The following is a 72089-nucleotide window of genomic DNA, read 5'->3' as shown; positions in this document are numbered from 1 at the left end:
CTGAACGGCTAAAAGTCGAATTGGAACAAGCTACTTTGCTAAGAAAGTCAGCTACATTGAAACAAAAAATGGCTTTGGAGGAACAAGAGCTACAGCTCAAAGCACAAAAGGAAGAATTGGAGTTACAAGCAGAGCTTGATGAAAAAGATGCAAAATTAGCCGTGCTAAAGAAATATGAAGAAGGCTCACATGTGTCACGAGGTTCTAGAGGCTCTAGAGGGGAGTCACTGATGGCTACTCAGAAACAACATGTCAGCTACAGTAGGAGCGGTGGGGCTAGTAATGTATCTCAGCACAGCCGTAGTGGAATAGTTGCCAATGTAGCACCTGCTATACAGCCAGCGCCTGTTGCACAGCCAGCGCCTGCTGCACGACCAGTGCCTGTTACAAGACAAGTGCATGTCACTCCAAAGGGCAATTCAGCAAACACAGATAACCTGGTTTCCGTCATGCAACGCCAAAACGAAATAACTGAGAGCTTAATTAAGCAACAAAAGCTATCTACATTGCCATCACCAAACATTCCAATGTTTAAAGGAGATCCTATGGAATACCGTCTCTTCATGAGAGCTTTCGAGCATCGCATAGAGAGCAAAACCGATAACAGCAAAGATCGGCTTTACTATTTGGAACAGCACACGAGCGGTCAGCCTAATGACTTAGTGCGCAGTTGTTTTCACATGGACCCAGATCAGGGCTATCCTGAAGCCAAGAAATTATTAAAGGAGCGCTTTGGTGACAAATACAAAATCTCAATGGCATACCTTGACAAGGCTCTAAATTGGCCTACCATAAAGTCAGATGACGCCAAGGCACTTGAAGCATATGCTCTGTTTCTGACCAACTGTAACAATGCAATGTCGGACTTAGAGTACTTGGATGAGATGGAGAATGCCGCGAACATGCGCACAGTCATCTCCAAGCTCCCATACAGGCTGAGGGAGAGATTCAGGAGCGTCGCCATTGACATTCAGAAGAAAGATCGGCGAACAAAGTTTGAAGACGTGGTGTCATTCGTTACAAAACAGGCTGAAATGGCAGCACACCCTGTGTTTGGAGAAATCTCAGGTCAGACCAAGCGACAACCTGAAAAGTCAGCTGTCAAGAAAAACATCACAGCATTAGCCACTGAAGCTAAAGAACAGAAAGCAGTGAAATATGTTGCTGGTGCTGACAAGCAAGCTAAAGAGAAGAAACCAAACATAAACATGGCATTTGTGAAACCTTGTATCTTCTGCCAGGGTGATCATACAATGGAACAGTGCAGGAAACTTCAGAAAAAGTTGCACAAAGAAAAATTGGAATTCCTTAAAAGCAAGGGCCTCTGCTTCAGCTGTCTTAAAGGAGGACACATGAGCAGTACCTGAGTGATTCTACGAATCCCCTACGCTTTTGGCAAAAACAAAATGTCAATTATCAGTATTTTTTTTCAACTAAATGACCTAGATGTTTACATAGTGTATATATTTAAGTTTCCAAACAAACAAATTGCCAAGCTTAATCTTAAATCATTTGATAAATACTCTAATGAAAGCGAACATTTGCTTAATTATTTTGTCAACAGTGTCATGGACAAATACTGTGTCATTTCAAACATATATAAAAATACTACAGAGTTGAAACAATATATGTTTGAAAGTGCTTATGTCCCTTTGCAGTAATGTTGTCATTAATCTGTGCAACTGATATAGAAAATGTGATTGTTGAGCTTCATAAGTAGGTGTAGTGGCCGTTTGTCAAACAAAATCAAATTAAACTTAAATCAAACGGAACACTTCAGGCACCATGGGCAGGTAATGTACGCAGGCAAGACAAAGTCCAATTTCCAGGCAAAGTTCTTGAGTTGATGGTGGTTTATTTTATTCCAGTTGAGCAAACACATGGCATCTCTCGCTCTGGTAAAAAACCATATGCCCATCACCCAGGTGCCTACACAGATCACCACCTACTTCCTACCTATATACAGGTGTACCTGTGCCCACTATCGCCCCCAAGTGTTCAAATGATATATCGGTAAATAAATCAAAGAAAAATGACTAAAGCTATCAAGCCAAGCAAATAACTAAACAAGTAGAATTATCATTTATTATTAAAATTACCACATTACTAAAATACTAATAACTAATCATAAAAACAATAAACAAATTAACCATTAACTTTAGCATTACTTAAAAAGAATAGTATAGCTCCAACAGTAGGATTTTATGAGTCACTGTGATACAGACTGACACATTTTTCATCATAAATCCCTGTAACGTCTGATTTGAATATAGTCACCCTCCTTACACAAGACTTCCTTCTCCAGAGATAATCCCTAGTGTATGTTCATAGGATTTTTCCAACACATAAGGGATCAATAGCGCAAAAACACTTTCAAAACAGTCAACGGTGTTACTCAACTGTGTTACGGTCAACAGTGCAGGGGAACAAGTCGGCACTTTCTTAGGAGAGAAAAACAGAGCAGACAAACCCATCTCCCTAGAACACAAATTATTTTGTTTGTTTGTCTGTCAATATGGATATAAATTGGCAAAAACATACTCCTCCTCAACTGTCATCAGTGTTGCCAGATTGGGCTGGTTCCCGCCCAATTGGGCTGCTTAGGATGGCCGTGTGCGGGTAAAAATGGCATCTATCAGAAAAACCTTCCCACTGCCATATAAATCAATAGAATTGGGCGGATTTTTAGGGCGGATTTTGATCATTTTTTGGGTTGGAAATCATCAGCCTCATCTGGCAACCCTGACTGTCATACTTAATTGTAACACCATTGACGGTAACACCGTTGACATTTCAGCCATTTTTATGGTGTTGTGCTAACTGAGGACCTCAGAAGTTCCACCACAACACCTTAATCAATTCATGTATCTGTATGCTTTATCTGTGTTTTTCTACATGTGATTTCTAATTCAGATTCTTATGAATATGTTGATAACACAGTTGACAGGCAATTTTCCCGCTATGAGAACATGAAAAAGAATGGATTAAATTATGGAAGGATGGAGCTCAAAATTTACCAAAAAGTCTTCCTGTATCCTGCCAAAGAGGTTATGACATCACGTGATGTTATTCGTATGGCCTAAGACCAAACCATTACTGATTTATGGAGGAGGTTTCAGACCGTGACACGGTTAACACAGTTTTCGTGGACACACACAAAATGGCAAATTTCATGTATAATGGAAAGGACAGTGGTCTTTCTGACAGTTTTGTCATATTGTGATGATTACTGTGAATCAACATTTGCAATCGTCTTGGGCAAAACAAGTTTCTTTACATGCTAATATGAAGACTGAATCTGACATTTGGAAAACAGGACGGCATGAAAACGCCCAAAACCAGTATTAAATATTCATTCTTGCTGAGGGAAATAATGCTATGTCTATACTTTCTGTATTATATGAAAGATAAATGTTTTCTAATGTCCAAAACATCATTGGATGCAGTTATTAGTTAGTGGAATTGCCAAATAAAATCCACGGACTTAAAAGTGTAGGCGAATTAGAGAATCACTCATCTGTGAAGAAAAGAAGAGCTGTGAGTTGTGTTCAGCTAAACACCCTACGCTGTTAGACATAAAGCAGAAACCTAAAGAATTACAGAAAGAAAACGCTTCACGGGAGGAACAAAAAGAGGAGTCTTCACAGGAAGAACAAACTGTGATCAGTGGATTCGTGGACGCTGGAGAAACTTGCTCTCAGACTGGGGCCGGGGGTACAGGAACCGTCCTAGCCATTGTTCCAGTGAGAGTGAAGGCAAAGAAAGGTGACAAGGTGCTAACTTGCTATGCGTTCCTGGATCCAGGCAGCAACGCCTCCTTTTGCACTAACAAGCTAGCCAACAACCTTAACTTGCCAGGAACAAATGTAAACATCCTACTTACCACCATGGGAGACCAAAAAGCCGTCTCATGCCAAGTGCTACCAGACCTAGAAGTCAGCAGTCTGGAGGGTGACGACTTTGTCGAACTCACTGGTGTGTTCACACAAAAGGCCATACCTGCTAGTCAGGAGAACATCCCAACCCAGGAAGACGTGGATAGGTGGCCACATTTACGAGGTGTACGAATTCCATCGATCAAGGCGGATATCGATCTTCTGATTGGGACTGACGTCGCAAAGGCTATGGAGCCAGAAGAGGTAATCCGCAGTGTGAACCATGGTCCTTATGCCATTCGTACAGCCTTGGGGTGGACCGTGAACGGGCCGTTGCGTGAGAACATCAGAAGCTGGTCAAAGGATGGACACCCACAGATCCAAATGAATCGGATATCGGTGGCTCGACTTGAAGAATTGTGGACACAACAATTCAAGTACGATTTTCCCGAGAATGCTCGAGGAGAGCAGCTTGAGATGTCGAAGGAAGATCAACTGTTTATGGACCGAGTTACCACATCCACAAAGCTGGTCAACGGTCACTACTCTATCGGTTTGCCGTTGAAGAACAAAGAGGTGAGAATGCCTAACAACAGAGCAGTGACAGAGCAACGAGCGCTCAACATGAGAAAGAAGCTTCAGAAAAGCCAGACGTTCCGAGAGGAATACGTCAGCTTCATGAATCAAGTGATCAGCAAGGGATACGCTGTCAAAGTCCCAGATGAAGAACTAAGCAGGAGCGATGGAAAGGTGTGGTTTATTCCGCATCATGCCGTCTACCACCCCAAGAAGCACAAACTTCGAGTGGTATTCGACTGCGGCGCTTCGTATCAGGGAACCACACTCAATGAACAACTACTGCAAGGCCCTGACATGACCAGCAGCCTGGTTGGTGTCTTAACCCGATTTCGTCAGGAGCCAATCGCAGTCATGGCCGATGTGGAATCCATGTTCCACCAGGTCAAGGTCCCACCTGAAGACGCAGACCTTCTCAGGTTTTTATGGTGGCCTGACGGGGACATATCGAAGGAGCTGCATGAATACCGAATGGAGGTACACTTGTTCGGAGCCACCTCCTCACCCAGCTGCGCAAGCTATGCGCTGAGAAGGTGTGCAGAGGACAACAGGAGTACATTCGATGCAGCAGCTGTGGACACAGTCTTGAACAATTTTTACGTGGACGATTGTCTAAAATCGGTCAATTCAGGACTTGACGGCCATCTGTCAAACAGGAGGCTTTAGACTCACAAAGTGGACGACCAACAGTCGAAACGTGCTGTTAACCATTCCGCTTGAAGACAGAGCGACGGAAGTCAAAGATCTAGATCTGGACCAGGACTCACTCGCCATCAAGAGAGCCTTGGGAGTACAATGGTGTATCCGATCAGATCAGTTCAAGTTTCAAGTCAACATCGAGGAGAAGCCTCTCACCAGGAGAGGAATCCTGTCCGTAATGAGCTCAGTCTACGACCCGCTTGGAATGTTGTCTCCAGTCATACTACCTGCCCGAAACATCCTGCAAGAATTGTGTAGACAAAGAACAGGCTGGGATGACACCGTGCCAGAACACCTAGCACAACAATGGACCAAGTGGACTGAAGAACTTCGACAGCTCACTGACTTCGGAGTGACTCGATGCTTCAAGCCACCTGACTTCGGCAAAGCTGTGCAAGCTCAATTGCATCACTTTTGTGACGCATGTGAAACAGGCTACGGTACTGTCACGTACTTAGTCCAGAAGAATAACAGTAACCAAGTGCACTGTTCATTCGTCTTGGGGAAGGCGAGGGTCGCCCCTCTGAAACCAACTACCATCCCGCGGTTGGAGCTGACGGCGGCTGCCTTAGCTGCGAAGGTGGATGTCATGCTGAAGAAGGAGCTTCAGTTGCCACTGGCAGACTCCAAGTTTTGGACGGACAGTACTACCGTACTCAAGTACTTAGCCAACGAGAACATCAGGTTTAAGACTTTTGTGGCAAACAGGATTGCCATAATCCTGCAAGCATCAAACGTGCACCAATGGAGCTACGTCAACACTCAGTTGAATCCAGCCGATTGCGCCTCAAGGGGTCAAAGGGTGAGCGCCTTCTTGAAGAACGAGGTCTGGATTGCTGGTCCCAGCTTCCTAGTGGGGTCGGAGGCATGTGCAATTTTTCTCAGTCATTTCAAATTGGTGTTAAAGTTTGGTTTTCACTTCCAAGTTGAAGTTTAGGGTCTATAGAACAATTTGGGTTCGAGTGTCAAACACACAGATAACAAAATGGCCTGCGGGGGGCGCTCTAAAATATATAAACTGCTATAACTTTTTATTTGTTTAACCAAATTTAACATATGAGGTATGCATGGATTCAGCATTAAGAGGAGGAGCTGGTGAGCTAAGTATTTGGTTACCGGATTAAAGACATACTATGTCATAAACACACTTTTAGCCCATGGACAGCAAAATTCAGGGTTTTTTTTTAAGATAAAGGGTGGAAATGCCCTCCAAGTTGCAATGAAACATCATTTATTGTTACAAGTTATTGTAAATAAAGCCTGGGATATCATTCAACTTGATGTTTTCAGAATATCCCTGAAGCACAAAGATACCTAGGATACCTATACACAAATAGGGCTGCATAAAGCCTATGTGATATTTAGGACCCACCTTGCAACTTTGAGTTTATGAATTTAGTATCATGAGTATCAACTTTTTTCAATCAAGCCATATTCTATTCACACATAAAATCACAAAAAAAAACATATCTGGAAGAAAATGAATCAATAATAATAATAATAATAATAAAAAGACTTTCCGGAGAGACAAAGCTATTAGTATGCTTGCGGCTTATGCACACACACACAGAGCTGTTGTATACACACAGAGAAACAAGAGGGAAAGAGATAGAGGTCTGTGTGTGTGTGTGTGTGTGTGTGTGTGTGTGTGTGTGTGTGTGTGTGTGTGTGTGTGTGTGTGTGTGTGTGTGTGCAACCCTCTGACAGACCAACATACCCAGTAGGCCACTGCCACTTACTGTATAGAGTGGCCACAGCAGCATATTAGGCCATGGTTGCCCAAGTGACAGCAGAGGTCTAAAGTTCTACATGGCTGCATGTGTGTGTGTCAATGATACAGTAAGTAATGTAGACCTCCTTGGTGTGTGTGTATGAATGAAGATTCTCAAGGTGACAATTTGGCGGTTAATAGCTGAGTAATATGCGCAGCCTTATTTTTACTGTCATATCTCCAAAAGTTTTGCAAGTTGTCAGATGATATTGACACACAAATGGCACAACCCTGCTCTTCATGACAAAGCATGCCAAAGCTGCTCCCTTTTCTAGGCCAAATGGTTCAGTCAAAAAATTGACATATTTAGGCCTATGCGCTGGGCTGTTCACACATTTTTTTTTTAAGTGAATGGGGTCACATCATAGGGATTTTAAAACTACTCTCTCTGAAACATTTGTATGAGTTGGCTTATGATCTTCACACAGTTTGTATTCAGAGCCAAGGCCTCTCTGACAATGCCTTTAGCTAGTTGATACCTAGTTAAAAACCCTAGGACAGGTCGCCTCTCACTGTAACTGCCACAGTTTGTGACATCATCATCTTGACCATTCTACCATTAATTTCAATGAGGGGGAAAACAGAGAGAAAACTGAGGAAAAACAAGTCTGGTGAACGAATGAAAGGGGGTAGGCCAGCAAAAAATCCACCACCCTGAGCCCTTTTCGAGCCGTTCAATTTGGGACTCGAACCGTGTCTCTATCTCGAACGCTGCAACGATTCAAAGCCGGCGTACTAATGAATGGCGATTCCCATAGGTGAATGGAAAAATTTAGAATAATAATAAACTGTTGATGAACAATTGGTATGCTTTCCCGCAAGCATACTAAATAAACTGTTGGAGAACAATTACTATGCTTGCTGGCGGCAAGCAGAGGCCTTTGGCAAGCATACTAAATAATACTATAGGACTATTTCATACATGGTAGACACAATCATCTGCTGTTATGATGACATCTCTGTCATCTGGGAACTCTCCATTTGTTACCAGCTGACAGGAATGAAAACCGTTCCTATCATCTGCATTTGCCAGAAATGCCTGCCAATCTGGTAACAAATGAACAGTTCCCAGATTTGGACTAGCCTACACTACCAAAGATGCAGTTGCCAAAGATGTATTCCAACTAGAGGTGAAGTGCAGCTGTACTAGTACTTGTACAAATAGACCTGCCAGATCTCGGTGCAAGTGCATAAAGGCAGAGTTAAAGTGCACACGTCTGTGCAAGTGCACATGCAATTTCTAACCGCAGAGATACACCAGCGGCGACGCGATTCAAGCGACAGAGTGTAGCAGCAAGCGATACGAGCGATTGAGGAGACAAGAGTATGTCCATACAGGCAGAAGGCAAAGCATTCAAGCATTCCCATTGGCTGTGGTCACTGACCTCTATACAGTCATTGGCTGTCGCGGCTTGTCGCCGAACCGCGTCATAGAAAGTTGAAAAGATTTCAACTTCAAATTGTCGCGCTCGTCGCGCAAATCGCTCTAGTCTCCAGAATCGCTTTTGTCTCTCGACTCAATACAAAGTCAATTACTTCCGTCGCTCGACTCGCTCAGATCGCCGCTGGTGTATCTCTGCGGTAAGACTGACCACTGACTGTTTTTGCATCTGTTCTCTGTCATAGTTATTGTAGAGTGGAGTATTGGAATAAATGTTAGCCCTATGGTCTTCTGTTTGCTTTTTGAATGCAGGAAAAAATGATGCTCCCCATAGTATTTTTTTTTATTATTATTATTATTATTATTATTATTTATTATTATTATTATTGATTTACTTTCTTCCAGATATAAAGTTTTTAAGTTGTGAATGAAATTATGGCTTGATTGGAACAAAAAGCTGGTACTCATGTTCCTAAATTCATACACTCAAAGTTGCAAGTTGGGTGCTAAATATCACATAAAAGGCTATATGCAGCCATATTTGTGTATAGGTATCCTATTAGTATCTGTGTGCTTCAGGGATATTCTGAACAAATCAAGTTAAGTGATAACCCAGGCTTTGTTTACAATGACTTGTAACAATAAATTATGTTTCATTGCAACTTTGAGGGCATTTCCACCCTTTATCTTAAAAAAAGCCCGGATTTAGCTGTCCATTGGCTAAAAGGGTGTTTTTTACATAGTGTGTCTTTAATCTGGTAACCAAACTTAGCTCACCGGTTTCTCCTCTTCATGCTGAATCCATACATAACTCATATGTTAAATTTGGTATAACTAATCAAAAGTTATAGCAGTTTATATATTTTAGAGCGCCCCCCGCAGGCCATTTTGTTATCTGTGTGTTTGACACTCGAACTCAAATTGTTCTATATACCCAAAACTTCAACTAGGAAGTGAAAACCAAACTTTAACACCAATTTGAAATGACTGAGCCTATTACGACCCCACTATCCTTAGCAAACCAGAAGGAGAGTGGCCAGTCAACCCCGAACACCAAGAAGAGCTCACGGCAGAGGATCCTGAGGTGAAGAAAGGCGTACTGGTTCATGCTACCACTGTAGAAAGCACTGATGCTATGCAGCAACTAATTCAATACTTCTCTTCATGGATACGGCTCAAGAAGGCTGTGGCGTGGTTCATAAGACTCAAACAGATCCTGGTGAACCTGTCTAGGAAGAGAAAGGAGTTGAAAGGATTGTGCAGTGACGAACAACAGTTGAAAAAGGAAATGTTGAGCTATAAAAAGAGTCTCAAACATACTTACCTGACAGTGGATGACCTACAGAAGGCGGAGATCGCTATCATCAGCCATTGCCAAAGGAATAGCTTCCAAGAAGAGATATCTGCTCTTCAGAGAAAGGACTCTGTCAAGAAGAGTAGTCGAATCCTCAGACTCAATCCACAACTTGAGGAGGGAATCCTTCGCGTTGGAGGGAGGCTCAGCCGAGCATCCATGCCAGCCGAAGCCAAGCATCCAATGATCATCCCTAAGAACCATCACGTGGCAGACTTGATTCTCCAGGATGCACACGAGTGCCTAGGGCACAGTGGACGTAATCATGTCTTGTCTCACGTACGTCAAAGGTACTGGATCATCGGTGCTCCCGCATCAATTCGAAGAATGCTGTCTCGGTGTACTACCTGTCGAAGACACCATGGTGCATCAGGTACACAAGTGATGGCAGACTTACCAAGAAACCGAGTTCTACCAAACGAACCACCCTTCACCAGAACGGGTGTGGATCTGTTCGGGCCATTCATCGTCAAGCGTGGAAGAGTGTCTGTCAAAAGATACGGGGTGATATTCACCTGCCTTGCCTGTCGTGCGGTCCACATTGAAATGGCAACATCACTGGAGACCGACTCCTTTATTCAAGCTCTACGTCGCTTCATCGCGAGAAGGGGTCAGGTGAAGGAAATGAGATCCGACAACGGGACCAACTTCGTCGGAGCTGACCATGAGCTGAAAAAGGCAATAAAGGAGTGGAATGCTGCACAGATTGAGAACAGCCTGCTTCAACGTGACATCAAGTGGTTGTTCAATCCACCATCCGGATCCCACCACGGAGGAGTGTGGGAAAGGATGATTCGTTCCATCAGGAAGATCATGAATTCTACATTGAGAGAGCAAAGCTTGGACGAAGAGGGTCTTCAGACATTCTTCTGCGAATGTGAAGCCATCTTGAATAGTAGACCTATCACTACGCCATCCAATGACATTAATGACTTCGAAGCTCTTACCCCACAACACTTACTCTTGCTCAAGACTAACCCCAACCTACCACCGGGCGTCTTCGACGAGCATGATACTTACGCACGCAAGAGATGGAGGCAAGTCCAGTACATGAGCGATCTGTTCTGGAAACGCTGGACCAGAGAATACCTGCCTCAACTCCAGAAAAGACAGAAGTGGAACCATCCGGCGCGTAACTTCAGCCAAGGAGACGTAGTCTTGATCGTCGATGAATCAGCCCCCCGAGGATCATGGCTGATGGGCAGAATCGTGAAGATCGTGGTGGACGAGCATGGAATCGTCCGCAAGGTTCGAGTCAAGACGAAGACGAACGAGCTCGAGCGGCCGATCACCAAACTCTGCCTGCTTCAAGAAGCAGAATGAAAAGGACTGTTAAGTATTAACCTTCTTTTTTGTAATTGTTTCTTGGGTAGAAAGCAATTAGGGGCCGGGAATGTAGCGGCCAAAGTGGACTTTAAGTTAAATAAATAGAAATTGCTTAAAAATGCATAAATAGATAATAAATAATTTCATTTGAATTTGTAATTTCATAGATAAGTTAATTTCATGATGAATATTATATAGGAAGGATAAAAGTATAAGAATTCATGTTTATAAGATAACTTTTTGTTTTGGATTAAAAATGTGTACTGTCGCTTTAAGACTCACGAGCCGGCTTCCATAGCCTCTCGCGCTTTTCATTTCAGATCGCAAGGACCCGTGGAAGCGAACAGTCTTTTTACCTGTTGCCTCTGTTGCTCTTCAACTTCGGACATTTAAACCTTTTATTTTCAGTAGTTGATGTTTTTTGTTAGTTCATGTACCTTTTGTAAATACCTTAAGAAGAACACTAAACTTCCGTTTTTATTTCAAAACGTTGTGGAGTGGTTTTATTTCAATTACATGGACAAAGACGGTGGAAACAGTAACTTTTGGTCGGAGAAGTAACAGCGTAAGAAATAGCACTTTCCTCGCGGTCTCACCAAGACCAAACCTCTACAGTGGCTGTAGATTGTGTTTCTTTTTCCCCATTAAAGCTATATTCATACACGTTACTCACTTCTTGCTCCCTCTCCTCCTTGCACGGGCAGGGCCGGATTAGAGCACAGGCTAGACATGGCTGCAGCCTAGGGGCCCCCACCTGCCAGGGGCCCCCTAATTGCCGGAAAGTGAAAAATCGCAGAACCGGGACAAGATACAATAATGAAAAATTGATCCACCATGTTGAGAACAGTTGTCAGTTGACATGATATGCTGAATTTCTAGCTCGTATTATGACACTGTCTACATACATTTTTCAATTTGCCTTCTGGGGGGCCCCACAGCAACCTGTTAGCCTAGGGGCCCAGGGTCATCTTAATCCAGCCCAGTGCGCGGACGACCTGAGTTCGATTCCCGACCTGGGTCATTTCCTGACGTCTCTCTCTCCTATCTCATTTCCTGTCATCTCTAGGGTTGCCACCTCACTCTGACAAAAATCCTGGACATTTTGACCATCGAATCGACCTTTTTTCTTAACGGCGCACGACCCCTCGCACATCTACCCAATCGCCCTTGTGCACAGAAAATTATACTTTTGCTAGTTATTTATTTAGTTAATTGCTTAACAAAATATAGCAGGCTTATTATGTTGACTATTTCCAATAGCTTTTGGCTGTGGAGGGGGCAGTAGGCCTAGTGGGCACTGGTAAAGGGGGAATAAATACATTCTGTTTGCTTATATGGAATACAAAAATAAATAATGAAATTGTTCACTGTCTCTAAGAATACCTGAATATAATGATGTAGGGTGTGGTATCAAACAGCTTCCTTAGAGTGGGGTGTGTGTGCTTTGCTCGTGTTTGCCTGTGGATCTACTGCTTGCTGCTCCTGGCTAAACAAATAGGCGTCATGGGCACATTCAGTACAGGAGTAGGTAGATAAGACTATTTGGATTTCATTCACTTCGTCCTGTGATGATTTTGTGACCAAAAAGCACGGAATTTCTAGCTTTGATGATGTTAGCTCTCTGGATTTGACATAGATGATTAAAAATAGTCTATATAGGCCCTATATATTTTTTTTAAACTTGGCCGTTTTATCTGTGATAGGTTTTCAAATGCATTGATGTAAGATGACAGACACCTTAATTTCCCTAACTTACTATTAGGATATTCATTGAGGATCTTACTTTTTATTAGTCTAGATGGCCTATTGTATTCTACAACTTCAGAAGCATTTTCGCTGGGCACAGGGAGCAGCTAGCAGAAAATCGTCTTGGCATGTTTTTACCATTGACTGGTTTTTACTCACATTGCATATTTCTCCTGCATCATGTCGACCCTTTACAGTTTTTTTCCCTTTATTTGCCTGTCACGGTCATCGCCTCATGAAGAACTGTCGTCTTGATCCCCCACTGTCCTGACCCTTCCTGTCTGAAAAATAATGCCCACCCCCCCGTCAATTATCTGAACTCAACATTCCAATTGGTTACTCGCTTACACACCTCGCTGGAGGTTAAAATATTTTTTATCTCGGAACCTGCGCACATCGCATTACTTGTATACTCTCCTCGCATATAGACTTCAACTGACTTCTCTCGCTGAGTAAGTAGTAGCGATGTGTGTGAACGTAGGTTAAGTTCGACCAGTAGATAGAGCTATATCATCCCATCTATTTGAGTCTGCCATCACACTATCTGACTTGCAAATTCTGATTATGTCAAGGTCAAATGTATAAAACTGAAACCCAGTATCCTCACTCATGTTGGTGTGGCCTATGAACAAAACATGCTACCTATAAACAGACCCTCGCTCTGGCTACCATACTAGTAGGATTTATTGATATTACACTTACAGTTATTTATTGGTTATTGGTTATTATTACGCTTTATTATATGGTTGTGACGTCATCTGTCGAATGCTCCATTCATTTCAACGGGGCTCCCCAACGTTCGGACGTCTGTTATTTTTCGATAACGGACGGGTTGGTCTATAACAGACCGCTGTCAATGGCAACAAGACTTTTCACTGCTAAAGCGACTTTTCAACAAGACTAATCAGCTGCTGTGATAGACAGTACCCGTTGTCCTGGCTACCGCTGTCAATGGCAACAAGACGTTCACTGCTAAAGCCACTGGCTTGTATACAAGTCAGTGGCTAAAGCGAATGTTTCATATCACTCCGCAGGGGGTCCGGTCTTTTGTCACTCTAATCAGCTGCTGTGATAGACAACACCTGTTGTCCTGGCTAGCCTACCTAGCTGTTGCCTAGCGGTGTTCCACAACGGCACTGTTTTGTTTTGCGCAGCAACAATCTTAACATTAAATAGGTCTAAAGAAATGGCCCCGCATGTGTGAATCATTTAAGTATACCCATATAATAAGCGGGTTAACTTTCGGCGAGTCGGTCGCTTTGTGGAATAGCAGCACTTCAGAGAGAACAAGACCCCTCCGCTCCGCGTCGGGGTCTAAAGATTCTCTCTGTCGTGCTGCTATTCCACGGAAGCGACCTTCTCGCCGAACGTTAACCCTTACTTGTTTAACAACAGTAGCAACAATAAAAGTAGGCCAGTATCGATTGAAAAGCATAATGAAATGAGCAGTTGCTGTGGTGCTAAAGCTTCCTTCCCTATAGGTTAAAGTCTGGCCTGGGTCATTTCCCAATTCTACTCTTGGCCCATCTCCTGTTTCATGACATTCAAACTCATTCAAATGGTTTTGATTCATTGTGTCATTCCAGGAGACACTGAGGACTGCTCTGAAATCCTTCCAGGACAAACTTAAGAAATGTAATGATGTGAAACCCACCTGTGATAAATCTGCTCAACACATAAAGGTAACATGGCTCATGTCAAATAAAGCTCTACCATTAAGATGAGGAAGACACTTAAACAAGATGTGTGTGATATTTCAGTTCCAGACCCAACAGACAGAGAAGCAGATCAAGCAGGAGTTTGAGAAGCTTCACCAGTTTCTACGAGATGAAGAGGCAGCCAGGATAGCTGCACTGAGGGAGGAGGAGGAGCTGAAGAGTCAGATGATGAGGGAGGAGATAGAGAAGATGAACAGAGAGATCTCATCTCTTTCAGACACAATCAGGGCCATAGAGCAGGAGATGAAAGCTGGTGATGTCACATTTTTACAGGTAAATACGCATGCAGATTCTACAGCCTTTAGTAAATGTTTGCGGTTTTACATAAACAACAAAAATTAGACCAGCAATTTGTGCTGCCATCATGCACAGCCAACAACTGAATAGCTTTACTTCAATAACATTCAAATGGTCATGTAAAGTATGTACTACAAGTGGTGCATTCCTCCAAGTAACTGTTTTATTTTTTGGTTGATTTAGGCATGTGTTTAGGGTAATTGTCATTGTGAAAGATTAAGTCCCTCTGTATCTTCACCGTTCTTCAACCCCTCTGTTCATGATTCCCTCCTTCCTGACTAAGGCCCCAGTTACAGCTGAAGAACAACAGTCACAAAGTATGATGCTGCCAACACCATGCTTCACTTTTGGCATGGTGTTATTTTGGTGATGTACAGTGTTGTTTTTGGACCAACCATACCTTTTGGGATGTCCAAAACATTCAACCTCGGTTTCATCAGATCATAACACTTTCTCCCACATGCATTTGGGATATTACAGATGTCTTTTTGCTAAATTTATTCCATGAAGGTTGGACTTTATTCCAAAAGATAGGTGTGGCTCAAAACATCACCCAAATAACCTAAAGTGAAGTAGTGGAGGCAGCATTGTGCTTTTGCGCCGTTTTTCTTCAGCAGGAACTGGAGCTTTAGTCAGGGAGGAGGGAAATCAAATTCCAGTAGGCCTAAGCGTTGCCACAAAACCTCCGCCCCCTACATCATATTAATGTACACAACAAATTCCAGAGAGTTAGAATCAACTCTGAGAGTGTTAATCTTAACACTATGAAAGTGTTTATATTGTCCCAATCTGTTAGTATAACTCTCTGAAAAGTGTTGATGGTAAAAGAGTTGCAATAACTTCAACCAGAGTTAGTTATTAACTCTCTGGTAACACCAAAGAGTTAAAGTTCCATTACACTACACTGGAAAGAGTTCATTTTTACCTCTGGACAAGAACTCCAGAGTTCAGACCTCAATTACATCAAACATATGAGGGGATTGTGGACAAGAGATGCCCTCACAATCTGTCCGATTTTGAGTCCGAATGCAAAGAGGAGTGGACAAATATTGCCACATCAACATGTGCCACACTTATTAACTGTTAACTCAGTAACAAAAAGACTGAGTGTTGTAATAACAGCCAAAGGTGCTGCAACAAAGTATTAGTTTATGGGCGTGCATATGAATGCAATCATGTTAATTTAAAGGTACACTTTTTTCCTTTAAAGCTTTGAGTTTGCTCTTTGCATTGCTAAAAGGTTAGCGGGTTAATAGTTTACATTAAAGGTGGAAATCTGAATGTGTGAACAGGCCTGTGTAGACTTTTAGCCATTGTATGTAAATACTTGTTTACGATATCTTCAGAACACTGTATACATATCACTGTAAATAACATCCTGTATCTCAATTCCGCTGTTATTTCTGCAGAACTACAAGTCCATGGAGCAAAGGTGAGCAATTTCATTTTGTGTCTTATCTCTCAGTGGTTCTGAGAGAGACTCCACATTCATTGACTCCTAAATGTTATTCCAGAGCCCAGTGCACTCTACAGGATCCAGAGATGCTGTCAGGAGCTCTGATCAATGTGGCAAAGCACCTGGGCAACCTGAAGTTCAGAGTCTGGGAGAGGATGAAAGACTTGGTCCAATTTTGTGAGTTTACTACTACCAGCCACCCCACTTGCCTGATTTATCACCATGGTTACTGTAGACACGGCCAGCGTGCGGCTGTTAGTGACACACGTGAATCAGCACAGCATCCCAAGTCACACAGCATACAATAGAGCAGGGGTCAGGAACCTTTTTGGTGGAGAGAACCATAAATGCCATTTTAAAAAAAAAGAAATGTTCATGAGAGCCATACCACATTTTTAAAAACACTGTAAAGCATGTATTTCAATTAAGCCCAACAATTTTAGAGTGTACTGTCAAATTATTGCTTTTATTGTTAACAGGTAGGCCTAAGTATGGGGTTTCCAACTGTCAACTTCATTATGGTGAGGGTCTGGGAGAATTTTGTATTTCTTAGATGTAATTTCCTGCATGTTAACACTTTTTCACCTCCCTTGTCCCGTTTAAACTCAATATGGAACCCGTACTTTTATTTATAAATACAGGACGATTCCATATTTCAAGGGATGGTTGGCAACCCTAGATAAGTAAGAGCCATATAGGCCTACAGTTCCCAAAAGAGCCACATGTGGCTCTAGAGCCATAGGTTCCTGACCCCTGCAATAGAGTAAACGACACGGCATAGCACAGCACTCGGTGAGGTAACCGGAGCAACCAACCTAGCCTTGCTAGGAGAAATAGCCGGAGAAGCCTCGAAACGTGCAGGTATCAGTCTCTGGGGCCAAGAAAGAGAACTAGATAGAGAGAGAAAGAAAGAGCTAGCGAGCGAGCAGGGGCGAGAGAGAGGGAGAGAGCCAGAGCTACGGAGGGTGACGGCTGTGATACATGTACGCAGGGCTCTAAATTAACACACGCCAACCTGCCAAACACGGGTGAAAAATCATTTTGGCTAGTAGAAAAAAATACCTACCCGCCTATATAGCTAGTGGACGTAGTACGGTAAAGTATGAACGGTAAACCGCTGCTATGACAAACGTTAGACGGCAAGATTTCCTACATTACCCATGGACACTAGCGTCACGACGCAGCCTCCCACCGTGGGCTTCCAGTGCAGGGAGCGGCAACTCCATGCCGTTGCACGCGCCAGGATTGAAAACATTTCAGATGACCAGCCTTCTGTCAGCTACGGCTACGCTCACGCTATTCTGACAGGCAGCTCTCGTCCTATGCTCCCGTCGCTTTCGCTACAACCTTTTAACATCCCTACTGCTACTGCTACTAGCATGAACCTTGCTGTAACAGGCTGCCTTTTTGAAGCTGCGAGGGCCTGTCCGTTTCAATAACAGGACTAACGCAGATTATGCATAGAGCTACTTCTGTTCTGTATGTTTTGTGCGAGTGATGAGAATGTAGCGGGGGTTAGCGCAAGGTTCTCTGTGTCGGTGAATGCCAGTAGTAACTCACTGATTCTTGAAAGTTTGGCAAAAACATGTCCCTGCAGTAAAATATTAATTCTGTTGAAAATCAACTAAATTTTCACAAACAAAATGAACCCACACGAATACACAGTTGTTTGAAATATTTAAGTGTAATTTTATTACTTTTCATGGCTATAAACCTGTCCACACCCTGTAAAAACGCCTGTCCCAAGGACTGGCATTATCATTTCAATTGACTTAAAATACAAAAATCACTAACAGAATTGAACAATATCACCATGATGTGGAAGACCATATTAAAGTGGTTCTACAGATGTGCACATAGTGGATGTAAAACAATATTTACTATTATTTACTGATTGCTCAAAATTTGTCCAGCATATTGGTCACCACCGTCAGATTTTTTCTAAAAGACAATAAAATCAGGTATGCACAAGGTAATTTTCATTACTGAGGACCCCTTTTCAAACCTTTAGCTCTACTGCCTACTTCACCATCACTGAAGCTCCTGTAAGTTTATTATTTTGTCCTCAATTTGTTAATTTGTTTGGACACTGGTACTGTCCCAACCATAAACTGTCAACACCGTCAGGGGGTTTTAATAGTATTGTATTACATTAATGTTAATAAATATAATTTTTTTCAGAAAAGGTATGAAGCACCCAAGAAACAGAGCGAAAATGAAATGGCTAATGTGAACAAACAATGCATAATATTTAAAAGAGTGTTTTTTTGTCTCACACCGTCAGATGTCACCACCGTCAGATTTTGTTCTGCTCATCATGTTGTTCCATATTTTACTAAATTGTGCTGGTTAATGAAACATTACTAGGCATGTTAGTAATAATTGTGATCCAAAATGATACTCTAGCCACCACTGAGGTGCATTTGGAGGTTTTTTTGTCAGAAAACCTGACGGTGGTGACATCTGATGGAGTTCACCAAAAAACACATGTTTTACGTGTTTTTGACATGTTTTAAGAATATGCATACAATAACTATCTACAGTTATGTTGAATTGTTAAAGTAATTCACTTTAATACAGTAAACATGTGTTTTTACTTCTAATTCTGTCTGCCGCTGTTGACAAAACAAGAAAGAGCCCATTTTATGAAAAATGTTAAACATGGGGAGCTTGGCCAATGCATTCACTGCACAGCCAAGACCTACATCTATGATAATACACCTCTATATTTTGGATTTGAACAACTTAAAAGCTGTTTTTACCACATTTTCAACAACCAGTGGCTTACTTCCTAGATAATCTAACTAATGAAGTAAAAACACATGCTCATACTGTGCACACACAAAAATAAAGTGTTTATGCAAGATGCCATTGACTTGAGAGGGCTATTTATTTTGCTAAATGCACTTACTAATTAGGCCACTTTCACCACTCTCAGATTACTGTCACCACCGTCAGTTCTTCAGTCACCACCGTAAGAAGGAGTTTTAGACATTTTAAAGGAATGTGCTTACAACATTTTCCTTAGGAGTTGTTGAAATATCAAAGTAATAGCCAATTTAAGCCTACACGAATATTTGTGAAATTACAAAAAATTGTTTGTTGTATTTAGGCGTTAAATAAGCATCGTATGACGGTACATATTTTAAAATTAGAACACATGAAACAGTATTAAAATAGAACAAAAGTGAATTTTCAACATTTAAAGGCATATGTGTGAACCAAAAAATACACATAATCACTTAAAAACTCCAGATACATATGCAACCAAATCAATACAGTTTTAATAACTTTTAATTGTGTCTGACGGTGTTGACAAAAAACAAGGTATGATCGGAGAAAAAAATACATAATGGGGAGATTGGCCTTGTGCATTTCTGAAAAGCCAAGACCTTACGGTGCCCATCCACTAGTCAGTTTGACGCAAGCCGTACCAACGCATTCAATTCATTTTCAATGAAATGCGGCATATCGTCGTTACCTGACTCGCAATGCATTTTGGGATTCCGGCACGGCGAGCGTGGCTCCGGTGGCACGTCAAAAAGTTGAGCTCTCCTGAAAGTTATGCAAATTAGCAGCGGCTGACGGACTGCGTTACCCAATGACTGTTGATTACATGAAGATGTCCCATGATACCTGTGGTCATCACGAAGGTGCATTTCCCTCGGTAAAAGTAGATTTTTGACATCTGTCGAACTTTTGAATGTACAAAATATAGACTACAAGCATGTATGTTGCATGTGCTTATGATGCCTGGGTTCAAATGATTATGTTCGATTTGACCATAAGCATAACAACACGAGGCCAAGCTGTGTGTGAAAAAAACACATGTGCCGAGTTCGGTAAGAGCATTTTGAACTGTAATTTAGGGGCAGTTGGTTTGCTATATGGATAAAAACGGCTAGAAATGTAGATTGATATACTTCCTGTATATAACTCCCGGGCCACGCGAGCTGTAGTAGCAGTGCGTCGACACTGGGACATCCAGTACGTCGAGCTGTGATAACGTAACGCTATAATGGATTTCCAGCCTTAGTCTACGAAGATATACCATATAATTTTGTAATTCACTTTGTTTTTTTCTGTCAACATTGCAACCTGTTTTAGCCACTTTCTCAAGAATCAGTGAATTGTAACAGTAGTAGTAGTGACGTTAAAAAAAGTGGTTGTGGAACGAAATTGCGACAAGGGCAGAGGAGGAGAGCTGACTGTCAGAGTAGCGTGAACGTAGCTGTCAGTTGTCTTCTGAAATGTTCAGAGTCCTGCCGTGCGCAACTAAGTTGGAAAGCCCACGCCATCGGAAAGAAAAATAATAAAAAAGCAACCAACGACGAAGCTATGGAAGTAACAAATGAAGCAAAGATTCCCGTGATATTATTTACTTTTAGTTAAACATAAGCTTCTTGTCATTTTGTTGCGCATGGTAGAGAAGAGCTCCTCCTCTCTCCTCACCTTTTCCTCCCATCTCTGTTCCTTCCTTAAGGTGTGCGTATGTGAGGTTTTGTAGTGTTTGGCTGTGTTTGGTGTATGTTAAGGTAAGAGTGGCTTGTGATGTGATTCACTGTTTTCAGAGGAATTGAATAAAAACTAATTAAATTGATCAGGCCTAAGTAATTAAAGTAAAAAATAATGCAGAAGTAAAAAATAATGAAAAAATAGCCTATAATATGCTTATTACATAGGCATAGTATGCAGGCCTATAGTGTAGGCCTATCTGTGTTGTAGACATAGTTATATAATTAGCCTAAAGCATAGTTTATTTTGGCGAGATAATAAAAAAAATAGCTAGTTGAACTTCTGTTTGGCTTGTGAGAAAAAATGTCCACTAGCCAAATTGGCTGGTGGTGGAAAAAGTTAATTTAGAGCCCTGCATGTACGTATATTCCACACACTCTCAACCTGCTCGCTCGCCTCGTGTGGCAACGTAGTATCGTTTCCCGGTCAAATTAGCTTAGCTTAGCAAATGCTGTGGTCAAACAACCATCTCTCTTCAATCACAAACACTGTATGTACAAGTAAAATGATGAAACAGGAGCGAATATATTGGTCACCTTAACCCAAGTGTCATTTATTTTAAAACCATCAGTGAAAAACGATCGGCAGATTTGACACCGCCGAAATCAAAACAGCCTCCATTTTTAAATATCCCAGTACTGCTGGTGACGCACGTGACGTCACTACATTTTTCAGTCAAGCTCAACTTTCTCGCCTCGCTCGCCCACTGCCCGCCATTAAGCTCCCTGTTTCAACTAGTCTCTAAAGACATATGCATCGCTGATAACGGTTTGGGTGCGCTGTTAAAAGATAATATGAAGCTTTGCTTCGTGTTTGTCAGGGGTTTTTTGGTCAGATAACCTAGGCTACACGGCCCCATTAAAATATGGACTGGGGATTTTGAACATGAGTGACCCACATGGCAGTTTGAAACGTAAAATTTGGCCGTGGTAGAAATGAAAGAGAGCCTCCACAGTCCACACAAACAGTTGTCTGATGATGCCATTGTGCATGGAATGAATGTTGTGCGCAAAGCCACAGTGGTCACTGTGAGGATACCTCGCTGTTTTTGGCCATGTGACTGTGACGCAGATGTAAACAAAGCCGTTTTGGCTGGAACAATGACAACGTGGACGACTGTGTTACTCGATTTTCCCACTCTGGAACCCATGCTCAAAAAAACTCGTTTTGGGCTACCCAGAACACCGATTTCGTATGATTTCATATGCCTAGGCCAGGGGAACGTTCTCATTTGCTTAGAAAAACATTCCCGTGTGGCCAGTACCTTAATGAGTGTAGCTGAGCCGAAGGCGTTGCGTCACCACTAGGGCGGAGCCTGGGTATCACCCCCCACCCCTCCACCCCCCTTCATCTACAAAATATCAGTTTTATTACGGCTACAAATACATTCATTATTATTTCTTTCTCATGTTTCCTTTCAGCTCCTGTTACTATGGACCCCAACACAGCAGACTCACATCTTGTCCTGTCTGAGGACCTGACTAGTGTGACATACAGAGGTCAGAGACAACAGCTTCCTTGCAACCCAGAAAGGTTTTATGAATTTGTGCAGGCCTCTGAGGGCTTTGACTCGGGAAAACACTGCTGGGATGTGGAGGTATTAGAAGACAGAGATGACTGGACTCTGGGGGTGAAGGGTATGAGGAGTTCCCGGGGCTTCTGGTCAGGCATCTATACCTTATCAGGGAGGCAGAGGCCCCAGAGGATCAGAGTGCAGCTGGACTGGGACAGAGGAGAGCTGGCATTCATTAACCCTGATAATAACACACACTTGTGTCCGTGTTTCACGGACCTTCTCACTGAAACACTCTTTCCATGCTTTTGGCCTGGTAAGAATACTATAAAAATTGTGCCAGTGAAGCCTACAATAGTGCTGGGGGAGAAAAATAACATAACAGTGCTGGGGCAGAACCATAACAGAGCCTTCGGTTTTAATTTGAACCCCTGTGCTATTCTATAGTAACATTAATGAAAGGGTTAGGTACAAGGTCTTGTTACAATCTCTGTGGGGTTAAGACAGTAATGTGGAGTTAAAGTGATACTGTCCTATTTTTGGAAATAAGCTTATTTTACTCCTCTCTTTGAGTTAAATGATGGAGTTTTACTGTTCTCAGAGTATGGCAGTGCAAATTTTACCTCTAAGTTAGCAGTTAACACTGAGTCCTATGAGACCAGTTAGCCGCTAGCTGATCTCATAGGACTCAATGTTAATTCCTAGCATGGAGGTAAAATGTTCACTGCCATACTCTGAGAACGGCAGGAAGTACAGGAGAAAGGTAAAGCTCAATCATTTAACTCAAGGAGTGGTGTAAAATAAGCTTATTTCCAAAAATGGGACAGTATTGCTTTAAGAAGGTGGAGAATGCGCGCACATCAGTGGCACAGGTGCTGGACAAAATAGAGTAACTGAAATAAATGATAGAAGTCCGCAACACTGTTAATGCTCCCAGTGATTTTATTTGCACAAATACAAGTTACACAAGTGCAAATAAAATCACTGGGAGCATTAACAGTGTTGCGGACTTCTATCATTTATTTCAGTATTGCTTTAAGTCAGTACCTTACTCAAGGGTACTTCAGTAAATAATTAGGTTAGGGTGAGATTAAAACCTGAAACGTGCCGTGAGTCCTAAACTACTGTATACCCCTAACCATTAGGCCACGGCTGCCCACAAAGGTAATAAGCCAACTAGGGTAGAAGAATCTTCATTTGTCCACCACTGCTGATGGTGTTGGCTGCTGATGGTGTTGGATTCTCTATTGTATTTTAAAATGGATGGGTATAGTAACTAAATTGGTGGAGGTGTCTTTAGCGGTGTGTTGGGTGCTCTTGGATGTTGGTGATCAATATATGAAAACAAAAGCAGGGTTTGTATTGTTTACTATACAGATGGTGTAACTTCAATCTGCTCATTACCGTGCCGGGCCGCGACAGCGTACCGTGATCATTACACCCTGTGGCCATTCGGAATGCGGGGGGCAGTATAGCACCGCTTTTGCAGAGCAGCGTCTGCCTGTGTCTATGGTCTGTTTGTGCTTCCGTCCTTGCCCGTCCCCCAGTTTTAGTAGTAGTATAAATACAGTCAGCAAATTGCATGTTTTATTTAGCATTGGGCATTTGATAGGGCATTTGATAATAACACAAGTGTGAGCCCTAAACAAGACCACAACCACAATAACCCAATTTAGGACCATAGGCCTATTCAACCATTTCCACAACCTCACTGATCACAGTTGCTTCATCTGTAATGCCAGGGCTAAGAATAACGAAAATAGCAAAACAGAGTAGGCTAATAAACCGTAATGGAGAGACTGAGGATACATGAAATCAAGCGGCGGAGTTCGGACCATTTTGAGTGGACCGATGTCGCTTGCATTGTGTAGCCCTATCAAGCAAGCCTGTCTGTCTCATTTGTGCGATGAGCACAAAAACACAAATTGAACCACTCGTATAGTGTGAGTCAAACAGACATGAACAACATTGTAGCCTAATGAAGTAGTGCCCCGTCATGTCAGCATGAGAGAGGTGATTTTACATTTGGCGACGACATTCCGTCTTTAAAACTGGCGCATGCCGCTTCCCCTATACAGGTTATTACCTGATCTACACTGTCGTTACCACAAAAAACAAGGTAGCACAACTTAATACTATTACTAGCCTATATATCTGGTAGCCTAAATAGTAGGTTGAAGACGGGGGTATTATTGGTGCACTGGGTTTTTTTTGCGAAGCAGAGTAATCTGCTTCAGTGTAGCTCATTGTATGTTGATCCCTCCCTCAGTTTTAGGCTACAAGTGGAAAGAGTCAGCCAATTGCGCACGTAACATTGGGTATTTGATAATAACACAAGCGTGATCCCTAAACAAGACCGCCAGTCGACGGTGTTTTGTTTTCATTATTCTGTCCTGCATTCACCGTCTCAATTCCGCTCCAACTTATAGGCTAAGTGATGTCTGTTAATTATTTCTGCACTACCTATTCAAGTCAGGAACGGATATCCTCAGGATAGCCTACGGACTAATAGGTTGAATACGTTTTTTTTTTGTATTGGTGCTTGTGAACATTTCATCCTTTCAATGCGCTGTTGTGCGCGATCGACGGGATTCCGGTTAACTGGGGATGTGATGCACACATGACAATACATCTGTTACACTAGGTGTGGCTAATCATCTGTGATTAGGACTGCAAATTCAGTTGCTTCGGTGGAGATGCGAACCAACAGTAGGCTATGACTGGGGAACTATGACTCCTTCGGAGGCTGGATAACCTGTCGCGCCACGACATGTCACAAAAGGATGTGCAGTCCCGTGCACTGCACTGCACTGCTGTAACCCACCCATCCCCCACAGACAAACATTCATGTTCTGAAAAGTTCAACACGTTCTGAACATTTTAGCCGCTTTGCATTAAGTTTTCGAGCAGACACTTGTCCACGGTGACGCAACATCGAAAGTGAAACGCAGAGACTGTTCACAAATAACTGAATAAAGATTTCATTAAAAAAAAACCCACAGCATTTCTATGAAAATGTGCTGGGTGACCACACTGCCTATGCCTATCCAGATGCACGTATAGCAACAATGAGAAAGAGAGGGAGAGACGGAGAGAGAGAGAGCGATTAGCGCGTATCTCTCTCTCTGTGTGTGTGTGTGTGTGTGTGTGTGTGTGTGTGTGTGTGTGTGTGTGTGTGTGTGTGTGTGTGTGTGTGTGTGTGTCGGGGAACATTTGAAGTGAAAAAAAACACCCTCCCCCACTTCAGCATCAGATGTTGGTGGTCTACAAGTCAATATGTTTACCCGACTATCTTGTAGCCCAGTCATGAAGTTCATAAAGCCATCGGTAGCCTATAGGCCAAGATATCCAAAATCCCTCCGCAAATTTCTGCATTGCCTGAGTTCATAGGCTAAAACAACTTTATTTAGGCCTAACTTATTTAGCTTACTTTATTAGCCTTATTTAGGCCTATTATCGTATTTAGGCTTTAACGTGGGCCTATTTTACAAAATATCGAAAGAAGGAAAAGACACGACAGACAAGTTGAGGCTTAGGCTACTGATCGTAGCCTATTACAGCAAATCGAACATGCGCTTTATGAACACACTAGCCTGAGGGCAAACATCTTCTTGGCACTATTGAGATAACCAGGCCATGCCATGAATTCAACTACCTGGGCCCACACTAAAATACTGACAGACTACAATTGCTTGGATCTTCAGTGGGTTCCGTGGGTCCGGGGGGATGGGTGGTGATGGCACGCTTAATGTATTTTTCCCCACCCCATGCATGCACGCGGACACACAGGGTCGGGACATTCACCCAATGAATGACTGAGTGCGGCTAAATATGCCTGTTGCATATCGTAGCCTAATTATTCACACATCACGTCAAGTCACAAATTAGTAGTCTCTTGCAGTTGACCTATGCCAAATTAACGTCCTCCCTGTAAGGCTGCACTAATTCAAACAGGTAGAGGAGTCGGCTTAGCCTATAGCCAAGTCTATAAAATGTAGCCTATTTTTTGTAATTTCCAATTATCTAGGCTATGTTTACGATAATGATTTGTTGCGCTACGACGGTGCTCAAGACAAGTTGGAACATAGTCATCTCAAGTGCTCCCATTTTATTTTGATCCTGCTTTAAGTCAATGGGCGAGAGGGACGGATGAAACGGGTGTTTCATTCGTCCCGACAGTGTCTACTGACACTAAAATCCCTTTTGCCTGTAAACCTGACAACTTTGACTTTTCATACTTTCGGATATGTTAAAGTTTTCGAGTAAATCGCAGTGTTTCATTCGTCCCGAGTTTCATGAGTCCCTGCTCTCCCCTACTGCCTAAACTGTTACAGTTTAAATGCGTCCTCTCCAAACTGTGTGTGTGTGTGTGTGTGTGTGGGCGAGAGAGGGAGAGAGAGAGAGAGCGAGGGAGAGAGGCGCTTAATTCCCCGCAGAAAGAGCAAGGCGATGTCTCCAAATATTAGACAAATGCATCTTATTTTAGTTAAGTAGACATCAGGGATGTATTTTGCTTAATAACAACGCCGACCTGATTGGTTCATATTGCTCTGAATAGCCACAGAAGGCTAGGCTATATTTTAATGGGTTTACGCGCGCGAGGTCATCTAACTGTGGTCACAGTCGCCAGGTGCTATTATGAGAGGAAAACTATAGCACGTTGGCAAACATTAAAGTCAGTTTAAGCCATGCATATGATGAACCAGTTTTCTTGTTTGAAAAAACACACTTCCCGGTGCGCAAGGTGCATGCTGACTGACCCAGATTAAATCGCATGAGGAACTCCATGATTATGAGATGACATTGCATAGGCCTATATTTCCCAGCATATATTTCCCCCCCCTCTCTCTCTCTCTCTCTCCAAACCCAGTTGTACTTGGACTCACTTTTAACACCGCTGGCCTTGAATCGCAGCACACATTGCAGTGAGCCGTGCCGTGTGCGAGTGCTGAGCAACTTCACCCCTAACGTTTAACCTAGACTAGCGAGTGCAGTGTTGTAAATCACGTGGAATAAGTGCAGCGATTACCTGCGTAGCCTACTTAATTATGGAAGTGAGTGTCATTTGGACTGCCTATGGAATCAAGCCTACTGTCACCAAGCTCTTCCTGTCTCCCCAGCCTCGCAATGGATGGACACCTGGCCACCGCTCCTCCGCCTCCTTCGGAACGGATGACTGTGGGGGGGATCTCCAAGGAAATGTGGAATTTCGGACTTGTATAGATTTGGGGTGCCCCGGGACTCTTTTAGATTTCTGTTAGTTAATAAATATTATTTTAAAACTCAATATTTGTGTCTTGGCGTATTTGTGGTGTACAGTACTCTCCAGGGTATTTGGTAACAAGGAGAGGTGTCGCTGGAAAAATGCGCACTTTCTCACCTGCGACACATAACCCGACAGTTGGTTACACTTAATTTGAGCACGAAAACAGCAATATCAGTCGCTTGCTAATTTTTGCCAATGTGACAACATTAAATTCATTAGGGAAGTGTAGGTTAGGTTATCGCCCCAGCTGTTGGCGATGTGAGATAAATAGCCAACGCTTACACGCTCAAACGAAGCGCTGTTAGGTTACTGCGGTGAGGTGTATTGCACTCTCAGTAATTTTTACCAAACGAAAAAGTATCCACATCCAGACAACAAGTCTGAAGTTGCAATATTAGACGTTTCAAATCTTGCGATGCGATAATCGGTGCTTCTGGCTACACTCAATTTACATTTTGTCAGAGCTTGCACATTAATGCAATTCATCCGATCATCATTAAAAAAAAAAAAGAAAATTCATTACATTATTTAGGCTATTCTTTTTATGACTCTTCCTACTTCCTGGAGGTGTTCTCACACAATTTATAGGCATGTTGTTATCCGCTGAATCGGTGCGTGCTGGTGAATATGAGCATATATTAATATGCCGTCAGCATCGTCTAAAACATTCCAAGCGCTCCCAAGTGCCACCCGGCGGTTGTTTGGGTACACTGCAGCTAGGCCCGGTACGTACCGAGGTGGATGACGTGGCATTACCTCGGTAAAGGGTGTGCATTGTAGGGGGACCGACTGTATGCTGTCAGGGCCGTAACCAGACATTTTCAAATACCAAGGTCAAATAATGTGTGCTGTACTGCATATTCAGGGCTTTTTCTGAACAGGGAAATAGGGGCGCTCCACCCTCATACCTCCATGGGTGCACCCTCATACTTTCATTATTATATATATATATTTGAGCGCCCCTAGTAAATAAACTTTTGGGCAAAGTGTGAAAGAGTTTAACAAAAATGCTCTCTATGTTGAATGAGGCAACATCTGCTAATCAAATGTCGTAATGGATGCAAGTGTACCTAGCCAATAAAGATAAATGGTATTGGTTAATCCATTGCTGCTGGCTTCATAAGTGTTCTTGGAATACCTCCCTGGTTTGATACAGATGACCTCCATGTTAAACATTACCACACACACACACACACACACACACACAGACACACACACACACACACACACACACACACACACACACACACACACACACACACACAGACACACACACACACACACACACCTGTTGTAGCCTACGGACGATTCATATTTTGTTTATTCCTACAAATACAAAAGCTCGGCAGAGTAGGATGTCTGTTCAGTTGAACGAAGCGTCCGCATGGGTTGAACAAAACGTTTGCATGGGTTGAACGAAACGTCTTTAGATGCGAATGAAATGTCTTCTACGAAATGTCCATTGAACGAATGGTCCATCTCCCTAGCCTGATTATCATCGACTTTCAAATCTCTTCAAGACTTGGTCTGACCAAGAGCATAACAATCAACATTTCCCAAACGGCATAGTTGACCCACCTCCCTTGGTTTACAAATGGTTGTTTGCTTCCCGACAAAGCGGGAGGAGTTCCTGAATTTTCAGGAGCTCAGAAAGTACTTGCATTGCTCTTTACCTGACTAGCAGCAACGTTGAAGGTGTTGCGTCACCTGGTTGTTATTTAAGGTAGGCCTACTGCTACAGCTACATACTGAATTCTTTAGACTGGTGTGTGTGTGTGTGTGTGTGTGTGTGTGTGTGTGTGTGTGTGTGTGTGTGTGTGTGTGTGTGTGTGTGTGTGTGTGTGTGTGCGCGTGTGTGTGTGTGTGTGTGAGAGAGAGAGAGAGAGAGAGAGAGAGATATATATGCATGCCCGTAACAATGGTAATATCCTATAAAAGGGGTCTTTTGGGGCTGAATGTACGGGCCCAGAAGTCAGTATTTTCCGTGAAGGACACACAGAAGTGCTCTCTCTATACTCCTACAGCTCTATGTTTTCACAGTCTTGTGTCTCTGGATTTTTCTAATTTCAAATATTTTTTCTCAAACAAACATTTCTTACTGACAGGTTAGGGTTAGGGATTGTTTTGATCTGGGCACAGCTAGTTTTCTTTCATTCATTATATGAATTTGATAGCCTAGCAACCAACTGGAAAAGGTATTTCTCAAAAATATGTCTTTAATGACAGGTTAAGGTTAGGAAATGTTTTGGTCAGTGCACAACTTAAATTGCTATAGCATTATTTTGTTTAGGATTAGCATTTGGTATGTATTTTCTAATGATGGTTAACACATTGCTGTGGTAATAGCCTATAGAAAGCACTTGCGTGTGCCCATCACGGAAAACAATTCTGTGTCCAGGAGCACGGAATTTTGGCAAAATCCGTGCTCTTGGACTCGGATTTCGTGTCCTTAACATCCGTGTCCAGGAGCACAGAATTTTTGGAGATCAGGCTGCTCAATGATATTCAGAGTGTCTAGAAATGTACACACATTTAAAAATGTAATACAACAAAACAGACTAACACAACTTAGACATTATTTAACGTGTTCTCAAACTGACATCCATTCTGGTCCAGGCACTGACAATTACAAAAGTAGAATCGCACACAATTCTCTTTGAAGAGTTGTGCATTCACTTTCAATGGCAGTATTCACTTTCAGCGACTGTTTGTCATGGCACATCAGTAATTTGAGGCGGAATATGCCGTAACAGGATCCGGCACCTCATGATTTGGACCCCACTGTGTTCCGGGACTTATTTGGGCTGATCTGCCACCTCTCGTGAATAATAAAAAAATATATAGATATATGGAAAAGGTTTTAAAACAATTACGTGTCCAGGGGGCACTGACTTTTGGCAAAATCGGATCTCGTGTCCCAAACATTCGTGTCCATTCCACAGAATTCTGAGAGATCATGTTTCAGCCACACACTTTGCTTTAGCAGTAGGCCTATTCGCGCATGAAATTGACATGAATTGCGCAAGTTAACGCATTCATGAACGAATCGTGCACGTGCTCGCGTATCCTACAGCAAGCATACTAGTGGAGCGGCTACAGGAAAAATCGTGCAAATTATGATACAAGCGTGAAATTCGGCAGGTATGTGCTTAAGATCAATACAATCAAATCTACCCGATTTGCCATGTGAAATGGCGGCCATTTTCCAAGATGGCCGCCAAAAAAGAGCCCAGATATTGATTTATTGCACAGAATTGACATATAAAATTATGATACATGCATGATATTGAACATGTATGTGCTCAGGACCAACAAAATTAAATCTACCTGATTTGCCACTTAAAATGGTGGCCATTTTCCAAGATGGCCGCCAAAGAAGACCTCAGAAATTGATTTATTGCACAGAATTGACAAAGCAAATCATAATACAAGCATGACATTCAACATGTATGTGCTAAAGACCAATGAAATCAAGTCCACCTGATTTGCCACTTTAAATGGTGGCCATTTTCCAAGATGGCCACCAAAAATACCTCAGTAATTGATGAATTGTATAGAATTGGCTTAGCAAATTATGATACAAGCATGAAATTCGACATGCATGAGCTCAAGACCAATGTAATTAAAGCTACCTGATTTGTCACTTGAAATTGTGGCCATTTTCCAAGATGGCCGCCAAGACCTCAGAAATTGATTTATTGCACACAATTGATCAATCAAATTACGATGTAGGCATGAAGTTCGACATAAATGTGCACAAGATCAATGTAATCAAATCCACCTGATTTGCCTCTTGAAATGGTGGCCATTTTTCAAGATGGCCGCCAAAAATACCGTAGATTACCATACCATAGATATTGAATTTTGCACACAGTTGACCAAGTAAGTTATTATACAAGTATGAAATGTTGTGTAAATGTGCTAACAAACAATACAATAACATTTACCTGATTTACCACTTGAAATGGTAGCCATTTCACAATATGGGCTCCAAAAAGATTGAATTTAGCACGGAATCCAGCAAGAAAATTACGCTTAAAGCTTCTAATTTTGTTTGTTTGTGCTATAGAGCAATATAATCAAATCTTCCTGACTTCCTGGCCACTTGGAAATGTACGGTAATATGTCAGGAGGTGTTAGTGTATTTCAGGGGGCATTATCCTACACAGAGAAGAAATTGATAAAAGCACTATACACTATAGGGGGCTAGAATAGCTATAGCAGTGGTTCTCAACCTTTTGTGAACAAATGCCCCCTTGACCTCATAACAAGCCTCCCAACCCCCCCCCCCCCCCTTATTATCAAATAATAGAATAGACTAATTCCCCCCATTGACAACTAAGGGTGAATCCCATTACACCCCTTAGCCCTACGCCGATCCCCTTTGCTTCCGCTTTGCGCGTCCACGTGTAAGCGTAGTGGCATCCCGATTCACGTTCAGACAGATGGGTAGGGGTTCGGCGAAGGGCTTTCATCCCCTCCACGCGGAGATTTTCCAACACCTCACTCCACGGACGGAGGGCTTCGACAGATTTCCCTGAATGCATTGCGAGTACTACCTCCTCTCAGCTTTATCCTTCTCAACACCCCCCAGGACTCCCCAATACCCTGTAGAGCCCCCATTGAGAAGCAGTAACCAATAGAAAATGAATTTTGGACACAAATGCCTAGATGCACTGTCTATCTTTGAATTCCTTCTAAAGTTAAACTGTGCACTGTCATTTGTACAACACTCATTTTGCACACTGTGAAGTTTGAACACCCCTATGCCTTCCCCTTGCCCCTCGTCCCTTCAAACCTTGAAACACAACCCCTACGAATTGAGACACCCCTTCAACAATCCCGGCATGACACCCATAGCATTCAAAAAACAGCCTCTCGATGGTTAAACCAACAATATTACTTGTAATCACTCAGACAACAATTTTGAAAAAGGACAACGATGTTGCATGACCCTCGCAATTCCTTCACGACTTCCATGCATTAAGTAGACATTAATAGCAATTTTTTCATGCACGTTTCCTGGAGAAAAGAACCCATTGAGACAATGTTTAACTTAGTACAATGCAACATTTATTACAACAGTAAAAACATAAACTTCATAAAGTATTTATTTTTGCGTGCTTTTGTGGATGCCGACCTTTTTTAAAGACATTCACAATGCATTTGGGGGAAATAGGTCTTACCCCTCCGTTTGAAGTCTTCCTCTGGAAAACCTTTATTTGAAGGGGTAGAAAGCCCCTTACCCCTACCCCTCTGTCTTAACGTGAATTCGGACAGCCCTACGCCTATGAACGTGCAAAACGGAGGGTAAGGGGAAAGGTGTAGGGCTAAAGCCTGGTTTATGCTCAGAATCAAAGTTGTCTGTGCGATGATGCAGACTGCTACGCAGTTATTTTTACCACCCCTGCCGTCACTTGGTGTGCACCTGAAAATGTGACTGCCCGCAGACAGCTACGCGGTTAAGGGCAGCAAGAGCCGCTGTGATTGGTCCTCTCGACCAGGCTGCTCTGTGCTCGAGAACAAACAGCTACTTCCTTGTTCTAACCTTGTTCCTTGTTCAGCTATAGACTCCTAACCTCCTCAAAAAGACAGGCCCGTTCACACTTTGCTGGAAAGACTCAACTACATCATAACAGCATTGCTAAGACATTAAAGAGAGCCTTAAGTAACAGATAAAGACTTCAAGATAAAGATTACTGCACTTTTGAAGACAATACGGGTCTTTGCAAAGGGGTTATAACTGTACAAATGTCCATAAAACAGTATAAAGTATAAGTCCTCATAAGTTATTCCATTAGGCCATTGGGTAAAACTGCACTGATGAATAAACCAGTGTTGTTGTGTTCATGAATCTGGGATTCTATGTGATTGTTCACTTAGGCTGTTGTTTCTCATCAGGATGTAGCTATGTTGATGCCTCAACAGCTTTCTTTACATTTTATTTATTTTGGATTTTTCTAGTAGCATCATCACACACCACTCTCCCTCGGCATCAAGAAGTGGCACTATTAGCTATTACCATGCTACCGCCACGTTAGAGCAACATCGCCACATTATGTAAGAGCAGCATCGATAAAACCATGGATTAGCATATTATTACCACATTGTCATTGCATTATTAGCATGTCATTAGCAGTCATTTTTTGTTGGGGGGTGGGGGTGCATAAATGGTGTTATTGGAATGTTATCAACATTTTATTAGTATGTTATAAGGGCTTATTTGACATTGGAGACACATCTGTATCACCTCATCATCTGAATTAAGGATAATGAACAATTTAGACCACATTTGCAATTCTATACAACAGACGCCATCTTGGAAAATGGCCGCAATTTCAAGTGGCAAATCAGGTGGATTTGATTGTATTGGTCTTGATCACATATATGCCGAATTTCATGTGTGTATCATAATTTGCTTGGTCGATTTGGTGCAATAAACCAATTTCTGGGGTCTGTTTGGCGGCCATCTTGGAAAATGGCCGCCATTTCAAGTGGCAAATCAGGTGGATTTGATTGTATTGGTCTTGATCACATATATGCCACATTTCATGTATGTATCATAATTTGCTTGGTCAATTTGGTGAAATAAATCAATTTCTGGGGTCTTTTTGGCGGCCATCTTGGAAAATGGCTGCCATTTTGAGTGGCAAATCAGGTGGATTTAATTTCATTGGTCTTGTGTACAAACATGTCGAATTTCATGCTTGTATCACAATTTGTTTGGTCATTTCTGTGCAAAAAATCAATTTCTGAGGTTTTCTTTGGCGGCCATCTTGGAAAATGGCCGCCATTTCAAGTGGCAAATCAGGTAGATTTATTTATGCTGGTCTTGAGCACAAACGTGTTGAATTTCATGCTTGTATCATAATTTTATATGTCAATTCTTTGCAATAAATCAACTTTTGGGGTATTTTTTGGCGGCCATCTTGGAAAATGGCCACCATTTCAAGTGGCAAATCGGGTAGATTTGATTGTAAGGGTCTTTGGCACATACCTGCCAAATTTCATGCTTGTATCATAATTTGCACGATTCTTGCCATATTGGCCTTGTAGCTGCTCCACTATACCGCCAGCCTTACGCTATTCCGAGGGAGAATGGCTATTCCAGAAGCATAGGAGATGTTTGTAGTTACAAGCAATTAAACATACCGACTGGACTGAGGACATCATTAGGAATGCCCGTGCTTGTGGCGCTTATCGTTATCGTTTCCATCCATTTTCTTATCTCAGAAAAACACCTGCCGATCTTCACGAGCAGGCGATCTTTCTGCTTCAACAATGCGCACACAGCCCGATTACGTCACACCTGTGCACAAACAGTAAATAGGTCTCTATCAGCAGACACCACTGTGGGCTGAGAGCAGGTCTGATCCAGAAATGCAGAGATGAGTCTGTGTATTGGAGGATCACCATTAGAGGGGGCAATCACACCAAAGTAGACATCATCAGTTTCAGCCACTGGGTTGCAATGCACAGTGACACATACAGACCCTTTCCAAAAATGCATTTGTTCATTCACGTACTCAAGTCAGGTTCATTTTTTATTTCCACAATTACATTTAAAACAAACTGTCATAGACTGTAGATTCACTGCCCACATTTTCTAATTATCACTTTTTTTTTTTACCTCCGCCAAGGAGGTTATGTGATCACCTGAGTTTGTGTGTGTGTTTGTCCGTCTGTTCGTTCGCTGCTATTTCACTGCCTGCCACAAGGTGCGCGGTGAGCACTGAGCACCGGCGTGCCTGCGCCTTACTCAGCAACAATAAGGAACAGGGAGACTCTTTCCATTGCCGCCAGCTCCAACACCAAGTGCATTTCACCTAAAAAGTTGTTCATCCGCAGGCAGCAAACAATCGTGTCAAATGAATTACCACCGCTGCCAAAAATATGGAATTGTGATGTGTGCCCTATATGTTATCATTGCTGTTGCGAGAAGGACAGTGACCACCCCTGCAGATCTTTTAGGTTCACAATGCTGTCGAATTAATTACGTTGTCAAAAATATGGAATATGTGATCGTTTAAGTTCACAATGTTGTTGTGGACTGTGACTTGGGTTCACAATGCTGTCGAATTAATTAGGCTACCGTTGCCAAAATAATTTGCGACTGTACATTCAAAATGCTGGTAAAATTCATTACATTCCCTTCGCTACATTTAAAGTTATCCCCAAGTTGTTTGCGAGATGGACAGGGATCAGAAAGCCAGACAGCATGCATAATGGCCGAGCACCGGCGAATATTGCACACGGCTGTGCCTGCGCCATTTTAAGCTAAACAGGGTGGGACTGACTCCTTTGAGGCCAGCTCCAACACCAATGCTATCAACCTAAAAAGTTGCTCATCAGCAGGCAGCCTATAAGGCTACACCCTCGGTGAAGTTGAAAAACAATCCTGTGAAATGAATTACCGCTGCCTAAAATGTGAAGTGGAAGTGCACTGTTGCGAGATGGATAGTGCACCGCAGATCATTTTGGTTGACAATGCTGTCGAATTATTTGGGTACCATCGTCAAAAAATATGGAATTTGTGGCTGTGTAAGTTCACAATGCTGGTCAAATGCATTACACCCCCTTCACTAAACTTAAAGTTAACCCCAGTTGCGAGATTGACTATAAAGCCCGACAGCAATGCCCGTGGACTGATTAACAACGGCGAATAGTGATTTTCCATGAGGAATGTGGGGAAGGAAATGCGCTCAGCCGACAGCGCCAAGACCAACCAGTGGCCCATGAGAATGATGCATATACCATCGTAGGCAAAAAAAATAGGCCTAACCCTTCTGTGGTTGTTTCAGTTTTGTTGGTCAAAATGTTTACATTCCCTTCACTAATTGGGCTACAGTTCTATTAATGCGTGATCACAAGCTTTCAAAGCAGGTTGATTTTGCAAATGACTGAACTGACATGAATGTGTCATTTTGGAAAATTGACACAGGAATATAGTCATTCATATTTTGCAAAGTAAATTATTTTTATCTAATCTAATCTATCTAATGTAATTATGCAATGCCTTGGCGGAGATATGTGCTCTCGGAGCACTTTTCTAGTTTTACATATTTTGGGCCTTCAGCTCAAAAAACAGGATTACAAATCATTAGACTCACCAGTCAGTCACCATTTACAGTGAGTCCAATATGTATTTGATCCCTTGCTGATTTTGTTGGTTTGCCTACTAACAAAGACATGATCAGTCAATAAATGTTATGATAATATGTATTCTAATACGGAGAGACAGAATATCAAAAAGAAAATCCAGAAATTAACTGAAGAGAATATATATTAATTTATTTCCATTTCATCGAGCAAAATAAGTATTTGATCCCCTGCCAACTGATTACAGTTCCGGGCCCACAGACCAGATGGGCACTTCCGATCAACTTGTCATCTGAATTAAAGACACCTGTACATACTAACACATGCATAAAAGACACATTGAATCAGCAGAATCAGTCCATAGTATGAGTGAATCAGTCACTCTCCAACCTCACCAGCATGGGAAAGACCAAAGAGTGGTCAAATGATACCAGGGACACGATTTTAGACCTGAACAAAGATTAAATGGGCTGCAAAGCCACAAGAAAGAGACTGGGTATTAATGACCCAGCTGTTGATGCATTTCTTCCAGAATGTGAGGAATACAAAATGACTATCCATCAGCCTGTCTGGGGTTCTATACAAGATTTGACCTTTTGTAGGGATTAGATAATCATGAGAACAGAAAGAAATCACCCTAGAGCTATACGGTATGAACTAGGCAATGATATCAAAGCTACTGACCAAAATCACTGAGAAAACTACTGGTAGTACTTAATGCCACAGAGGTTTAAAATCCTGTAGTGCACACATGGTACCTTTACTTCAGAAGGAACCTGTGCAGTCCCACTTGAGGTTTGCCAACGGACATCAGACTGATTTAGGATATGATAAGGAGGTGCTGTAGTAAGATGAAAACAAACTCAAGATATTTGGCATTATCACAATTCAATGTGTTTTAAGAAAGAGTACTACTGTCTATGATCCCAAGAACACCCTCCTCACCATCATGCATGAAAGTGGTATTATTATGGTTTGAGGGTGTGTGTGTGTGGCCAAGGCACAGGACAACTTCACATCGTCAACGAATGGATGGAGGGAGACATGTAATGTGCAGACCTGAGTGCAAACGTCCTTCCCTCCACCACTACACTGAAGGGTGGGCCATTTTTGGATCTCCCAACATGACAATAATACACAACATACAGTCAAAGCAACGAAGGAGTGGCTCAATAAGAAGCATATTAAAGTCGTGAAGTGTCCTAGACAGTCTCCAAATATTAACCCTATAGTAATTCTATGGAGAGAACTGAACCTCCCATTTGCCAAGCTACAGCCACAAACTATTAATGTTTTAGAGATAATGTGCAAAGAAAAATGGGCAAAAATATTTTCTACTATATGCACAAACATTATCAACAACTAAAAGAAGCATCTGACCTCAGTGCTAGACAACTAGGGCTTTGCCACAAAGCACTTTATCTTCTTTAGCTAGAGGGGTCAAATACTTATTTGCCTAAATTAAATACAAATAAATTAAAATATATTATTTTAAGTTATTTTCTGGAATTTCTTTTTGATATTCTGTCTCTCCATGTTTGAATACATATTATCATAAATGTATAGACTGATCATGTCTTTATTAGTGGGCGAACCGGCAAAATCAGAAAGGGATCAAATACATATTGGACTCACTGTACTTCTATTATCACCTCGCGTGTGTGTGTGTGTGTGTGTGTGTGTGTGTGTGTGTGTGTGTGTGTGTGTGTGTGTGTGTGTGTGTGTGTGTGTGTGTGTGTGTGTGTGTGTGTGTGTGTGTGTGTGTGTGTGTGTGTGTTCTCTGCTACTAGTCTAGTGTGTATAGTGTATGTGTGAGGCTTTTAGTGCCTTTACACTAGTCAATGGAGAAATAAAGTTCAGTGAGTGATTGTGTGTACAGTATGCATGGGTGTATGTGCGTGCGTGTGTGTGTTGTTCTTGGCCTTGGATAGATTCCTTTGCCTTTTGAGAGATGGATGACAGAACTGTACTCCCTACATGTTTGTTCTTTTAACTGTATCTCTTCTCAGTTCTCCTTGGATGTTGTTTCTTTTTGTCCCATGTTTGCAGACATTTCTGGTGAGACGCAAAAGTGTTACAAACACAGCTGAACATGACACTATGTATACAGTAGGTTTATACTAGTTGGCCACAGAGAGACGTTTTACTGAAAGACAATCCAACTTATTTTATTGCATATAATCACATAGGATACAATATTGTCTGGCTAATCACGTTATCACAATTCAAAGGATAACGCTGCACAATCATCTTGGTCAATAACATGGTTATCATTCAGATGTTATTTTGTTTCAACAGATCATTTTATTACTACAAATATTTGTTGTTTGTTACAGCAGAAGACATGGGGCAGCCATGCTGTAATGGTTAGGTAGTTGGACTACAGATCACATGGTTGCAGGTTCAATCCCCTTCATTACCAATCCCTTCATCCATCTATGGTTCACGTGCCCTTGATCAAGTCTCCACACTGCTCCAAGGACGGTAACCAATACCCTGTCATATCTGTAAGTCACTTTGTATAAAAGCGCAGCCCAAGTGTAATGTAATGTTAAGAAAAAGTAGAGCAATAATATTCGAAATCTAATTGATTGAGCCTCACATTGCATCGGGCACTACACAATCCAAACACAAATGTTTAAAGAGGCTTTTAAAACTACATTTACAGAAGTCTTGTTAGTACATTGTTAGTACTTGTTAATACTGTTAAAAAGCATTCAAATTAATGTAAGAAAAGGAAAAGTTAAACATGTCTAAATTACACCTTGGAAGTCTCACCCATCACCCACATTGCTATGAGTGGTATTTATTAGCCTGGTACTCGCATAGTCTACCTTTGCTAATTTCGTTTGTACAAAGAGTCTGGAAAAGCCGAATTAAGTAAGGGTTACTGGTGGGAGGGGTTAACTATTTTGGAGTTCGAAACTGAGTGTAACGCTTGGTGGGGACACGTAATCTGCCTGTAGCCAATGGGTACACTCCATTATCTTAACCACCGTCCTCGACTTGTGTTTGTGGCCTTGCGCCTCACTGATGCCCCACCTCCGTGGAGAAAACAATAAAATCAGAAACCAATTGCAAATCAGAAAAATGACCTTTGAGTTGCACTTTTCGAGATATTGAATTCAACTTCTGCCATCAATGACATCTTGCGTCGCCACCACGAGGCCACAAGCACAAGAGAGGGCAGGAGTTAGGGTAACGGAGAGAACCCCGTGTGTCATCTTTCATTCCCCTTCCCTCACCCCCCTCCCCGGTTCGCTGATTGGTCGGTTGCCTGGCAACAAGAACAGTCTCCTTCCAGAGGACCCGGCTGGCCCAGGCGTGTGGTGGAGGGAGATGTGAATCGACAGGAAGTTTACGGATGGCAGGGCCAGGCCAGAGTCTTGCGTCCCCAGCCACATTTTGGCCTTGGAACTGAAGGGCTCAGTCGGACTCTGCCCCCCATCCAGATTCCTGGAAGAGGAAAAGTCATGGATTTATCATGTGTTATATCTTCTTGATATGCCTTTTAGTGAGAGTGAAAGCTAACCTGGGAAACTCCAACTCCCATTGTCACTGTGACACAGCACTCCATAGCACACAAGTGGACACAAGGTAATTGCAGTGATAAGATAAGATAAAGCTTTATTGTCTGTAACACATGAAAAAGAAAATTGTCCTTGGTGTGGCTCATTCATTATGCCTCACCCGTGCAAGGGGGCAGCCCCTAACGGCGCCCCAAGGGAGCAGTGCGGCGGGACGGTACCATGCTCAGGGTACCTCAGTCACGGAGGAGGGAGAGCATTGGTTAATTTCTCCCTCCACCAACCTGACGGGCCGATAGTCAATCCAGCAACTATTAGGGGTACAAGTCTGATACCCTGACTGACATGTTTGATGGTGCAACTTCCATCTTACTGAAAGCGTCACACGGATGCTGATGTGTAGTGTGCTTTGTAATCAGCTGAGTTGTGACCTCCCTGTCAATATTGTCAGCTATTGTCACCCAATTGACCCTCTGAGGAGGATGGAAATTGCACCATCGAAAAATGTCAAGTAAAGGGGGGGGGGGGATGTTAAAAAGTCTGCGACAAAACTAACCTAAGGATGACTTGAGGAAGAGAAATAACTGTTACTCTTAGGCAAGATTAGAGCAGTTGACTTAATCCTACATTTGATCACATTTCATTAGAATACACCAGAGACTCTAGGACGGGTATAATAACAGTACGGTATAAATCTTCCTCTTGGTGCTTCAGCTTGGGTGTCTGTTTGGTAATACAAATAATTAAGTTCAGGTAGATTGCAAAATTCTACACAAACGTGATGTGCAATTTCCTACAAACCTCTCTGTGTAGGGGGAACAGTGCCATCAGATTGGGAGACAGGGTCCTCAGCCTTGTCACCTGCAATAAGACAAATAAAATAATTCTTAGGTTTTACATTTTTTAGACTATATGGGGTACACAAACTTCTAGGGGTGGAAACACTAGAGTCACTAGCCGGGAAACAGGATCTTAAACTTTGGAATAATATTAAAACGATATTTAAAAATAATTATTGAAAATAAATAAAAACATAAATAATATAATGGCAGTCTACTAAAAATACTATAATTTATAATTCAATGAGCACACACCTGTTCTAGCAGAGGAAACAGTGCAGCTACCAGACTGGTAGATGGGAGCTTCAGCTTTGAAAACTGCAATACAGCAATGCAAAATATGATAAGTAGGGTGTCACAATATCCGATATACCATAAACACATGCGGTTAAATTTTCATTCCACCCCCTATTAGCCTTGCAAGGCAAATTATACTATAAAAAGTGTAGAGTGAATGGCTTTTTCTCTGAAATGTAAGGAGTCAGTGTGTATAATGGAGTATTGGCGCACAAGATTTGGTATCAAGACATCCAACTGTTTAGAAGTCATGGTGTAAAAAGATCCGCCATTTTGAAAGCATTCTCTATGACAGGTATATTAACTGATTAAATAATAGAGTGTTAACCCAAAACATTTGAAGAAAGTCCATCAACCCGTTCAAAAGTTATCAAGCAAACGAAAAGAACTGGACAGGCAGGCAGAAAGATGGACTCCCGTTAATCACAACAGTACAGAATGACATGGTGACTTCAGCAAACGGAGGAAAAACAAAGACCTGTTATGCACAGCAAGATTATAAGAGGATTATAAGAGCAGTCTAAGCTGCCTGACCTGGACGTAACTTCAGCTTCAACATTTTCACAATGTCCTTGAGTGCAGGTGTGATGATGTCAGTGGAGGATAAATGTGGAGTGAAAGTTATGCTGGAGATCTCAGACACAGGAACAGACCAGCAGGAGCCAACACTCTGTTGGAGCACGCACACACACACACACACACACACACACACACACACACACACACACACACACACACACACACACACACACACACACACACACACACACACACACACACACACACACACGTGACTTGTCTTGCAGCATACTGTACTATATCAATTTAACAGACAGTCTTTTTAAAACAGTAAACAGTATGTATGTACAGAAATGTGTGTCAATGAGTGACGTATTGCATTCACGGACGGATTATGATTCCATGGGCCCCTGGGTCAGAAACAAGAAATCGTGAGACTGGAAATATAGAGGCTTGGGCTTCAGGGCCCCCTTGATTCCTGGGCCCCTGGGACTGGGCCCAATGGGCCTGTGCAACAATTCATCCTCGATTGGATTTAAGCAATGTGTATGCAGCATACTAACCCCTTAATTTCCACTGGGGTTGATATACATGTGGGTGGGAGACGTGACGCCTTGTTTTTTCGTAACATTGGTTAAAAACCTACAAAACTGTTATTTTTCCTCTTTAAAACAAATGTCAATAAAGATGTGGTACATTATGTTTCATATTAGTCTTAGATGAGAAGAAACATTTTTGTTAAGATTTATGTACAGGTTTATATGTCAAATATCCTGCGATGTGACTAACATTAATGAAACCTGGAATATAATATATATATAAATGAATCAACAACATTTTGAATTATGTATGAAACATTTGGCATGATTGCATAAATATTAACTTTATATTAAGATATGTGAATGTGAAAAAAACTCAAGACAGTAATATTAACTACAAGTTCAATTTCGTAACACAAATTGCGTCCTGTGGGGTGACATGTATGTCAATGTTTGTGAACGGGCAGCTGCAAGGCCAACTACAAGGCTCTTAAAAACTGGCTCCTAACCAGTCAGTACCTCAGTTATTGGAGAGTGCTGTGGAAGCTTAAGGTGACTATTAACCTCTTAATATGTCTTCATATTGCAATGTTTCTGTCACGCAATGCTTAGGTTCATTTTATGGTGTCCTGTGGTGTGACTGCTCTTATAGAAGGAAAAAAAGTTTTTCATAAATGAAAACACATATTAAGAGCAAACATAATATCATTACCAAGTTAGCATGAGCTCAGATGTAAGTCATGTATACAAAAGGATTAAAATGGCCATAATACAGTGAATTTCCTGTGGTGCGACTTCATTTTCCTGCGGTGTGACATGCCTATGCAATGTGTTGATGCAGGACACATTTTCCCAAAAATGGCAAAAATTAGGTGAAATTCCACAGACCACTAAGTGCTTTATTTTTTTCTATTTTGTTCCAATTTTTTCCATCAATTTTTTCAGAATTTGGAAAAACTTTTTTTTTTTTTGGCGTTACGCCCTTAAACGTCAGCCACCCATGTATAGATACTTTACCACTCCAATTTAAATTAAATTGAGGTTATTTTACCTTGAGAAAATCAATATGATCCTCAGTCTGTAGCAGTCGTTCCATCTCATCATCTCTGCTCTTCAGTTTAGCAATCTCCATCTCCAGCTGCTCCAGGAGTCCTTCAGCTCGACTCACCTCTGCCTTGATCGACCCCATCACCTCTGAGCGTTTCTGGTCTATGAACCTGATCAGCTCGGTGAAGATCTTCTCAGATTCATCAACAGCCTTCTGTGCAGAGACCTAGTAGTAGAGGATGGTAGATTGAAAATCGTTTGAAGATAAGTAGGCAACTATCTTAAAAGCAAGTACAAAAACACTGACGGTAAACATCATGAGAGGGTAGAAGATGAAGGCTTCATCCACGTTTTACAATTTAGTAGAATGAATAAAGCATTGCAGCAAAAAAAAGCAATCAGAGATTGCAAACTGGCCCCGTGGCCAAGGATGTATGTTTGGCACCCCCTGCAGAAGACCCAGACAAACAGACAGATAGACAGACAGATAGGGCCACTGCAATACCTGCTCCAACTTCCTGCGCGGAGCAGGTGACAGAAGTGCTGTATAGCTGTAGTAAATTGGTCACCTGTAGAGATGTGAAGGCCTGTTGGGCCTGTTGCAGCTTCTTCTCCTTCTGCTGGATTTGATTGTTGTTACCCAGTTTCTTCCACATCAGCTTTTTCTGTGGAGAGAAGCACACATCAACATTCAACACAATGTCACTAATTCTGTAAAGTACAACATTAACCCATTTTAGCCTAAGCCCTTTTTTGGGAAAAGATGCCCTCTGCCTATAAAAACATAAATATCCCAGCGTCCGAAGCACATAAAAACTTGAAATAAGTGGCATTTAAAAGCTAGGACCCTCATTTTACCACATTTTTAATAAAACAGGTAAAATCTCAAGAACCGGAATGCAGCATATATGTCGCTCCAGGACAAAATGGGTTAAAGCAGGGGTGCTGTGCTGCAGTGTGGACAGCATTTCCCATGGGTAGCCTACCCAGGCCCATGTCTCTCTCTCCCACTGTCTCCATTTCCACGGTCTTGTCTGAATAAAGGCAAAAAAGTCTCCAAAACAAAAGTATGCCTTTAAATTAACTGCCCAGGATGCTGGCAGAATATTGAGTGTGCCTTTTTGTCTCTACCACATTCATTGCCTTATCTGAACAAAAAAAACAATAAATAAATAACATTGGTTACTATATTCCACACGTTGAAACAGTATTCCAGTGAATAGCCTAAACTGTAGGATGTTGGCAGAATATCAAGTGTATTGCACTGTGCAACACATTCATTATGGCTTTAGAGTTAGACATAATGCACGTCATACATCTATTAAACAATTTTTTTTAATCAGTTTCAGGGCCCTGAACCAGCTCTGGCCAAGGTCACAACTGGGACAAAATAATCTCCCCATTGCAGGATAAGATAATGAAGACACTCTGCCTCCCTCACCCCATTCCCAAAGACACCCCATTCCCTGGGGTTGTTGATGTTTTCTGTGGCTTCGCCAAGGTCGTTTTCATGACGACCTAATCAGGCTCCCACGTCCCTACACACACCTCAACAGGCAGGCGCCAAGCAGAGTGTCAAAGGAGTGAACATTTGAAAGAAATTTGCAACAACTGTAGCAAAATGTGAGCTCTTATTCACCATCCAGGGACTTGGGGCTGCCTGCCTAGCCTGGTGACAAGATGCGCCTCTGCGTATTCCACATCTTGTGATATTTGCTGGTGTTACAAAGATTTTTTTTTGTTTATTTATGGCTCCTTGGTTTGCTCCCCATAATTTGGAGGTGAGAGACCTACTCCGGTCCATGTCCATCCATCCAACCCATCCCTCCCGGCCTTGCCAAGCTGTATTGTATACCTATGTAATGAATGCATGGGTTTACAATCTCAAATTGTTGCTGTCTAGCACAAACTTTGCAACTCCTTTGTAGTATTAATTTGAAAACACTATTTTCTAAACAAATAACACATTGCATCATTAAAGGTTGTTCTAAAATATTTTATAAAAGCAGCAGGTAGATTGATCAATGTCTACTTATGTGTTTAAAAAAAATAATCAATCAATTATTAAAAAGAAATGACAAAGTTTCTGCCAGATACCTAGTGATGAAATCATAGAGCTAGAAATGCACTCAGAGACTGCAGACCTCCACCAAGGAAGCTGTTTGATTAAACATTTGACTGTTATACCCTCTTTTTTTCGAGTCTTTCTGCCTTCTAGGCAGAAACTGGAATGTCAAAATTCGCTCAATGTCAAAATTCGCTCAATCCTGCAATGGTGAACAATCTTTACAAAATTCCTGTATCCGGATCACCACCGAAATGTAATCACATGTTCCTTTTGTCATTTCCAACTCCACAAAGTTATATCAAAATCCATACATTATATTTTGAGTTATCCTGCTGACAAACAGACAGACAGACAGACAGACAGGCAGGCAGACAGACAAACCAATGCGTCCGAAAACATAACCTCCTTGGCACGGAGGTAATAGGGGCCTAATGTACTGAAGTCAAACACACCTGTTTGTCGGCCCGTTCGGCAGCCATGGAGACAATTTTATGTCCAATGTGGTCGTCTTTTGAGCAAAGCATACAGATGAGCTTCTGGTCTGCGCAACAAAACACCTCAACAATCCTGTCGTGCTGAGAGCAGATCTTCTCCTGTAGCTGTGAAATAACATTCACCAGCTTGTGCTTGCTTAGTCGAGGCACTTCATAGTGAGGCTGGATGTGAACTTCACAATAGGACAAAAGACATGTCAGACACGACTTGATGGCTTTATACTTTTTCTCAGTGCAGAAATCACACTCCACATCACCTGGTCCAGCGTAGCGAGGAGTTTCAGCATCAGACTGGAGGTCAGTTTTCCTCAGCTTTTCGACAACTTCAGCCATCATTGTGTTTCTGCCAAGAACAGGTCTCTGACAGAAGATTTCTCTACACTGTGGGCAGCTGTAAACACCCTTCTGGTCTTCCTTGTTCCAGCATGCTGTAATGCAGCTCATGCAGAAACTGTGTCCGCAGGGGACAGTCACCGGGTCATTCAGAAAATCTAGACATATACAACAGTTAAAGTCATCCTGAAACAGAGAAACACTCGCCATTGTTCCCTCTCTTACAGCTGGACAAGTATTGACTGACAGGAAGTCTGGGAAAGGTTGTGCCTCGTCAGAAGTGGGTGTGTGTTAGCTTATCATCACTGTTTAGCCTCATCTCCCAAATGCTCCATGGATCTATTTCATGAGAGGAAGAAGGCCTATGTAGTGTGTACGTAGATATTACTGATTCTGTGCAGTTAACATTGATCCCTTTTAATCAATAAAATAAGTGAATACAATAGACCTATTCCATTCATCCATTCATTCAAAAAATATAAAAGTTTTTGTCAATAGGAAGTGTGTATGACTCACAGGAAGAGATTCCTAATCTCTCTCTCTCTCTCTCTCTCTCTCTCTCTCTCTCTCTCTCTCTCTCTCTCTCTCTCTCTCTCTCTCTCTCTCTCTCTCTCCCTCTTATTTGTGGGGGGCTATAGCTAAGGGGAATAGAGTTGCCCCACCAGGGCTCGAACCCGGACCTTCTGGGGTACCATACTGGGGCTGACTGCTACACCAAAGAACCAGGCTTGTTGGCATGACAGTCAGATCACTCACAAATCTAATGATGGCCACTCCATTACAGGGGCATTGTCACCTTTATTATGATACAGTGATGAATGGGACAGGAAATGAGCGGGAGAGAGAGGGGGGAGGATCTGGAAATGACCTCTGGGTCAGAATTGAATCCTCATTGGCGCAACAGCACTTGTCTTATCATAAACTCGAGATACCTCCTCTCCTTGTAGAGAAGGTACAATCAGTTGTTCCATTTGTCATTTACAATAACTCCAGTTGTTCCTTTGTCATTAACTCCACAAAATTTAATCAAAATCCGTTCCTTATTTTCTTGAGTTATCCTGCTGACAAACAGACAAACAAACCAATGCGACCGAAAACATAACCTCCTTGGTGGAGGTAAGAAAAAAATCATCTGTCTTGTTGAGTAGGTAGATATGTTCTAAGTTCCTAGCTCCTTAGTTCCTAGCTCGTAATTATGACACTGTCGATGTAAATTTCCAGAGGGGGCCCACAGCAACCTGTAACCTAGGGGCCTAAGGCCATCTTAATCTGGCCCTGTGCACAGCATCCACAGCAGCACTGCTACCGCAGATTCTGTAAGAGACTATACGGGCTGTGCTGCTACTGAGGGCAGAGTGCAGAGCTCCATCTAAAACTGCCGTCCTATAAAATAAAGAAGCATACGTAGGCTAGTACGTAGTATGTACCCTCGTAGGCTTTCGACCAGGAGGCGAACGGTACCTGGATGACTTTCTATTCTTTCTTAGCCTGGTGAACCAGCGCCACCCGCTGGACGGCAAAATGTTTATCAGGCTAATTCTTTCTGTCATATTTGCAGTAGGCAAATGATGGTTACTTTGCTATCCCAGAAGTCCACGGGAAGTTGACAGCTGTACAGTTATTGATAATTAGTGCCATCAGGTCAGGCATGGACCCCCAGCGACAGATCCGGTTCAAAGGTTATGTAAATGACAGAGCTGTAATACGTCCGAATTGTGCTTATTAACTGGCTTTCTACATAGAAACTATTGGTCAGGACGCAGAGTGATAGCTACTGGTAAGGAGGCAGTGCCTACTACACTATCCGGACGCGGCCGAGGTCTTCCGGGGGTGGAGAGTCTGTTTGTCGCATCACCACTAGATGGAGCACTTACACAGGATGAGAAAAACATTACCCACTATTTTGATTGAAGAACAGAAAACCCTTCCACAATCTCTCAAATGTTTTATTGCTAAGACTTCATAACAAACTTCTTTTCTTTAAATTAGAGATGTACAGTACAGGATTCAAGATCCGGTTCCGGATCCGGCAGGATAATAGGGTTTTTCAGACTATCCGGCTCCCACAGGATCTTAAGCAGTGGATCCGGTATCCGGCAGTTACCTAAAAATCAGGATTTGGGGCATCTCTACTTTTTACGTAGCCTAGGCTTTTCAGTCAGTCTTTCACAAACCCAATCGCTGCATGGAGTGAAAGCCCTTTGGAAGAGGCCGTTGAAGGCAGTCTGGCAGTAAGCCAATGAGTCTTAAAAATAGTTTGCGACTAAACATAATAACAAGGGCCCACGTGTGCGAGTTGGCTCTGTGTTTCAACCCTTTCGTGGGATCCGATATCCGGTTCCGGTTCCGGCAGGATCTTAAGCAGTGGATCCGGTATCCGGCAGGATCCTAAAAATCAGGATCCGGTGCATCTCTACTTTACATATATATATATATATTTTTAGGGCTATTTTTGTGCCTCTATTACTTTATAGGACAATGGGGAACAGACAGGAAATGGCTGGGAGAGAGATGGGGAAGGATCTGCAAATGACTCGGGCTGGATTCGAACCCCCGGTTGCCGGTGTAGTAGACCAGGCCCATAACAAACTTCTTAAAGGGGTATGCCACTATTTTGGGCCTTAATACAGTTAAAATCGTTGGCTGGGGTTTATAAAGGTGGTAAAGTGTCTTATTTTTCATGTAAGTCGTTGGATTGCTTTAAGACAAGTTAAAAGAGGGAGCATGTCGCTTAGCTAGTGAAAGTCAATGGATCCGTGTAGCAACTTACACTAGCTTAGCGACATATTCCCTCTTTTAACTTGTCTTAAAGTTGTCTTAACATGAAAAATAAGACATTTTACCACCTTTATAAACCCCAGCCAACGATTTTAACAGTATTTAGCCCCAAAATAGTGGCATACCCCTTTAATGAACAGGGTATAAAGAACTAGCTCTTAGACATATTCTACAGTGTATTAGTGGTGTGTGCATTGGCACTGCCCTCACGATTCGATTCGATTCCAATTTGGGAGGTAGCGATATGATTCGATTCGATTCAATTCTACAATGCATTGCAATGCATTACATTTCTACTGAAAGCAAAGCAAATGTTTCATCAGTCATGATGAGGCAATACAAGTAGTCAGATACTGAGCAACAATTTATTGGCTGTTTTCTGTATCAGTCTTGCCGTTTTCAATGCTTTGAATTTTTTTAATTTAATTTAACATTCATTTGCTCCCGAAATATCAACGGAAGTAATTGAAACTTAAAAAAATTGCTGCATCGATTCTGGAACTTGCCGCATTGCATTGCCGAATCGATTATTGTTGACACCACTACAATGTATCCTTTCATCCTTGCACTGCTAGAGAGGGGTGTGTGCATGGCTATGAGACACAGCAGAGAATGAGGAGTATTGGGATGATTGGTCATGACCCAAGGAACAATCGATTACATTTGTGTACATTTGACCCAATTTGTTTTGATTGGGTCAAAGATCAAGGTCAAGGTCACGAAAAGGTCAAAAACATTTTTCTTTGCCAAGCACTATATGCCAGAACAACGTGTGCATGCGGAATTGAATAAGAGGTCAAGACTGGGCCAAAAATGTAATATTACGATATTCCGGTCCGATTTAAATGAAACTAACACCAAAATTTGGAGAATGTTATGCCCCACACTCTGAAGATGGCCAGAAAAAAATAAGTGGCGTAGGCGAAGGTTTGCGCTCTACCGAGTGCCCATTCTAGTTCATTGCTGTCATATTGTTGTCCCGCTGTTGTTGTTGCCGTATGTGTGTGTGTGTGTGTGTGTGTGTGTGTGTGTGTGTGTGTGTGTCTGTGTGTGTGTCTGTGTGTGTGTCTGTACCTGTAAGTAGACTAAAAGCAACAATTTCACACTCGCAGGAGTCAAAAGGGTTAAAAGTAATGATAAACAGGTCAACTTTTTTGCAACTCAATTTTTTTTTATTTTGAATGTAAGATTAAAAAAAACACGTATCAAACAACACAAACACCTCAACCCCAATGAACACATCCCCAGTCATTCACACATCAAGATTATTCATCTTTCTACATAAGACAATGGTTTGAGCAACTTTTTGAGCAATTAACTTCATTTTTTTTAAGTATTAAGTCTTTTAAGTTGTCTCTTAATTTTCTGATGAAATGATTTAAACAAATTGCCTGCAACTGATCCAAGTTCTCTTGATAAAGTTTTAGTGATTAAGAGCCCACACCATATTTTACTGCATTGTTGTCCAAAAATGTTGCTCAAAAAGTTGCCCTGCGTATCATTGAAATGGGCTAAGATGATGGGTGACTTCACATACAGCGAGGCTTAAAGGGACAGTTTGGTCAATTTCAACATGCAGTTGTAATGCTCACACTACCCTGGACTTGTCAGTGCCTGAGATTTTTTTTTCTTCTTCTTCAGCCGTTTCCGAGATCCTGATCATTGTAATGGGGGCAGCTCTTTGTTTACATTTCAAAAAAACATTTTTATTTATTCCCAAAAACATCCAAAAGGTTATAAAACATCAGCAGACAACTAGCAAACAGCAGTACCTTTTGGGAAAATATTTGGAGTTGGCCTATGTTTCATTTTTTAAAAATGTAAACAAACACTGCCCCCATTAGAATTGCTCATATCTCGGAAAGGGCTGAGCCTAAAAATGTGGCATCACCAGGTACTGACAAGTCAAGGGTAGCGTGAGCAATACAACTGCATGTTGAAATTGACCAAACTGTCCCTTTAACATCCCAAATACAGGCTATAGTATATGTAGTTTTGAACAAGACTAATTTGTACTTAAATAATCCAATATATATAGTTCTTAGACTAGACTTTAATTTGGAGAATAAACTAAATTCAACTCAAATATGTATATACTTCTTATATACTTTATATATATACTATATATAGTTTAATTTAGAAAAAAATCATCTTTAAACTAAAATGAACAAGGGACATGGAACATGACAACATTCCCAGGAACATAGAACATGGAACATGATTACATTTCCAGGAGCAAATGACCAAAGATTTCTAATTCCCTTTCGAACGTCTCCAATGGGACAACATGGCACAATGGAACATGGAACACGGACCATGATGACATCCAGCTCCCAATTAGAACAGTGTGTCCATTCTCTTCCCCCAGGTCACTTTGTAAGCAAGAGGTGGCTAAAGGATGGATGTTCACCTGGGCATTAATAAATAGCAGTGATCTTAACATGTAGTAAATTGAATAATGCATACAATCACGCATTAAAGGTGCACTGTGTAGGATTTGGACAGAATAGGTATTGCAACTACCCTGCTCATTGCCAAATATGATCTTTTCATGAATATTTACTAATAAGTAATAAACCAATATTTACTTGTATGACCGAAGTACAGTACATGGAGAAGATACCCCTTTTCATGTATGAAAAGTGCCATTTTCCCAGTCATAATGAGTACTTAGAATTTGATGGAGGTGGTAAGTTTTTTTTTTTTTTTTTTAAGTTACACTTGTGAATGGGCAGCATGAATTCTGGAAATTAACTACAAAAAAAATTACACAGTGCACCTTTAAACAAATACCACATTTCTACTGATATTGTATAAATAGTAAGCAATGTAAAAATAACGTACTATTGGACCGAATTTAATTTTACAAAATAAAAATAGACAATGGGGCCTCACCTTGGATCACAGCCACACTGCTGTGAGTGACGCTCACCAGTAAAAGAGCAAATCGTCTGATGACGAGTCATCGGATGTATCATAGATCTGCCATCTGGAACGACCTTAACAGACATATACAATACATCCCAAAGTCAAGGGAAGGTGTAAAATAAGCGTATTTCCAAAAATGGGACAGTATCACTTTAACTTCATTCTTACTGTCGGTGTCTAGTTGTTATCAATTGTGCTAGTAAAATAATTGGTGGGTTAACGCTTTGGTACAAAAACCTTTCATTTCAACATTTCATTTGTGAGGAGAGTTAAGCCAACAGTCTTGGGTTTCGATTCGATTGTCGATTCCAGATGTCCAACGTACGTAATATCAGACCTGTGCTGACGCAATATTCTACACAACGACTGGTCCAGGCCACGGTCCTGTCCCGCGTTGACTACTGCAACTCACTCATGACAGGTTTACCTGCTTGTGCGCTAAAACCTCTGCAGATGATCCAGAATGCGGCGGCACGGTTGATATTCAATCAACCCAAAAGGACCCGTGTTACTCCTCTATTTATTGAGTTGCACTGGTTACCGATCGCCGCCCGGATCAAGCACAAGGCATTGACCCTTGCCTACAAAACCATCACAGGAACGGCCCCAGCTTCTCTGAAGGACCTACTAACGCCTTATGTTACTGGAAGAGAACTGCGCTCATCCAGCACAAGCCGTCTGGCTCTGCCATCCAGTCGCTCTAGGTACTCCCAATCAAGATTGTTCTCCGTTGTGGTACCCAAGTGGTGGAACGGTCTCCCAGAGGCAGCAAGACTAAGCACATCTCTTGCAGCCTTCAAGAAACAACTAAAGACCTTCCTCTTTCGAGAGAATCTACTAGACTAATGCTTGAGCTGGCCTTGGCCCAGAGCAGACTCCTGACATGATGTTTAGTTTGTGTGTGTGTGTGTTTGTGTGTGTGTGTACTCATTATTTACTCTTTATTAAAAAAAAACCCTCTTTGCAACTGCACTTGTTGTGCTGTATATCTCCTGTGCACTTTGTATTTGCTTGTGATGTTGGCTTGATTATGTCCTCTTTTGAAGGTCGCTTTGGTTATAAAGCATCTGCCAAATGCAATGTAATGTAATGTAATATCTACACAGTTTTGCTGATTTGGTGTGAGGATATTGTATTCGTGTAAAGAGTTCTGCAAAAACAATTCAAGTTATAAACAAGGCCGACAGGCGGACAACAGATGCGTCCCTCTATGCCAGTTCCAACCTTTTTTCCTCCCACATGGCCCGCTGGCCTCCTCCTAACCTGTCAACGTCCCCCCCCTGAGGATGTGCTTTTTGTTTATTGGTCATATTGCCCATGGAAACTCCAAATAATGTGGCAGGCAAAGAAATGACGAGACAAAGCTTTATTTTTTTTGCAATTTAGGCTATGATAAGCTTGGATTTGGAAAAGAACCATCTAATTTCACATAGATCAAGTAGGCTACATTACAAATTACCAGACATTATTGGTAGGTTATTTATCAACCTTAAATTTCAGCATCATGTTAATGTGGGAAAGAATCTAAACATCGTCAAATAATAGGCCTAAATAAATACAACCGTTTGGGTGAATCATGCGCTTATGGGTTCACCCTTTGGGTGAATTATGCGCTTAATTTACAATGCCAGCTTTTCACCGTCAAGGCACAAAGCAATGAGCTTCAGTGCCAGAGTTTACCAAATTCACACGACTTCAAACCAATTACAAATCAAAAGACACGTTCATACTCTAGTCTTCTGAGCCCGAGTTTGTGGACTGGAGGCAAGCGGATTAAAATGAATGCTATGAAAGAAAAAAAGCTAACCAAAGGTTACAGGTTAGAGGAAGAGCTCTATGCGCTGCTGGTCGCCTGTCAACTAATTACGGTTTCATGTCGTGGAGCGTTAGGCTATGCAATGCAAACGCCCCTCTATCCGAGCACAAACATCTGTGTCAAATACTGCCTGCCGACTTCTAAATCGTTTATTTCCGCGAGTTTCTGATGAACCAAAATACCTGAGCAAAACATGACACTATCATACACAACATGATAAATTCCCCTTCGCGTTTGACATCCTCATAGTGTATCACTATCACTATCACTATCACTACATTTAATTGAATACCCCTGCAGTACACAAAACCGTGAACATTAAGTGACACTCACAGTGGTGTTGGTGTGCTGTGGAGAAGGAACGAAGTTGCCCCCCACTGTCCAAACGCAAAACAATATCGAAAATTGAATGCCCCCCTCAGTTGTCTCACAATGCAGTCAGCTTAGCCTTGCCGGTTTGGTAACATATCATACGTTTTGGCACGCATTCGCTCCAGGCCAAAATCAGAGCCGTATATACGGCTCTGGCCAAAATGCCTCTCTGCCTCCGCCTGGTGGACACAGGAAGGATCAATTGAAGGAATGCGTTTCAGACGGACGGACAGCGGGCGCACGGACGGACGGACGGACAGACAGACCCTCTTATAGAGATGCTGGGACGCATCTAAAAATGAGCTTTAGCGATCAGAAAAAAAGAAAAATAAATCTAAAAGCCACCATGGGCAGGGTACCTTGCGCCGGCGTGGTTGTAAGATGTCTCCGGCCATACTGGGTTTTTCGAACAGTTCCAACTTGGTCGCCTACCGAGGTCTCTGGAACAGCGAGAGAAGTACAGGGGTTGGACAAAATAATGGAAACACCTGTCATTTTAGTGTGGGAAGTTTCATGACTCAAGTGGACCAGCCTGTTGGCCAATCTTCATTCATTGCACATTTCACCAATAAGGTGAAGTGTGGAGGTTCAATTAACAGGGTAAGAGAGCACACAACAGTATGGGTGACATGTTACAGTTAAAAAGGAGAAATTCTTGGTGCGCGTGTAACTGTTGCATCTTTGGCTGAGACGGCAAGCCTTTGTAATGCATCAAGAGCCACGGTATCCAAGGTAATGTATGCATACCACCAAGAAGGATGAACCACATCCAACAGGATTAATTGTGGACGCAAGTGTGGATAAACCACAATAAAATGACAGGTGTTTCCATTATTTTGTCCAACCCCTGTACATACAGTGGTATGTGTGGTGTGGTTTATCTCTTGTTGAGCTTTTGAAGCTGCAACTTCATTTTAACATTTTGTTAAACCATTGAGAAAAAGAAACATTGCGAATCAGATTTCTCATAAACCGATAACAGCAATAAACCGGTTATGATTCAGTTTACATGAGCGCACGAATAAAACGGTAACTTCAAAAACCTGATCATAAACGGTTTATTGATGCGCATATAAACGGGCTCATTGACAGTCGGCAACCATAATGCATACATATAGTTCGGCCCCTTTGCTGGGAAAAATTTGAAAAATTGGCCTTCGTTGACATTTAATTGAATACCCCTGCAGTACAGTATATGCATGTTTCGTTTGGTGCAATTCAGCTTTCCAATGTTAACAGCATTAATGCAGCCATGCAAGCAAACCATGCTAGTCCCACTACCATGCTTGACCGTAAAGCATGGGACTCTTTTCTTTGCACTACTCACTTGGTTACCAGCTTGAGACCATCTATGAAAGGAGAAATGTCTGATATGCCAGATTACCAGTCTAGCTCTGATCTTGGGTCTAGACTAAAAAGATCTATACTTTCCTGCCTATGCTTTCGCTTCAACTTTGCTTTTCAGCTATGAAGTGATGATAAAATTAGTACAATTACAGTGAACTACAAAATCTTACACAATTACAGTGAACTACAAAATCTTACACAATCACAATGTAAAATGTACTGGCTACCTTTCTTGGCAGGGGAAACAGTAGAGCCACCAGGCTGGGAGAGAGAGGCCTCTGCTTTTTGTCCTGCAAGACAAGGCAAGGCAAGGCAATGTTATTTGTATAGCACATTTCATACAAAACTGTAGTTCAATGTGCTTTACTTTCTTTCTTTCTTTTTTTAAAACATAGCAAGTAAAAATTAACAATTGTGGAATAAAGAGATAAGGGGGGGGGGTGCATAAAAGCAAGAAATAAAGATACATCATTAAATAATTGAAATTAAAGACAAATTAAAATGACAAAATCACAAGTCTACAAAGTAGTTAAGAATGAATGGGGTACCAACCTCTCTTGGCAGGGGGAGCAGCGCAGCCACCAGACTGGGAGAGAGAGGCTTCAGCTTTGGGATGACAATAAAAAATAATGTAACTGCAGAATACAAAATATTGTAGCACACAAAATATTGTAGTACTCAATCACAATGCACAAGTTATAGGGGTACAAACAAAGTCATTCTAAAAGAAGTCGTTCCGTTTGGCAGCCATCTTGGGTATCTGGTTTTTAGATGTGCCCTAGTATCTCTAAGGGGCACCTAAGTCTCCACCCCTTCCAGGCGGCTTGTGGGGCTGGGACCGCAAAAACTTTTGACTGGGCTGTAATGGACTGATCAAAGCTATTTTCCGACCCACCTCGCATTTCCCCGTCGATCACACATATGCTGTGCCTCAGAATTAATAACAACCAATGGTGTGCTTGTTGACTTCACTTGGCAAGCGATTTTTGAGTTGTGTGTGTGCAAAAATATGTAATTATTTGGACTACACAACAGACGTCGCATGTCCGACGTGCAGCCACTTAAGCCACGGTGCAGCGGTAGGGTTGGCTGTGCCTCGGTTCACGTCAAATATGCGAGGCGCACGTGTAGTCTCTAACACAGTTTTGCACAAAAGCTAAAATAACGTTTCTTGCGTGCCGAAAATGAGTGGTCTTACGACGCAAATCCAAACCTTTCAAATTCACCGTCATCATATGTGAAATCCGGAGCACATGCCAAACGGGATGAGGATTTAGCTTGACTCGCTCCATTAACTCGCATTCAAAATTTTGAGAGCTCCAGCCCCACGGATCGGAAGTAGAAGGGCGTGACTTAGGTGCCCCATAAGAGGGTATGTCCGTATGTCCGTCCGTCCGTCTGTCTGTCTGTCTGAAATGCTTTCTTTCAATTGTTAATCCCTCCTGTGTCCACAAGGCGGCAGTGCATAGATGGACGTATCTTTGTCCGCCTGTCTGACATGTTTTATTGGTTAACAAGACCTGGGGCCTTATTTATAACGGGTGCGTACGCACAAAAGACTGCGCACGCCAAGTTCACCGCAAGGCATGGTATTTATTGAAAAATAACTTGGCGGTAAACATGCGTAGCTCCACGCAAAGTTTGACCCATGCGTAGGCACTAAACAAAAGACCAAACGCGGAAAGCGCGACTTCGGGAGGTAGCTGGAAGAACGACCCGAAATTGGTTGAAGAAAAAAATCGAAGGTCACGTGTCACGATAGCCACTTTAACATTAGTTAATCCAGTTCGCAACGAAAACGCGGTTGTTTATTGTTTAGTAATGGTGGAAAATAATAAGTAGGCTATCCATAGCCACATGCATGTTTTGTAAGGAAGTAATAGACGCTTCAAATTTTACGTTTAGGGTAGGCCTACATTACATTTGGAAATACCCTACATTTTATTAACAATAACCACTGACCTTTCCAGTATCAGGCTATAATCGTATCGGTAGGCTATACAGTGTTCCGAGTCTGCAAGGAATTACGTCAACATTTAAGCCAGTTGCAGAATAATCTGCTCGAGTCCCAAGTGCATCTGTAATGGTTGATTTTCTCAGCCATACAGGCAAGCATACAGCCAAGTGCCATAGGTTACTAATGGACAGCTTCGTTTCTCTTGTTACATGTCATTTATTACCTTCGCCAAGACAAAGTCTTGACCGCTGTGTATTTATTTATTTATTTATTTATTTATTTATTTGTGAATATGTTTGTTTGTATGTACTTCGTATAACTCAGTCAGAACTGAGCCGATTTTTATGAAATTTGGTGGGATGATTGGTCATGACCCAAGGAACAATCGATTAGTTTTTGGGAGTGATTGGGTCAAAGGTCAAAGGTCAAGGTCAAAATGTTTGTTTGTACTTCGTATAACTCAGTCAGAACTGAGCCGATTTTTATGAAATTTAGTGGGATGATTGGTCATGACCCAAGGAACAATCGATTACTTTTTGGGAGTGATTGGGTCAAAGGTCAAGGTCAAGGTCACGAAAAGGTCAAACTCAGAAAGAACTGAGCCGATTTTTATGAAATTTAGTGGGATGATTGGCCATGACCCAAGGAACAATCGATTAGTTTTTGGGAGTGATTGGGTCAAAGGTCAAAGGTCCAGGCCAAGGTCACGAAAAGGTCAAAAACGTAAATTGAGCCGATTTTTATGAAATTTAGTGGGATGATTGGTCATGACCCAGGGAACAATCAATTACTTTTTGGGAGTGATTGGGTCAAAGGTCAAGGTCAAGGTCACAAAAAGGTCAAAACGTAAATTGAGCCGATTTTTATGACATTTAGTGGGATGATTGGTCATGACCCAAGGAACAACCGATTACTTTTTGGGAGTGATTGGGTCAAAGGTCAAGGTCAAGGTCACAAAAAGGTCAAAAACGTTTTTCTTTGCCAAGCACTATATGCCAGAAGAACGTGTGCATGCTGAATTGAATAAGAGGTCAAGACTGGGCCAAAAATGTAATATTACGATATTCCGGTCAGATTTAAATGAAACTAACACCAAAATTTGGAGAATGTTATGCCCCACATTTTGAAGATGGCCAGAAAAAAATAAGTGGCGTAGGCGAAGGTTTGCGCTCTACCGAGTGCCCATTCTAGTTTTCCATGCGGTTATTCGCCATCAAAGAAGCAGAGGTGTACATTTGACAGCTGGCCTTATACACTGATAATGCACGTTTATAACACACACATTTAATAAATACAGACTAGAAAATGGCCATATGTCATGCTGTCTGTGGATATGTCAACCGACAGTTGGGGCGTCGCTTAGAACTGAAAGCAGACAGCTGCGCGGAGTGACCATTATTGTTGAAAAAACAATGAAACCCGGTGCATATGAGGTGTGATGAGACAGCGAATAGATTTTCTACCGGTGAATTTCACATGGGGACATGCCATGTGAGATGTTGACGCAGCTATTTTTCCCCTTGTACACAACTCAATTAATACATATCCATGACTTGGCAGGTTCATGTCCATGCCATCCTTATTTTATTTATTTTTACTTCTGGAATAGCGTGACTTTTGCGAACATAACCATCCACATGCTGCAATTCGAGGGATTATTTTTGTACGACTTCCCAAACTTAACCGCTCCACTTTGCCCAACGTTCTCTAGGCCTATCTAATAAAACTGTTTGCTCCACATGTGGTAAATAGGCTATCTCGTCTGCTTTCCGCACGCCGTCCACAGATATAAATATTCATTTTGGGCGTTTCACTGAATATTCATAGATAATTATGGGTGTGTCCACATGTGCGCACATTTGCAGCAACTTCAGAGTCAGTTGGGATTTATAAAGGGAAATCGACGTTGAATGTGCGTGCGCCATGCTTTATAAATCTGAATATTTTCTTGCGCACGCACATCCTGAGTTTCGTGCGTGCACCATCTTTTGGCGCATTTCTTCCGCAAAGTTTTATAAATGAGGCCCCTGGCTCTTTGAAAATTAATGTCCAAAGACGCATATATCCACTCTACGGTAACTGACAGCCACTTAAAATCTTTTAAAGCTTTAAAAGCCACTTTTCTCATGGGATACTGTGACACAGCGCAGCACCTCCAATAATAGAACGAAACACAAAGCAGAGCCCAAAGCTTTGGAGTCAGATTGGAAGGCTGTTCGTAGTTTGACATGATAGGATTTCACATGTGATTGGGAATCAAAATATGACTGGCTGTTGGTTGTGGTACACGTGGTATATTTACTGGCGTTACAAACTGACCCCATACATTTCTATGGACGATCTCTCAGTTCTGTCTCCTTCTGACCTACAGCATATGGGTGGTTGACATGACGTCCGGTTTTTACATAACATTCATTAAAAACCTACAAAATTGAGAATTAAGTATGTTACAGCCTTAAACGTCAACCACCCATATACAGTAGAAAGTCTCAGGTACACAGCTCTCTTGGCAAGGGAAACAGAAGCCACCAGACTGCGAGACAGTGAAAGCGAAAGCTCTCCACAGCACACAAATGCACACTGCACACAACAAAATTGCATTCACGCCTTATCCGTGCAGACGGGCAGCCCCCAATGGCGCCCCAAGGGAGCAGTTTGGGCTGAAAGTCTGACACACCCTTACCCATGACTGCCTTAAGGGGACTTTGCAGCAATAACGTACAAAATAAAATCACTGCAATAAAATCACTGCAGTGGACAAGATAAATCATTCATCATCATGTAGAATTAAAAAGGTACACACCTCTCTTTGCAGGGGGAGCAATGCGTCGCTTGGACTGGGAGACGAGGGCTTTGAATTTGTGACCTGTATGTAATATTATATAATGTAATGTAATATAATATACAAAAAGAAATTATGATTTGTGGGCTACAAATCATGGGGTGCAAACCTGCCGTCGCAGGGGAGACAGTGCGGGCACCAGGCATCGAGACAGGGGCTTCAGCTTTACGACCTGTTACGATAAAAAAATATCATCCTTCTAGTGTAAAAAAATCAGATTATTTCACCTTTATTAAATTCATTTCATTTCATCCTTCCAAGATGATACATTAAGTCTTAAACATCTGACCTGGGCGTAACTTCAGCAACATCTTCTGTATGTCCTTGAGTGCAGGTGTGATGATGACAGTGGAGGATAAACGAGGAGTGAAAATCCTGCTGGTGGACACAGGAGTAGGGGGGCAGGTAGCAAAGCTCTATTGGAGAACAGAGAGAGAGAGAGAGAGAGAGAGAGAGAGAGAGAGAGAGAGAGAGAGAGAGAAAGAGAGAAGTAAGTTATGTTATGAAATATGTTCATATGTCACATGGTAAATGTAACAGCATCAGGTTACACTTGAATTATAAATTGTTTGAAATATCAACCCTATTTCTATCCCTGCAGCCTGCACAGCACCTGATATTGTACAGAACCATGAAATATGTAAGGGTTAACGTTCGGCGAGAAGGTCGCTACCGTGGAATAGCAGCACGACAGAGAGAATCTTTAGACCCCGACGCGGAGCGGAGGGGTCTTGTTCTCTCTGAAGTGCTGCTATTCCACAAAGCGACCGACTCGCCGAAAGTTAACCCGCTTATTATATGGATATACTTAAATGATTCACACATGCGGGGTCATTTCTTTAGACCTATTTAATGTTAAGATTGTTGCTGCGCAAAACAAAACAGTGCCGTTGTGGAACACCGCTAGGCAACAGCTAGGTAGGCTAGCCAGGACAACAGGTGTTGTCTATCACAGCAGCTGATTAGAGTGACAAAAGACCGGACCCCCTGCGGAGTGATATGAAACATTCGCTTTAGCCACTGACTTGTATACAAGCCAGTGGCTTTAGCAGTGAACGTCTTGTTGCCATTGACAGCGGTAGCCAGGACAACGGGTGCTGTCTATCACAGCAGCTGATTAGAGTCTTGATGAAAAGTCGCTTTAGCAGTGAAAAGTCTTGTTGCCATTGACAGCGGTCTGTTATAGACCAACCCGTCCGTTATCGAAAAATAACAGACGTCCGAACGTTGGGGAGCCCCGTTGAAATGAATGGAGCATTCGACAGATGACGTCACAACCATATAATAAGTATGGAATAGCGGACGACGAGGTGTCCCGATATCAAGGGAAATAATGGACGAGGCGGAGCGTTCTAAACAGCCCGACGGCGCAGCCGAAGGGCTGTTCGCTTCGCCAAGTCCATTTTCCCTTGATATCGGGACACCTCGAAGGCCGCTATTCCGCTTATCACCCGGTTACCAGCATTTAAGTATTAATTTATTAATATGTTCATCTAAGGCTTTGTGAGAAAGTAGATTCACCACTGCGCTTGGTACGTTGCCATGGGCACCTCTTCCTAATCTAGTGAGACGCGCCTCTATCGGAGGCATGTAAGGACGCGCGTAGAATGGTGGTGACTTGACAACCAAATGCGATAGAATTGACGACTGGGTTTTTGACTTGACAACCAGATGCGATAGAATTAGTAACGGGGTCTTGACTAGACAACCAGATGCGATAGAACTAACGACGCGGTCTTGACTAGACAACCAGATGCGATAGAACTAGTAACGGCACTTCGCCAGAAAGTTAGAGAAGAAGCAACTTGGACGCCCGCACGCCCGCATGACATCATTGGTGTCCTGCTACCGGGGAATAAAGGACACCTGCTCAGCCAATCAGAAGACGTTGCGTCTGCTCACTGGGTGATAAGCATCATTACTGCAACACTTACAGCAGTGCCATACCTAGCATGGAAAAACATCCCTAATACGCTGCTACTGTGTCTTATACTGCGTCTTATACCGTGATGTGGCTTTCTAAATAATTTCTAGATTTTTTTATATGTGACGAGCAGGTGAACAGAGTTAGCTTCAGAGGTAATATTTTGTAAATATCCCATGTTGCAATGTAGACACCTGCGGCTTAGACAGAGGTGTGGCCTATACCGTGAGACTAATAAGTATTTGATCCCTCGCTGATTTTGATGGTCTGCCGACTAATGAAGACATGATCGGCTTATAATTTTGATGATAGGAGTATTCTACCATGGAGAGACAGAATATCTGAAAGAAAACCCAGAAATTAACTCTAAAGAATACATATTAATTTATTTATATACCATTGAGGGAAGTAAGTATTTGACCTAGACAAAGTACTTGCCATTGCTTTTGAGCACAGAGGTCAGGCATTTCCTTTGGTTGATGACTTGGTGGATATATTAAGAAGGGATTTCTGTCCACTTTTCTTTGCAGATCATCTCTTAATCATTATAGTTCTATGGCTGTAGCTTGGACAATGGGAGCTTCAGTTCCCTCCATAGGATTAGTATAGGCTTAATGTTTGGAGACTTCTTCCTGGAGGCCTCTTCACGACCTTAAAGGGAGACTCCTGACAACTTTCAATGTGCTGTTGTATTGCTCACGCTATCCTTGACCTGTCAGTACCCGGTGACGCCGCATTTTTTGGCCCAGCCTTTTCCGAGATATGAGCTATTCTAATGGGGGCAACTTTTGTTTACATTAAAAAAAAAATGAGCATAGGCCTACTCCAAATATTTTCCCAAAAGGTATCGCTGTTTGCTAGCTGTCTGCTGATGTTGCATAACCTTTTGGATGTTTTTGGGAATACATTTTTTTTTTAAATTGAAATGTTAACAAAAGTTGCCCCCGTTAGAGTAGCTCATATCTCGGAAAGGGCTGAGCCAAAAAATGCGGCGTCACCGGGTACTGACAAGTCAAGGGTAGCGTAAGCAATACAACAGCACATTGAAATTGGCAGGAGTTGCCCTTTAATGTGCTTCTTCTTGTCGGCAAGAAGACAACACCTCGGACACCATCACACTTAGCACAGGAGCTCCACAAGGGTGTGTGCTAAGCCCTCTGCTCTTCACCCTGCTCACACACGACTGCAAAGCGACCTACAACACCATCCACCTGATGAAGTTTGCAGACGACACAACCCTGGTGGGACTCATCACAAACGGCGACGAGACGCACTACAGGACAGAGGTGGACCACCTAGCCAAGTGGTGCAGCGACAACAACCTTCTATTGAATGTCAGCAAGACAAAGGAGACTGTTGTCAACTTCCAGAAAGGTCTCCGCCGACTCCTGCCACTGACCATTGATGGTGCTGCTGTGGAGAGGGTGAGCAGCATTCCTTGGAGTGCACATCAGTGAGGACCTCTCCTGGACCACCAACACTACATCACTGGTCAAGAAAGCCCAGCAACACCTCTACTTCCTGCGGAAGCTGAAGTATGCCAGTGCCCCACCAGCCATCATGACCTCCTTCTACAGAGGAACCATTGAAAGCATCATCACCAGCTGTATCACCGTATGGGGCAGGAGCTGCACTGACTACAACAGGAAAGCCCTGCAGCGTAATAGTGAACACAGCTGGGAGGATCATCCAGGCACCTCTCCCCTCCCTGCAAGACATCTACACCAGCCGTCTCACCCGTAAAGCCCTCACAATTGTGAGGGATGAGACCCACCCAGCACACAACCTGATCCGTCTCCTGCCCTCTGGAAAGAGGTACGGGAGCTTACGTTCCAGAATCACCCGGCTGGCGAATACCTCCATCCACCAGGCCATCAGAATGCTGAACTCCCTCCTCCCTCCTCCCTCCACTCTCTCTCTCTCTCTCTCTCTCTCTCTCTCTCTCTCTCTCTCTCTCACACACACTACAAGACACACACGCACACCACAAAACACACACACTCCACAACATACACACAAACACTGCACACAATGCCTACTGTCTATTTGCTACGGTCACTGTTATTATTCTATTATTGTAATGTCTACATTCTTTTATATTTATCCTATCTTCTGTTTACATGTTCAATATGTTGAATGTTAAATGTTCATTTGTACTGTATTTATTATTGACCACTTATTGTTAGCAGTCTATCACGGTTACCTGTCCTGTCTTGCACTTTATGTCAGTCTGTAAAATGTCAGTCCTGTATATGTCTATGTCCTGGCATGGTATAGAGAGAAAACGTAATTTAATTTTTCCTTGTACGACTTGTGCATATGAAGAAAGTGACAATAAAAGCTGACTTGACTTGACTTGATGTTAGTATAATAAAATGCAGGGAAGCTTAAGTTAAAATATAAAGTGAAATAATTCCAAAATTGTATTTTTAAAGATCTGGTCTGAGACAGTAAAAGTACACATTTTCTAAGAATCACCCTTAAATGCACTTTAAAACGGCGAGATTGGATAGCTATGCCATTTAAAAATGTCCAGTGGTAAAACAATTATGTGATCAAAGATCAATTATGTCATCAAAATGTTTATAACAATACAATTAACAATGGCAATTGGAAGGTGAACTAAACACCAACGCTAACAGGGTATAGTACTTATAAAAGAGACACACATAATTTAGTTTAACACTTCATGGTTCAATTCTCTGCACACACAATGTTATGTATAAATCTGCATGGATTTCACCGCATCATGACATTTATATTAAAACAAACCTTGGCGGAGGTCTGCACTCTCTATGTGTATTTCTTGTTTTTGTTTAACTTCTTTTTATTTTCATTTATAAATTGCAGTCACACATTACAAAAACTCCACAGCACGGGATAAATCAGTACAGTTACATCCACAGGTCTCTATTTCAAGTTGAGGTCTAAAATCTTGTCCCTGACATCCTTTGACAGCACTTTGGTCTTTCCCATGTTGGTGAGTTTGGAGTCTGATTGATTGACTACTACTATGGACTGATTTTTCTGATTCATTGTGTCTTTTATGCAGGTTACTATTGACAGGTGGGTTCAATTCAAATAACAAGTTGATTGGAAGTGCCAATCTGGTACCAGAACTCTTAATGGTAGGCAGGGGGTCAAACTTATTTCCCTCAATGAGATAACTGATCTGCATTACTAGCAACAAGCTACCTTTTCACAATAGGGACGGTTAAACATATGCAGTAAAACTGGCATTGATAACTTAATTGGGGGGGATGTGTTACCTTGAGGAAATCAACAGGATCCTCAATCTGTAGCAGTTGCTCCCTCTCAGCATCTCTGCTCTTCAGTTTAGCAATCTCCATCTCCAGCTGCTCCAGGAGTCCTTCAGCTCGACTCACCTCTGCCTTCTCCTGGGCTCTGATCGACTCTGCCACCTCAGAGCGTTTCTGCTCCATGAACTTGATCACCTCAGTGAAGATCTTCTCAGATTCATCAAGAGCCTTCTGTGCAGAGCCCTGGCATCAAATGAAGAGAATCACAAAGGTTAGTTTCCAGTCATTTGAACATAGGCGTCTCAAAATTAATTTACAAGAAGGCTAGTGGTAGTTCTGGCCGTTTACAGAGGGCAACACTCCCACCCCTCCATAGAACCCAAGAAGGTCACTCCAAACAAGCAAAAACAAAAGTATGTTCTAAACGTTCACCTGGAGAGTCCCTAGGGCTTGTTGGACCTGTTGCAGCTCCTTCTCTTTCTGCTTGATGAGATTCTTGTAACATTTTTTCTTCTCACCCAACTTTTTCTGAGGAGAGAAGCACATGTCAAAACATGTAGGCGAATTCAGTATGTTGTCTGTCTGTTGTCAGACAATATGCATGACTACTTTTTGAATATTGCATTAAACTGTGAATGGCTTTTTTAATTGACAAAAGGGTGGGGGGGCTGCAGCCGTGGCCTAGTGTAACGGAGGGTTAACTAGCAGAGTTGGCGTGGAACGTTAGTAAAACCTCCCTCCCAAAGCCTCATACAGTCTCGATGCCATTGGACCGGGAGACTAGTCTCTTGGTCCAGCAGTATCGTACTGTGACTCCCATAGACGTGGTGGCGAGTTCGCGCCCCCGAGGGGGACGCAGTGCGCAGTGATACGTCGGGTTACACTAGTGGTCTCGGAGATGGGCTTCAGATCAGAGGATTTCAGGTTCGAAACCAACTCTTCTACATCCACATCATGGCGTAGGTGGCCTTGAGCAAGGCACGCTGCTTCAGGGACTCAAATACAGTAAATACTCAGGGGTGCTAACAGGTGGAGACAAAGGGGACAGTTGTCCCGGGCCCAGGAGGAGAGGGGGGCCAAGATTGGGTCCTCAATACATTGTATGTGGCTGGGGGGCCCTTTCACATTACTGTCCTGGGCCCGGCAAACGCTGTCAGCAGCCCTGGGCCTACTACTTCAACAACTGTACTTAAAACAAGTTGCTTTGAATAAGAGCATCAGCTTAGTGCAGTGTAATGACAGCTATGCACATTGAATATGCTAAGACAGACACACACACCATTGAAACATTGAAGAATTTTCCACTATGAAAACAAATTGCATACATTTTGGCCAAATTCCACTGTGAGTGTGCATGCAAACATCATCATCCCCATTACATACAGGAAGAACTTCGCTCATTAATAATTGCTATTCTAACTAACCATAGTAAGGCCTACCTGTTTGTCAATCCGTTCTGCTGCAGCTGAGACCGTTTTATGTCCACTGTGGTCGTCCATTGAGCAGAGCACACAGATGAGCTTCTGGTCTGTGCGACAGAATACCTCAATGATCTTGTCATGCTGAGAGCAGATCTTCTCCTGTAGCTGTGAGGTGGCATTCACCAGCTTGTGCTTGCTCAGGCGAGGCACTTCATAGTGAGGCTGGATGTGAACTTCACAATAGGACAGTAGACATGACAGACATGACTTGACGGCTTTATACTTCTTCTCACTGCAGAAATCACACTCCACGTCAGCTGGTCCAGCATAGCGAGGTGTTTCAGCACTAGACTGTTCAGTGGTCTTCAGATTTTCAACGACACCCATCAGCATTGTACTTCTGCGAAGCACAGGTCTAGATGTGAATGTTTCTCTGCACTGTGGGCAGCTGTAAATACCCTTCTGGTCCTGTTGGTCCCAACACTCAGTAATGCATTTTAAACAGTAGCTGTGTCCACATGGTACTGTGACTGGGTCTTTCAGTAAATCCAGACAGACGGGACAGCTTAAAACATCCCTAGACACCGAAAAACTTGCCATGGCATTTAGTACCGATTTGCGTGCTGCACAAGCAAAACCAGTGAGTAGAAATCGTGCTTGCTTGAGTGAAGTTAGATAGATTTCAGTTCCTGCACGAGCAGGTCCTTCTTCTGATTTTGGTTTTAGCGGCGGATTGCGGATTGGCATGCCTACCGCCACCATCTGGACTGGAATGTGGAAATCACAATATCAACAAGTGGATCCACCCAACAAATATAACAAATCGCAAACAAATACGTTCTGCTTTTATTAGGTAAGGTAGGCCTTTATGAAATCAAATTTTGTTTTTCCAAAAAATGAATAAATATTATTTAAAAATTATGTCACCTATCTAATTATTATAGACTATATGGCAGTGGTGTAGGCCTAGTCTACTTTTTTATGGTGTAGGGCCTAGGCCTATACGGTATATTTTTGAGCATTTTTTTTAAGTGGGTATACTGTATATTTGTGTTATTCAAAACAATGGATCAATCAATTTTAAGTGGGTATCCTGAAATCCCTGAAATTTAGAAGTGGGTGTTCTCCGTATACCCACGTTCTACTACACCACTGCTCTATGGTGTGTGTGATAAGGAATGATCTCGCGGGCCAAATAAAATGACAGCAGGTCAAATTCCCCCCCAGCCTGAGATTGACATCCCTGTTTTAGGAATAGGTCAGTCAATATAGGTTTGAAAAGGCCAAAACCTGGCATGAATTGCAATAGTAATGGTTCCTACTTTTAAGTGATCCTAAACCCTCTTGCATAAAAATGTAGGCTACGGATTGATATTTAGTGGATGCGTTTGCTTTTTTCAAGGTCAAAGTTGGAGATTTCCCATTCATTTTTCCATATGGTGACATACGAGATTGGCCTACTAGGGGTCATTTCACGTGAAATCAGACACTTTGGGACCCAACCGACACAGATTTCAATCATACTTTCTGTGCCTGTTTAGTAGCAAGGTAGCACCCCAGAACTGCATTTGTGTGAATTTGACACCTATATTATAGACAGGTCATCAGCTGGGAAAATTAGGCCTTTCGTCCTACCGCACTTTTCTCTGTGGATTACTGACCAGAAGCCCTATTGGAAGAAATTAAATCATGGGGCCACGTCAATTTTTGCTCAGAATTCAATATGGCCGCCATTTTCCAAAATGACTTGTTTTCATGCATTATTACATTGTACTATAAGGTGATATTCATGAACGATGAACTACTTTCAGCACTATTCTGTCCTATTTCCTTACATACATGTTTACAAAGGTTGACTAAACCAAAAGAAATGAAAATAAAGTTGGCCACCTTGCAATATTCAAAGGAAAGTGCTGAAAATAATGATTGAAATACACATACAGAGTCTATGGCTGTGAAAATTAGGCCTATTGTTCTGTCAGGGTTTTCACAGTGGATTACAGACCAGAAGGCCTATTGAAAAAGATGAAAACGTCGGGCCATCTATGTGCTCCAAAATTCAAATTGTTCTCTGTTTTTCAGAATGGCAGACTTTCACACATTTTTTCTCAATACTGTAAGGCCATAATTACCAATAAAGACGACCTATTTTTCAGTTAAATTGTCCTATCTCCTTACAGACGTGAGTATAAAGGTTGTCTAGAAAAAGGCATGAATACAGGGGGTGGACAAAATAACTGAGACACCTGTCATTTTAGTGTCATTTAGTTCCTCTTGCGTCCACAGTTAATCCTGTTGGATGTGGTCCATCCTTCTTGGTGGTATGCAGACATCACCTTGGATACTGTGGCTCTTGATACAACAAAGACTTGCTGTCTTGGTCAAAGATGCAACAGTTACACAGAAGTTCTCCTTTTTGAACTCTGACATGTCACCCATAATGTTGTGTGCATTGCAAAATTTTGAGCAAAACTGTGCTCTTAAGCTAGATTTATGCTTCGCTCGCATAGAATCTGCGTCCGTCCGTTTTCTGTCTATGCGAGTCCACGCCCCCCTCTCAGAGGCTGCTAATTGAGCCTTCACACTTCACTTTACTGGTGCAATGTGCCATTAATGAAGATTGGCCAACAGGCTGGTCCACTTGAGCCATTAAACTTCCAACACTAAAATGAAAGGTGTCTCAGTTATTTTGTCCACCCCCTGTATCTTGCCACTTTGAAATATCCGAAGGAATGTTGTCAAATGATTGAATTTCACAAACACAGTGGACTGCTGAAAAAATGCATATTGTCCTGCCAAACTCTGTGTCTGTGTGTGTGTGTGTGCGTGCGCGCGCTTGTGTGTGTTTGTGTGTGTGTGTGTGTGTGTGTGTGTGCGCGCTTGTGTGAGAGTGTGTGCACGCTTGTGTGTGTGTGCGTGCGTTTGTATGTGTGTGTACGTGTGCCTGAGTGCGCTTTTCTCAAGTGTGTGTGGCCAGTGTGCTTCTTTACATACACTGACATAGACACAGTAGACAGGGTCTGTGTGTGTTGACGGGGGGGGGCTAAGGTGGGGGGCTAGGGAGGACCGAATGATGTGGAGGAGCGGGGGGATGAATGAGGGGATGAGTGAGGGTAGGGGGGCAGAGAGGGGTTGGGGGGGAATGAGTCGGGAATGAATTAGGAGGTGGGGGGCAGAATAGTGTGTGGGGGGATGTGGGGGGTTCGGGGGCAGAATAATGTGTGTGTGAGGGGGGGGGGTAAGTTGAGTGGGCGGGGGGGGGTGGGGTTGACCTGCCAAACTTTTCACATTGGGTGGGGGGTGGGCGAGTATTATGTGGCGGGGTGGAGGAAGAATGAGTCAGGGGGGTTGAGCGTAGGCAGAATAGTGTTGGGTGAGTGAGGGGTGGAGGGGCAGAGTAGCATGGGAAGGATGAGTGAGGGGGTTGGGGGGCAGAATAGTGTGTGGGGGGGGGGATGAGTGAGGGGGTTGGGGGACAGAATAGTGTGTGGGGGAAAGACACTGTAGAGCAGGGGCGTGCACACACGCACGCACACTCACCCTTGCTTTATGCAAAAAAATGTTGGCCTGAAAAACTTTTGGTCAGAAATCTAATGTGAAAAGTTTGGCAGATCAATAGCCTTTTTTTCAGCAGTCAATTGTGTATGTGTAATTCAATCGTTTTCTGACAACAATCCTTGGGATATTGTCTATAGGAAATTTACATCTTTCTGTTGCCAACCTTTGTACTCACGTCTGTAGATAGGAGATTTCACTGAAAATAGGTTATCTTTATTGATAATTATGGTCTTATAGTATTGAGAAAAATGTATGAAAGTCTGCCATTCTGAAAAACAGAGAACATTTTGAATTTTGGAGCACATTTGAGATGGCAACCAGCTGGTGAATCTTTTTCAATAGGCCTGGTCTGTAATGCACTGTGAAAACCCTGACAGGACAATAGGCCTAATTTTCGCAGCCATAGACTCTGTATGTGCATTTCAATCATTATTTTCAGCACTTTCCTTTGGATTTTGCAAGGTGGCCAACTTAATTTTCATTTCTGTTAGTTTAGTCAACCTTTGTAAACATGTATGTAAGGAATTAGGACAGAATAGTGCTGAAAGTAGTTAATCGTTCATGAATATCACCTTATAGTACAATGTAATAATGCATGAAAACAAGTCATTTTGGAAAATGGCGGCCATATTGAATTCTGAGCAAAAATTGACGTGGCCCCATGTTTAAATTTCTTCCAATAGGGCTTCTGGTCAGTAATCCACAGAGAAAAGTGCGGTAGGACGAAAGGCCTAATTTTCCCAGCTGATGACCTGTCTATTAAGGGAGAAAAACACTAGCAAAGGTTTACATATGAGGGTAGGACGCTATGCATTCAGCCTTGATTATCAGTCAGTGTAAGTCACAAAAAGATGTCTGTGGTGTTATTTGAAAGCTCTTTTCTGGCTCTACAAAGTACACAACAGTGTGGAATACAACAACCCTCAGAATATGAATTATCATAAATTGAAAACTTAAAAATAGCATATCAAAAACACTTATATTTTAAAATGGCCAGTTCCTTGTCTAAACCTGCAATGTTGTGAACAATACCTGAAATGCTGGTGCTTGGTTTCTTTATTCATTTCAGAGATAATGGGACTCAAAAATGGCATCATACAAATCACCTATAATATGGTAATACCATGGTAATATCACATGACAGCATGTCAATCGGAATATGTGAAGGATGGAGATGTGGTCCATGAGGATGCAGGAAGTTCAGTTTCATCTCTCCAGTGCTCGGCATATATTCCTCAGCACATGCTAGTTACCATCATTGGTACAGCATACCCTTTGATGCTTGAACATTTAGAAAATTCCTTTACTGAGCTTATTCTTTCAACCCTGCCTTCTCTGAATGCTGAAAATTGTCTAGCTTCCACTGTGTCCATTGCAAATGGGCAGAAGCTGTAGGCAGGGCTGTAGTACTCGAGTCCGGACTCGGCCCGAGTCCGGTCTCAAGTCCGTTTTTTTATGGACTTGGACTTGTCTCGGACTCAGTATTGTTTGGACTCGGACTTGTCTTGGACTCGGACAATGGTCTTGCCAAATTAGGCATTTGGAGTCGCCCGAGTCTGTCTTACTTGTGTTTAGAACACTGGCCATCATAGATTTTAAAGTGGAGCTTGAAAACCAATAACAAACAGGTT

The 72089-nt window shown here is 42.3% G+C and overlaps 3 protein-coding genes across 4 annotated transcripts; 1 reads left to right on the top strand and 2 right to left on the bottom strand.

The window, feature by feature from the left end:
• The first annotated feature begins 14403 nt into the window (after positions 1-14403).
• Positions 14404-22737, top strand: LOC134461046 (E3 ubiquitin-protein ligase TRIM35-like). Its single transcript, XM_063213783.1, has 4 exons — positions 14404-14719; positions 16153-16175; positions 16258-16376; positions 22136-22737. The coding sequence occupies exons 1-4, from the start codon at positions 14471-14473 to the stop codon at positions 22672-22674; spliced, it is 930 nt and encodes a 309-aa protein (XP_063069853.1). The 5' UTR covers positions 14404-14470; the 3' UTR covers positions 22675-22737.
• A 16007-nt stretch (positions 22738-38744) lies between these two features.
• Positions 38745-46486, bottom strand: LOC134461045 (E3 ubiquitin/ISG15 ligase TRIM25-like). The gene is made up of 7 exons (XM_063213782.1): positions 45881-46486; positions 43930-44025; positions 43365-43586; positions 41790-41925; positions 41214-41276; positions 40921-40980; positions 38745-40048 (listed from the first exon to the last, which is right to left on the bottom strand). The coding sequence occupies exons 1-7, from the start codon at positions 46463-46465 to the stop codon at positions 39951-39953; spliced, it is 1260 nt and encodes a 419-aa protein (XP_063069852.1). The 5' UTR covers positions 46466-46486; the 3' UTR covers positions 38745-39950.
• A 4619-nt stretch (positions 46487-51105) lies between these two features.
• On the bottom strand, positions 51106-67547 carry LOC134461715 (E3 ubiquitin/ISG15 ligase TRIM25-like). 2 transcript variants are annotated; one of them, XM_063214592.1, is made up of 11 exons: positions 66919-67547; positions 65912-66007; positions 65489-65722; positions 60585-60711; positions 60405-60467; positions 60257-60319; positions 56049-56102; positions 55724-55786; positions 54509-54589; positions 51929-52032; positions 51106-51443 (listed from the first exon to the last, which is right to left on the bottom strand). In XM_063214592.1, the coding sequence occupies exons 1-10, from the start codon at positions 67498-67500 to the stop codon at positions 51962-51964; spliced, it is 1434 nt and encodes a 477-aa protein (XP_063070662.1). In that variant the 5' UTR covers positions 67501-67547; the 3' UTR covers positions 51106-51443; positions 51929-51961. The 2 variants fall into 2 exon arrangements, with proteins under 2 accessions (XP_063070662.1, XP_063070663.1); XM_063214593.1 differs by having other exon boundaries at positions 51106-51424.
• Positions 67548-72089: the final 4542 nt, after the last annotated feature.

Source organism: Engraulis encrasicolus, chromosome 13, assembly GCF_034702125.1.
Source record: "Engraulis encrasicolus isolate BLACKSEA-1 chromosome 13, IST_EnEncr_1.0, whole genome shotgun sequence".
NCBI lineage: Eukaryota > Metazoa > Chordata > Actinopteri > Clupeiformes > Engraulidae > Engraulis > Engraulis encrasicolus.
The sequence above is the reverse complement of the archived record's forward strand: the minus strand, read 5'-3'. Positions and strand labels throughout refer to the sequence as shown.

Coding starts and splice junctions, on each gene's coding strand:
- LOC134461046 (XM_063213783.1), top strand. CDS start 14,471: ATGTGTGTGATATTTCAGTTCCAGACCCAACAGACAGAGAAGCAGATC. Junction 16,176..16,257: donor TACAAGTCCATGGAGCAAAG/GTGAGCAATTTC, acceptor ATGTTATTCCAG/AGCCCAGTGCACTCTACAGG. Junction 16,377..22,135: donor GAAAGACTTGGTCCAATTTT/GTGAGTTTACTA, acceptor GTTTCCTTTCAG/CTCCTGTTACTATGGACCCC.
- LOC134461715 (XM_063214592.1), bottom strand. CDS start 67,500: ATGGCAAGTTTTTCGGTGTCTAGGGATGTTTTAAGCTGTCCCGTCTGT. Junction 60,468..60,584: donor GTTGCTGAAGTTACGCCCAG/GTCAGATGTTTA, acceptor TTATCGTAACAG/GTCGTAAAGCTGAAGCCCCT. Junction 52,033..54,508: donor TACAACCACGCCGGCGCAAG/GTACCCTGCCCA, acceptor ATGTCTGTTAAG/GTCGTTCCAGATGGCAGATC.
- LOC134461045 (XM_063213782.1), bottom strand. CDS start 46,465: ATGGCGAGTGTTTCTCTGTTTCAGGATGACTTTAACTGTTGTATATGT. Junction 41,277..41,789: donor GAAGCTGAAGTTACGTCCAG/GTCAGGCAGCTT, acceptor GCTGTATTGCAG/TTTTCAAAGCTGAAGCTCCC. Junction 40,981..41,213: donor TGTTTCCTCTGCTAGAACAG/GTGTGTGCTCAT, acceptor GTCTTATTGCAG/GTGACAAGGCTGAGGACCCT.